At 38.3% G+C, this 55,325-nt stretch overlaps 3 protein-coding genes across 3 annotated transcripts; 1 reads left to right on the top strand and 2 right to left on the bottom strand.

Annotated features, from left to right (window-relative positions):
• The first annotated feature begins 3,563 nt into the window (after window positions 1-3,563).
• rnf2 (ring finger protein 2) lies at window positions 3,564-22,044 on the top strand. Its single transcript, XM_041803674.1, has 9 exons — window positions 3,564-3,635; window positions 7,909-8,005; window positions 13,582-13,742; window positions 15,667-15,749; window positions 15,840-15,972; window positions 16,053-16,152; window positions 16,872-17,044; window positions 17,163-17,352; window positions 18,583-22,044. The coding sequence occupies exons 2-9, from the start codon at window positions 7,919-7,921 to the stop codon at window positions 18,682-18,684; spliced, it is 1,029 nt and encodes a 342-aa protein (XP_041659608.1). The 5' UTR covers window positions 3,564-3,635; window positions 7,909-7,918; the 3' UTR covers window positions 18,685-22,044.
• Window positions 22,045-24,839: 2,795 nt separating this feature from the next.
• On the bottom strand, window positions 24,840-30,431 carry LOC121519579 (actin-related protein 2/3 complex subunit 5-A-like). Its single transcript, XM_041802336.1, has 4 exons — window positions 30,177-30,431; window positions 27,025-27,097; window positions 26,594-26,770; window positions 24,840-25,492 (listed from the first exon to the last, which is right to left on the bottom strand). Exons 1-4 carry the CDS (start codon window positions 30,314-30,316, stop codon window positions 25,430-25,432), a joined length of 453 nt encoding a protein of 150 aa, XP_041658270.1. The 5' UTR covers window positions 30,317-30,431; the 3' UTR covers window positions 24,840-25,429.
• Window positions 30,432-39,999: 9,568 nt separating this feature from the next.
• LOC121519550 lies at window positions 40,000-49,740 on the bottom strand. Its single transcript, XM_041802292.1, has 7 exons — window positions 49,519-49,740; window positions 47,394-47,538; window positions 47,201-47,296; window positions 45,007-45,151; window positions 43,905-44,050; window positions 42,997-43,136; window positions 40,000-40,849 (listed from the first exon to the last, which is right to left on the bottom strand). The coding sequence occupies exons 1-7, from the start codon at window positions 49,616-49,618 to the stop codon at window positions 40,701-40,703; spliced, it is 921 nt and encodes a 306-aa protein (XP_041658226.1). The 5' UTR covers window positions 49,619-49,740; the 3' UTR covers window positions 40,000-40,700.
• Window positions 49,741-55,325: the final 5,585 nt, after the last annotated feature.

The following is a 55,325-nucleotide window of genomic DNA, read 5'->3' as shown; positions in this document are numbered from 1 at the left end:
CATTATTGCACACTTTATTGTGAAGCTTTAACAAGACACCACATGGCCCACCTGCTGTGTGACGCTGGCTAGGCAGAGACTGACCCATATTTAAATATATTCAAACCATGCATTCTCAGTGAAAATCGTTACAGCAGTTCAAAATGTCCCAAACCTCACCTTAACCATTTACCAGGGTTGTTCCGATTTCGATACCAGTATCAGGAATACGTCCGATACTGCTTGAAAAGCAGCGCCAACCTTCGACTTCTGAGGTAAATGGAACACACCAGAAGTCCCTGAATGACGACTCTTTACAACATTTTGGGCTCTCAAAGAAAATCTCTACATATTTATAATTTTTTCATGGTTGCGGTTTCAAATGAATATAAACAAGAAGACTTCTGAGTCGTATCAAGGATGATTGGAGTAATGGTGTTGCATGCAAATCAAGACAGACACGCCACCATGTAGTACTAAGGTTTTACATTCTTTGAAATTTGAAAATGGACCGATAGTAAGAACATTTAGACCCTGATGTCTTTATGAATGTCTCTGACAAAGTGGCACACATTTGCATGCTGTTTAATATAAAGGGAAGAGTCCTTTACTAAAGAAGAGCTTACATCAGGGAGAACAGAGCGGAATGTCTTTTATCTCATCCTCTAAGGGCCAGATTTGTTCTCAGCTATATATCAGATTGTTTTCCACAATTGTTGCAACAAAGAAAGTCAATTTCTTATCCTCTCCTGTCATTATTTTTAGAAGTGTCAGACTTGCTTTTTTGTGCTCTAAAAAACAACATTGATCTCCTTTCCCATGCCATTTGTTAAATCCATTATTCATGATGGACCATACGGGACCCACAGGGATTTTTTGACCACCCACTCCTACTCACAGCCATGGTAAAACTACCTACTCCTGGGACAGCTGCAGTCAGGGGCATAGCTAGATATTTTGGGCCCCCAGAGGGAATATTACACAGGGCCCTCCTTAACCTGCTAGCCAGCAACAAATGTTTTACAAATGTCTATACATTTTGATATATTTTTGAACCACAATTACCCCATTTATGAGCCCTGATGTGAGAAGGACTGGTAATGGAGATTTTCAAATGATTTCTGAACAGACTTAAAGTGTAGCTTTTCTCTGAAAACCTATGTTACAGCTGTCTCTTCAAGTTGGAAAATTAGCCCTCCAAAAAAAAAATAAAAAATTAAACAAAGGCAAACAATTAAACTTAAACTAATCTATACATTGTTTAATGTGAAGACATTTTGAGGGGCTTGGATGTTGCTGTTTTCACCCTGGGTACTTCTTCAGGTCTTTTTTGGAAACATCAAGTATATTTGATATTCATGTTCGGTAGTTTTCTGACTTCATTACCTGAAAAGAGATGCTTCAAAATATTTTATTCACTTCCTATGATTGATTTTAGCCGAATGGGGAAGCACCTCATATTGTTCTTTTCCTGGGGCCTACAAATGACTAAAACAGCCTCTGAGAGTACAGCTCTAAAGACCCCACAGTTCTTGCTCTTATATGCTACATGTCTTTAGACTGCTTTGGAGGCATATTCATTTTTATTCCAGTAATTAATCACTTTTCTGATTTCTGTTTGGCCTAATATTTATCTTACAGGGAATTGTCCTGATCATTTTGAACTTTCTTGGATGAAATGTTTTACAACAGCAGCAGATCAAACTTTACACAAATCAACAATCATCACTCAGTCAACAAATAAATTACCATCCAAAAGACACATATACATATCCCTGCCTGACCACTGAGACCCAGTATCACTGACATATAACACAACTGCTGCACTGTGTTTAGCAGTTAAATCAGTGAAAAGCTGTTTTCAGTATCACCTGCTGCTAGTTCTTTAACACTGGATCACTGGCGTCGTCTAGTGGCAAAAATGCAAAAATACATCTGTTTTGTCAGTTTCCACTGCGAGAATAAAAACCCCTTTCAGAGCCACAAACGTGCTATTAAAGACAAAATACATGCATCACATAAAAGAAAACGATACTGTTTGACTCCAGTTATTTCAGGAAGTTTCTTTAGTCTATGAAGCCTATATCTGAAAATGTATATCAAGACTGTAAATAAAGAAGCAAACTGTTTTAAAAACTGCTTTATGCCCACCTTAATCGAAGGTTTGAATAATGTTTCTGTAGCCTGTATGGGTTTTTGGCTATTATTGTTTTACTCTCTTATTTCTTTCTCTTATTCAAATTGTGTTTAATGTGGTTCTGTGAAAAATGGATAAAATTTATTTATTTATTTATTCATTTATTTGCACAGCTATGTTCTTCTTGCTATTTATGGACTATGTTTGTTTATATATATATATATATATATTAAATGAATTTTTCTTATCCTTTTTTAAACACACAAATATCAAATAAATAAATCCAAGCATGTGCTTTTACTTTACGAATACAAAATTCCCCCATGTTGACAATAAAGTGTATCTTATCATATTGTTTTATATTGTATTATTATGTCAGTGCTATAGTATTGTGCCTATCACATATCTATTGTATCACATCGTATTGTAGCATCATATCATTTTGCTATTGTAGGCTATTGTATATTATGTTATATCTGTGGTATTGTATCCATTGTATATCTATGGTTTGTATTGTTTATATGTGCTGTTATATTGTATCTTATCATATGTATCTTATATCTGTAGAATCATTTCGCTCCTATAGCTACTGTACCAAAGCATATCGTATTGATTTGTGTCATAAATATGTTTCCTTTTGATTCAAACACACCACTTGAATTACCCCAGTCTTTATAAAAGTAATAGTTTCAGAAGGACCTGCCCAGTGAACATTAAAGGACGGCTTAGAATTTAAGGAGTAAACACAAGGACACAGAATTGGGAGAAATAAATGGGAATAAGGAAGTAAATTGTTTTCATTATGTGAAAATGATTAACAGAAAAAATATTTATGATATGGTGTCCATTTGACAAATACACTTGTGTGTTGCATTAATGAAATATGCAGATTCAAACAGGTCACAATTTCACAGTAGATTTAATAAATCAGTTTTGCATTTGGCATCTGTTCTCATAAATTTCATTCTTTTCATTGTTCTGTTTTTCATTTCAGTAACACTCCGTATCCTACGGTGGCCCAGAAGGTCAACAGCAAGAACATTTAATGAAATACAAAAACTTTTTGGCGACACATGTTTGTGTTTAGATATATGTTTTTGCATGTTTTCCAAAGTGACATTGTATGTCGTGAAATATCTGTTTCACTAGAATTTATATGTTTATACATATGGATATTATATGTGGATACATGGTAAATAATATTAGTTGATGTTTTTATTGTAATGTACGGTGGCCATATGAGCTACTCCAATCTGAATCAGGGAGAATGTCAGTGAACAAAGAGAGATTAGGTTCAGAGATCTAATGTGTATTTGGTTTGAGAAAACATATAATATAGAGCAGACGGCTGGCGGTATATGAATCTACTTTCCATTATTTCCCACATATCATACAGATCTTATCATATTCCTCCTACAATAAGCCTCAATTTCCCAGAGTGCACTGCGTCTTGAGGAGCTGCCATATTGATTTCTCCTAAACGCGCTAGCTAGATCGGCTCGTACCCTCAAATAAAAATGTAAGTACGCAATTTATCACTTTTTAAAGCAAACTAAGAAAAATGAACCTCACGTGTAGCTGTGTATAGTGATAGCTGTCATGGTGAGATTGCAGCTGTTTGAATATCACGGAATAACGGTTAAAACATGCTAGCTTAGCTGAGGAGGCTGGTGCGGAGGCTGCTGCTCTGTTGTTGTTTTTCCTTCTGAGGAGACAAATTACCCGCACGACTCCTTCACTGTTTGAGATAAAATTATTCAGTTAAGATAATATTATACACATGTGGAAGCTGCCTATTCTCCAATTTAAGACACAGGCCTTTTTATTTCAAGGTCTGGAGTCAGTTTAGCCTCTACTGTCAGCGTTACGAAGAAATGCTAGCGCCTGTTAGCTACCTAGCATTAGCTGAACCCACATATTTCACATGCAGCCCGTTCGCGGGGGTCTCTGTCTGCACTGATGTGGGTTAGTTTGATTTGAAAAAATGACTGAATAAAGACTAATTTATCTTCCGTTGCATGTTAGCCAATTCTATATACGCATGAGCCACCACATTTATCACATCTGACTAATTAGCCGTTTATTAACACATAAGTGGGCGTTATTTATCAAATGGCTTTATTAAAATGAATTGTGAAGAAGACAGCTCATGTCCCAGTATTTGCTCTGCTTTTTGCTAAGCTTAAATTGCAAATATCTATTTTCCTACAGTGTCGTTAGTAGGGACATTACTCAGTGTTTTCACATAATCCACCCCCACATTTTCCCCATTTCTGTCACATGTGTCTGTACGGCCACACAACTGGAGCAGGTGATTTTATCAGTGTTTTTTTTTTAACATGGCTTTACAGTGTTAACATACACATCTAAAGATAATATCCCAGGAGTTTTCCGTTTTGTTTTCAGTGATAAATTCTCAGGTAAAACAGGAATGCATCATGCACATACAACAAAATGCTCCTTTTTGTGAGGTGTAATTGTAAAGATGGCTATAATCATAAACTTTAACATGCAGTGTTAATTTTGGCAGCTAGTTTAGATTAAGTCTTAAGACCCTTGCACACCAAACATGTTTTTTTTCTGTGAGAAATAATGCTTTTGCCCTGACATGCACATATCTGACCACCCAAAACACTCATTGTTTCCGATGGTAGAAGAGTTCTGTGGCAGACAGGAGCAAAACCTTCTCCTCTTTTTCTTTTCATATGAATTTTTTATTCTAGTCAGTGACCAGTTATATTAGTCTGTAATTTGATTTTATGTAGCCTGGCAAGAGAGTTAGACAGGCAGCAGACAGCCTGGCACTGTCCCTGTGAACAGAAATGTGTTATGTGCACAGCTGGAGCTGTTTACAACCAAAACAGGACTTCTGTTGATACACTGAACAACAAAGTCTCCTCTTACCTCAGACATATGGCTAATCACTGCCCCGGGTCAATCAGCTCCCTAAAATGACTCCTTTGACCAGTCCTTAACACAAACAGGTGAGCCCCATTCACAGTGAACCAAGAGTGTGCCCTAAATGTTGTTAGTAACAAACATAATAACATAATAAACATAATAACATAATAAACATAACATAATAAACTTGCCTAGTAACAGGATTTAGTTTATAGAATGAATAAAAAGCTGGTCCAACCTCCCAGCCAAATTGGTTGATAATAAAAGGTAGCAGCACAGTGGATTTAAAAGTGAAATAAAACTGCTTTTATGTCCTGTCTGTGCCGTTACGCACAGTCCAGATAGACAGAGGCAGAAACCTCATTTTATCTTTTGCACTAATGCATCTCAGTTTTTCAGGAAAGTGTAAGACACATTGCATATTTTTGCAGTGCAAAATGTATTTGAGAATCTGCATGATGAAGGCAGACAGTTAACTTATTTTCAGTTTTGTGTTGGTTATATGTCATCCTTGATCTGAAAAGATTTTAGTCTTAAAATGAAAATGCTTATTAGTTTTTGTCACAATTAGTTTTTAAATTCTGATCATTGCTTTTAGTCCAAATGTTTTTCCTCAATAAACATGTTCAATTGGCAAAATTATTGATGTATTTATTCAACCTTTATTTAAGTCTCGAAAGTCGTTGAGGTTTCCCCCATTTACAATGATGTCGAGATACAAACAGACACAGAAAACAAACAAAAAGAAGAATGATACTCAGTTAAAACAATCACATACTGAAGTGAAATGATTTGAGAGCATTTCCTTAAATTGCCCAAGAGAAACTAAAATGCCAATCTTGAGAGTTTCCTGTAAATTGTTCCACATTTTAGGAGCATAAAAGCTAAAAGCAGATTTCCAAAATTCAGGGTAAACCCTCGGATCTGCAGCATTAAGCAGTCCTCAGGTCAAGCATTAGAATGTCCAGCAGTCCAGTTTGACATAGATGTTATATGTAAAGGTGTACATCCAGTCAGGGATTTATAAATGAAAACATACATGTGTTTATCACGCCTCTGTGCCAGAGAGGACCAACCAACTTTGTCATACAGAATACATTGATGAGTGTTATAAGGATCCCCAGGTATGAATCTGAGGGCAGAGTGATACAGAATCTAAAGGTTTGAGTGTGGAAGCAGCAGCGTGTCTATAGACGATAGCACCATAATCTAGTACAGACAGAAAAATCGCCTCAACTAAACTTTTCCTACAATTAGGAGGAAAATAAGATTTATTTCTATACAAAAACCCAAGTTTCTGCCGAAGTTTGTCAATGAGATTTTCAATATGCTGTTTAACTGTAAAAGATTTATCTACCCAAATACCAAGATATTTATACACTGATATTATAAAATGAATGTTCACGCGCATATCAATACTTAAAAGATACAATATGTACATTTTCTGCAGCAAAAAATCTAAAAAAAAGATCTTACAAAAAGTAAGAAATTATGGTTGGTCGATTATTTCTTTATAGTAGCAGTGCTTCTTGGCAATAAGTCCTATACCGTTGGAAGCGGTTTATTTCCCTTTAAAATGTAAGTAAGTTAATTTTATTTGTGTAGCACCTTTAACAGAACAAGTTTACAAAGTGCTTCGCAACTGTGAAGATGATCTGACAACAAATCATCAACAGCAACAAAGCATTAAATATGAGACGTCATGGAGAAATTGCAAATCAGTGTTTCAGATGTTCAAAAGCCAAATTCTAAAGCACAGTTACCTTCTGTTTTTAACAGATGACCTGAGGGATCTACAAGGGATGTAGGGATTGAGCAGGTCTAAGATGTATTCAGGTCCCTGCTCATGCAGGGCTTTATAAGCAGAAGCAATGATTTTAAGATGAATTTAAAGTCAATTGGTCACCAGTGTAAGAAACATAAAATGGGAGAGCTGTGAGGTGTCCTGCCGGACCTAGTTGGCAAACTCGCTGCAACATTTTGAACCAGTTGTAGATGATAAAGGGAGGGTTTATTCAAGCAGGTAAAAGGGAATTAAACTAATCAAGCCAGAAAGAAATAAAAGCATAAATGAGCCACAACAGATTTCAGTTTTTAGATGTTTCTTTGGTGAAAGAACAGGTAATTGATGTAACATGTTTACATCAAAAAGCACTGCATGATCAAGAATTAGCCCACGATAATTTTCTTTCAAAGAAGAGAGAGAACCACAACATTTATCAACATGGGAGGGTTTCTCTGAGACAGTGATGAGAATCTCAGTTTTATCAGTGTTTAACTAAAACTATCCAACTCCTCATGGCGGTCAAACAGTCATATAGCATAACAAGTTTATCTGTGTCATTGGCTTTAAAGAATATTTACAGTTCAGTGTCATCAGCATTCAGGTGGTATGACCCTCCTTTGAATCTACCGATGACACTGCTTACAGGAAGCATATGGTGTCATATTTGTAAGAAACATGCATTTGTGGGATGAACAGCAGAGCTGAGAATGTGGGTTGCACCCATGAAAAATTTGCCAGATCTTTGCTACCAATGCCAAACAGCTTTATTCTGCCATTGGCTAGTTGCACTTTATGTGCTATGCTGTATCCAGTCAGTCTGGATACAGTATAGCTCCTGTGTTCCAAAAGAAACTGATTTTGGTTTTCAGAGTGTTTTTGAGGACAGTAAAGCTCACGGTTGAAAGGTTTCTTTTACTTGAGCCCCTCCACCATTTCTACTCGAGCGTGTCTGAATCAGGCGAAAGGTGTTATGTCTGTTAAGGCGGAAATGTGCTTAAAGTAACATGTTGTAACATGCAACCAAAAAAAGCAACACTAGAGGTCATCATAAGATTATAAACTTCTAAGAAAAGCTCATGTTTTATGTTTTCTCTTTGCGTTTCAGTGTTACAGCGATGACTCAGACGGTTCAAACCAACGGGGTTCAGCCCCTCAGTAAGACCTGGGAGCTGAGTTTGTATGAGCTGCAAAGAACACCACAGGTAACCACTCAAAACCCAACAATCAGTCCTTCCACTAGCATCCCAACAACATGCCTGCTTTTGCACCAGCGTTTCAGAAAGGTTGCAGTGCAAGTTTAAATATTTTGTTTAATTTTTTTCTTGTAACACATTAACCATCAACTGTGAGTGAAAGAAACAGAAATAACCATTAACTGGATCACTTGTTCTTGCCAGTGCTGTGTGCATTACGAGCATATATTACAGCATGCAGCGTTTATTTACAGCAGGGGTCATCAAGTTCATTTGCACAAGGGCCAGAGTTAGTCTCGACAGAAACTCTGGGGGCCGGACTTTCAAATACACAAAAATTAAATAAATATTTTGGTCTGATTGAAATATTATTGTAGTAGTATTTTAATTTTCTTTTAAAACACTGGACATTTTTAGGCATTACCAGTGAGATCTATCCCTATTATCTTAATGGAGCAGGCCACAAGGAGACAGGCCTGTCCACGGAGTTGGCTGGGCCCCTGAAAATCCCAGAGAACTGGCCCTCACCAATTGTGATTTAGAACCAGTATTGAGTCATTCTTTACACTTTCCTTTTATTTTTGACACTTTTTAACCCCTTTTCATTACATTTTCTTCAACAATTTTTTTCAACTCTAAAATGAATTTTTGCCACTTTTAACCCTTTTTTGATACTTTTTGCCTCTTTTAACCAAATTTTTGCCATTCTTTAACCCATTTAAACACTTTTCTTGCTTGTTTTATCCCTTTTGTGCCACTCTTTTATCCATTTTTGCCACTTTATAACCCCTTTTCATCACTTTTTTTGCACTATTTCTGTCATTTGTAACCAGTGTTTGATACCTTTCGCCTCTTTTCTGCTCTTTTACCAATGTTTGCCACATTTTGACCTTTTTTCACAACATTTTCTGCCATTTTTTGTCCACAACCCAGTTTGCCACTTATCACACATTTTTGCTACTCTCTAACCAAGTGATACTTAATGTGTGGCTCTTTTGTGACTATTTGTTTCTCTTTGATGTCTTAATTTGAAATATTATTCCCCCAGAAAACTTTAAAGGGAAACTTTTGTGCCCTTTTTCACAATTTTTTGCCACTTTACGCCCATTAGAGCTACCTTTTGCCATTATATACTACTTGTTTCCTATTTTTTGCCCTAGTATTGCTACTTCTTTTTGCATGTTTTTTCTCAACTTTTGCCACTTTTCATCCATTTAAGCTACCTTTTGCCATTAAATACCTTAAATAACACTTGTTTCCTATTTTTTGCCCGTTTTTGCGACCTCTTTTTGCCACTTTTGCCCTTTTTCACAATTTTTTTGCCAAGTTAAACTACCTTTTGCCTTTGAATACCACTTCTGTCCTATTATTTGCCCATTTTTGCCACTTCATTTTGCCATTTCTTCCATTTTTGATGTTTTTTACCACCATTCTCTCATTTTTTGCCATTAAATGCCACTTGTTTTTTTGCCCCCTTCTTTTAGCCACTTTTATCCTATTTTTGCCCTTTTCACAATTATTTTGCCCTTTTTAGCTACCTTTGCCAATAAATACCACTTGTTTCCTATTTTATTGCCCATGTTTTCCCATTTAAGTCAATTTCCAGTCAATTTTTTGCCACTTTTGGATTATTTTGCCACCTGTAACTCATTTATTGTCATTTCTCACCCATTTTTGCTATTTTCTGACCCGTCTTCCACTTTTCTTCCCATTTTTGCCCCTTTTCACACATTTTTTGCTGCTTTTTGACCATTTTTGCCACCTTTATTTTATTTTTAATGCTACTTAAGCCGTTTTTGCCACTTTTCACTACTTAGATTGTGACGCTTATAAAGGTATTTTTCAACAATTTGGCTCTTTGGTTGAGCAGGGTTGAGTAACACTACTCTAACTTCTTTTCACCACTTTATCTGGTCATTTTTGCATCATCTCTGCCAACCCTAACCCTTTTTTAAATATCTACAAATTATAACAGTAAATTTCTATAAAAACAGTTCCAATGTTAAGTCATTCTAAAACTACTTCAATATTAATTGTTTCTGGAATGGATTTAACAGCTGCAGACATTTAAAGCCAAAGGATACTCATAAAACCTCAACATCATCTTTTCCTCCTTTTCTGAATTTAATGATCTTTCAGGGGCCGGACAGGAAACTTTGGGGAACCTGATATGGCCCCCGGGCCGCCAGTTGATGATCAGTGATTTACAGAGTTAACGTGAAAAATATCAGGGCTTAAGGAGCAGGTTACATCGCCTTTTCTCTTTTCTGCCCTCTGTCTGTAGCAGAGAATTTACTTAACACTATTACAACTGTTAAGAAAACTTAACATCTACATGTTAATGCAATGATAAAGGGACTATAAAACTTAATTTATGACCACTGAATTGAACTGGCCACAGGTTGATGGTATGACAAAGGGCAGAGCAGAGCCACTTTTAGCTTCTCTTCAATACAAACTTCCTGCATCTTTTTGTTGGATTAAAAATGTGTTATTTACAGCACAACTGCTGTGAAACAATCAGAGAATAACATGTACTGCGTCACTTAGTGTGCTTCTCTCTACCTAGAACTGCCCTGTTCTGCATTGTTCCACCCACTCTCTTGCTGCGTGTCTGCCATTCACTCAGCTGCCCACTCCAGCCATATCTCATTGTTCTAGCTTTGTAATTAATTCATGAGACAGCGTCCTAAAAGGTCTGGTGAGACTCAAAGCAGGAGATCAGACACACCATGCCAGCAGAGGCACATCTAATCGTGCTGTTTTAATTGTTACAGCCGATATTGTTCTGCTCTTTCAAAGTTTTACCAAGTTATTAACACGCCTGTCTGACTCTCTACACGACGCTGACCTGTTTGAATAATGAAATCACGAGTACAACTTTTTAATAACAGCTTTTTATAACAGAGGGCAGCCACAATATCAGAATGCTCTGGACATCGATTGTTAATTTAAAAAGCGTTAAAACGTCATGAAAAGTAAATTAAACCTTGAAAATCAAGATAATTAATTTGAGTGTTGTCAGAGAAGTGGGAGTGAAGACTGAGCTCATGTATGCTGCATCTCTCTCTCTCTCTCCTCTATCAGAGCAAGCAGGTGTGACTGACTCTAACTCTCTGTACCTGTAGATAAAAGTTTCCTGACTGCTTTATGAATTAATGAATAATGTCACCACTTCACTGCATGACTGTGTGTCACAAAATTTGGTAACAGTAAGGATTCTGTTTAAATGTTGTCATTCTTACTAGTCTATAAACACAGCTAAAAGATAAACACATTTGAGCAGACGGCTTGTATAAAGCTGCAGCTGCAGGACTCCTGCTTTTAGGTTGTTTGCAGTCATGTGATCCTGAATGTCCTGGTGGTCAGGAAGTGCCTTAGTAATGAATGGCAACAGAGGAAAGTTATTACTTTAAAGCTCTAAATGGACCTGCATAAGCCGCAGTTTTCATCAGAAAATGTCTACATACATGGAGTATGATTCCTACACTTTCCAAAAAAGGGACTTTTTCCACAGTTGAACAGATTTACCTGGTGTGGAGCCTATCAGTATCACAAATACTCAGTCCTGCAGTCCCTTCTTGTGTCCAGCCTCATCTGGCCCGATGAGAGACAAGAGTCTAGAGGAGAATTGTACTGAGCTAAGAAGTTAGCTGAGATCCTTTAACGCATAAAAAAATACTCATTTTGCCACAAACATGCTTTTTATTTAATCAGTGCTGTACTAACAGCTGAATAAATCTTGTTGGGTGAGGGATCAAGTAATAATGTGCTGTTCACAAATTAGCCTTTTCTAGAAAACAACTCTTTGTATGTTACCTGTGGTAGCTAGCTCCAGTTTTAGAGCCAGCTCCCCTTCCTACATTCTTTGTTATTTAATCCACTATTACAAAGCCGAAATGTTAAAAAGTGAAAAGCTGGTTGGGAGTCAAACTACCAGCTCCACTGAGCTTAGCCAAATGATCTGGATCTTGTAAAATCCTGTCACAATGGACAAGAGTGGACGGAGATGAGCTGAGGAAACACAGGCAAGATCGGGATTTATGTACTAAACCATAACAAACTACTGACCCAAATTAGACCGCTTTGTGAAAACAGGCCTTGAAGAGTGTTGTCACTACCTTCAGGATGCAGAAGGAGCTTACGAATAAAGAATGTGTATGTTTTTGTACTTTGAACGCTGGCATGGTAAAAAAAAAAGCTCAAAACATGGCCCTTTGTTGTATTTGATATATTTTGTTATGCTATAGCATATTTTAACATATTATAGCGTAAATATATCATGACAGCCATCAAACTCATTTATTCAATCTGGCTTTTATGCAGTACTTTATAATTTTTATGACTATATGTGCTATCACAATCATTGTTCTGTTTTATTCTGTTTCTTATCTTAGAACATTTTAAATCTTAATTTAGGGTTTTTAGGCTTTTATTTAACTCTAGTTATGATTCTCTATGTTTTTATGTTTTATAGGCTTTAAATTATTTGGAATGTTAAATATTTTATCATTGTTTTATTATTTGTATTATTATATTATTTACTTATTTTAGAAATTCTTCACTGCTTTGTCTTTTATCTGTCTCTTTTTAATCATTAATCTTTTAAATTATTTTATTGAACTACCTTTGTGTACATTAGTCTCTAAACCTTTTTACTATTTTACCTTTTTGTCAATCACTTTTGTACAATCCTGTAAAGCACTTCGAACTGCATTTGAATTAGTGTAAAAGGTGCAATTTAGATAAAGTCTGATTGATTGATAGATATATTACATTGAATATTTCATCCATTGACTTAAGTAGACAATATGGCCTGAAATTAACAATTTATAATTTAAATGCATTTTATTTTCTGCTTAAAACTGCAGCATGTACACAAGGAGTAAAGTAGAATGTTTTTGACCAGTACACATGACTCGTTATTGATTGGGGGGGCAATTTTATGGTGCTAAAGCCTTTTTATTGGGTGTCTTAATAATCGGTGTTGATTTCATCGATCTAGATAAAATAATAGAAAGGAGTAAAAATGAGTGTGATTAAAATATGTGAAACTGTTTGAGGCATAATCTTCTGTATAATTGATTTATCAAAATAACATGTTATTTTGGCAGCCCTAATCAAGCCGTCTTATTAAAATCATTAAATATTAATGCAACTCAGTTAAGTGCCATTACAGCTTATGATGCACAGCATGTGTCCATTTACATCAACACTGTCAAACTGCTCAAGGGATTATAAACATCTTTTTTTTATACTTTCATTAAATATAAGCTGTTTAATGATTTTACTTATTTTTGAGGTGCTGCATTGTTACAAAATCCTTGATAAGACATAGGGAGGTTTGTCTCATCTTGTGGTCATTGCTGACTCACACCTGTGTCAGAGCCTTTGATTGGTGGAGAGTTTGGAAAGCAGCCACAAAGGATTTACGCATGAATTTTGTGAATCATTAGTTCCTGGAGGGCCTGTTTTTTTCCCCTGTGAGATAGTTCTTAGGAACCTGAGCTGCTGAAGAGTGAAATATTTCCAGCCTGATATCCTCAGGCAGTAGTAACCCCTATTTATGTTTTCTTCTGGCACAGGAGGCAATCACAGACGGACTGGAGATCGCCGTGTCGCCCCGGTCTCTGCACAGTGAACTCATGTGTCCGATCTGTCTAGACATGCTGAAGAACACAATGACCACCAAAGAATGCCTGCACCGCTTCTGCGCTGATTGTATCATCACAGCTTTGAGATCTGGGTGAGTTTTGATATAAAGGAGAAACCAGCAGAGCTCTTTCTGTCCCTTTAACTGTCATGATCTCACTCCATGACTGGAAGATCAGATAATGTGATGATGTGAATGTTGGAGCTGCAGAGAGTGTCACCTGCCTGTGGAGACTAATGTTACTCAAAGATTCAGGCTAAATGATTAATCACACTTTTATCATTCTTGGGAAGAAAAAGGTGTGATGAGCTTATCAGAAATTATGCCTTGGAAGTGATGACAAAACAGCCCCACACATTTTCTGTACACGAGCCATGCACTCCCTTGGAATGCATTATTTGACCAATCACATGCAGCCCTGGATGCGCAAGCCAATCAGATAAATCTCCAGTTATCAAACATGCTGCCTGAGTAAGTGGTGCCCTGTTCATGTTGATAGAGAGGTTAGCTTATATAATGGATGATGAGTGTACATCCCATACATTACTCATGTCATGCAGGCCTACAAAAGATTAAAATGGATGTTCATTGTTGCTGTCTAATAACAAAAAAAAACAAACAAAAAAAAAACACAAAAACAAACAAACAAAAAAAAACTCCACAAAAACAACAATGTATATTTTAGCTGCTCTGCCTTAAACTCTACATGGCAGCACTTGCGTCCAATTGGACCTGAAGCACTTGATGGCACTTACTGATGTTGTTTCTTCTTGTCTAGATCGTTGCTTGTGTTGTTCTTGCTCTCAAATGTACGTCGCTTTGGAGAAAAGCGTCTGCTAAATGACATTGTAACATTGTAACATTGTAACATGTTTTCGTGTAGAAAAAGGAACAGCTACATAGCTTGAATGGTTAAGATAACCCTCTTTTGAAAGAATAGAAAAAACACTTCAACATTATATGCCTTTAAGCAAAACCAAGATTCATCATGAGTGACTTCCTCCTGTTATTGAGAATTTTAGAGAGATTTTTTAAATTTTATCTGAAATTTGTGCAAATAAGCTGCTGTAACACACTGAAAAAGAAGGGTTGCTTAAGCTTTGCTAATACTGTTTTATCATACAATCAGCTCTAGCACTTGTAGATCTATGTTTACTCACCCCTACCCTTCTGCTTCGAGATGCAGCGGCGATCTGTGGCTCTAAATGAAACCAAAACTTAATATTTAGTCCTAAAAATGAACTCTAACTGGCCTATATAAAGCCGTTATGTTTTTCTAAACTGGCTGTGTGGGGAATCTGCACAAAGTGCTCATCAGTGCCCTGATAAGCACTAAAATAGAAATAAAAAAGGACATACAAATCACAGTTTTTAGGGAGATGAAAGAAAATGCAAAATCTGGTGCCATAAAAAGGATAAGGGTACAGGTGAATTAATGTTTGGTTGCTCAGAATTCTGGGATGAAACCTCCAGACCCCGTTATCTGATGGTGCCAACTATGAAATGGTAAATATTGAAGTATTTTATGCGGGCCAGTGCAGAAGAAAAAGAAAAAATGAAATGGCTACACCTTAAACTCAGTATATGTGCATTTGAAAAAGTATATGGTGAATAAATTTGGGGTTTCTGGTCAGTAATGTACAAATTAGTCTCAAAACTCGAATGAAGCTAGTAATGCTACAATCGAGATTGTAATCTGGCCACAAAAAATGTATTTTCCCTGCTACAACCCTTGGTAAGATTGTTATACCAAAGGCATTTTTTGTTTTAACACTGTTAATTTATTTAAAGAAAAATCTTAGAAAGACGCTGGGACACTGCTGCTATTGACGGAGGGACAAAAAGAAAACAAAGGATGTTTGATTACTCTTCAGGAAATTGCCATCATAAGTCAAATAGTGAATGCATAAGTCATCATGTCTGAAACAAACCTTAGAAGTTAAACACATTTGATGCCTACTGCTGGATCCTGCTTGCAACCATCCCATACTGATAAATAAATGAAATGTCTCTGCAGTAATAAAGAGTGTCCGACCTGCCGTAAGAAGCTGGTGTCCAAGAGGTCGCTGCGTCCAGACCCAAACTTTGATGCTCTGATTAGTAAGTGACACCGAAGGTTCAACCACAAGTATTTTAGTAAAAACATACCGGCAATAAACATTAAGAAAACACTCATTTATCCTCTTTCAGGCAAGATTTACCCAAGCCGTGACGAGTACGAAGCCCACCAGGAGAGAGTGTTGGCCCGCATCAGCAAACACAACAACCAGCAGGCGCTGTCCCACAGCATAGAGGAGGGGCTGAAGATACAGGCCATGACCAGGTAAACACAAACCACACTCAGGTAATATAAATACAGAGTAAAGTCTGTCCACTGGAATTATTTCATGTGTTTGTTTTCAGACTGCAGCGTGGTAAAAGACACACAGTGGAGAACGGCAGTGGAGCAGAGGATAACGGAGACTCTTCCCACTGTAGCAACGCCTCAGTCCACAGCAACCAGGTAAGACCAAGTAAATGTTGTTACCTGGCAACAAAACAGGGAATTTTACCCTTTCAAGATTTGTGTCTAATAGGTAAAATATCCATCATGGCTTTAAGAGCTGGCAGATATCTCAGAACTAGTTTATGTGGACTTGTAACGAAAGAACAAATATCTGAAGCAAAGAAATACGAAAGATTTTTTTCTCATAGTAGAGAAAAAACATGTTAGTATTTTAGTACTTCCTGTTCCCTCATCTCACTCTCAGCTCACTTAGCTCAGGGCAGAGCTGTGTGTTTTTTTGTAAGCTGCCATATTTGTTTGCTGTAAAAGTACCCCAACATGCAGTAGGTGACACTCCCCAGCTGCTCACTCTCATCTTAAATCATATTTACGATCCCAGATAAGGGAAGGTCAGATTAACTCTAACTCAGTCAGGACAGAGAATTCTATTGACACTACACACTTGAGAATTCTAGAGTCTAATGACTGGAGGTGATCTGTCTTAAATTTGGCCACGTCCCCCATGATCATCGGCCCAAAATAGGCCTGAAATTGTCTGGTTATGCAGTCAGCCTAGTCATTTTACAAATGATGAGACTACCCATGTCATCAAGCATAAGATCTCAGCAAGAAGTTGTTAAAGCACACCATGACTCAAAAGCTCAAAACAAGAATAAACCTCATGTTGGCAACAAAGATCTATACAAACTCTTCTGTATTTGAACGTGTTCCTGCAGGAGGCTGGTCCGAGCATCAAACGCACCAAGACGAGCGATGACAGCGGTTTGGACATGGACAACGCTGCTGAGAACGGGGGCGGGGACTCGGTCAATGACGGCGGTGCCAGCGAGATAGAGCTGGTGTTCAGGCCACATCCTACGTTGATGGAGAAGGATGACGGACATAACAGGTAGAGACACAAGCAGCTGTTATTTTTATGATTATGTGAGGATCATGAGCTAGACTGACTGATGAATGAAGCAGCATTTAGCTTACAAATTTGACACCTGTCACTTGTGTGTGTTCAGTATGGAGTTTGTACCGCGCTACATCAAGACATCAGGAAACGCCACAGTGGATCACCTGTCTAAATACCTGGCAGTACGACTGGCACTGGAGGAGCTGAGGAGAAATGCAGAGGCCAGTCCGGTTAATGTGGAGGCAGCTTCAGAGAAACAGTACACCATCTACATACCTACTGCTGGAAACCAGTTCACCGTGAGTACAAATGCACAAAGACAATACCAGATACACACAGCAGTCAAGTGTGTTACCAATTTGGGTCACAATTTGTTGTCCTGATGAGAACCCCTGCACTAGAGTGCAACAAGTCCTCCCAGGGCCTGTATTAAAAAAGAGGCACACATAAAAACATGATTAAGCACCACAGTACATAGAAACCATTGCATACTCATTATCCACCCAGGCCTGGGTGATATGGCCTAAATATCATATCTCAGTTTTTTCCTTCTCTTTATGATAACGGCATTATATCTACGTTCATCTATGTTCTGCGTTCACTTCTGTAGTGTTGAAGTAAGTCAAGGTGCTATTAAATTGCCATATTTCCTGTTGGGAGCGTTCGCAACAAAAACACTCAAGAAATAATAACAGCTACAGACTTTTGTTGAGAAGGGATCGACTGAAGTAGTGTGTTTATCATTGATTCAACTTTGCTTCAGCAGTCAGGCGACTTAGTGCAGCTGCAGTGTTTCCAGCTGCATCTCTTAATTCATTTAATGGCATAGCTCGCTTCTTGGGCTTGGCATGGACTTATATTAAGTGAGTCATGAGTTTAAGTCACTCTTTTAAACTGTTGTTTAAACCGAAGCATTGTAGCAATGGGCTAAAAACAGACAGGGACAACCCAGTTTGTTAAGCCCCAGACAGACCAGCAGGTACGCTCTGCAAAGCTACCACAGTCGCTATGTTGTGGTTATTACAGACGTCAAACTCAGAGTCTGTTTTCAATCACTTTGCTAAGCTAGCGGTAGCATCAGTTAGGCCTTACGTGGGCACTATGACTGAATGTACCCTTTTAAACCAGTAATGACAGTGTTACAGAAATCAGTTCAGTGGCAGAAATTTTAACTGCCTACCACTAATCAATACCCTGAAGCAGTTCCAAGCTTTAGCAGCTGAGATGGGAGAGACTCGGCATACAACAACTGTTGCTTTGGGTTTTCACCAGTCAAAGCTTTATGGGAGAGAGGCAAAGAGAAAGCCATTGTGGAAGAAATCTCAGATTTAATCTGGACTAGAGTTGACCAAAAGGAGCATCTACTAGAATTGACATTACTTTGTAGAAATCTGTTTTCACTTTGATATCAAAGAGGTTTTTTTGGTCAATAAAAGCTACATTATTGACCTTGATTAATCTATAAATAAAATAATCATAACTATTTCAGTGTCAGTCACTGATGTTAAAATGTTGCTTTCTGTCTGCAGGTTCTGAACGGATCTTTCTCCCTGGAGCTCGTCAGTGAGAAGTACTGGAAGGTCAACAAACCCATGGAGCTGTATTTCGCTCCCACTAAAGAACACAAGTAGAAACACATACACAGCCATTACACATGCACACACACTAGCAGGAAGTACACACATGGACTCGGTTACAGCTGCTCACACAAACAGAGGAGATGCGTGTGTGTCTGTGTGTGAAGGAGAGGAGAAACCCTCCGAAGGACTCTTGTAAAAAGAAAAAAACATGTTTTATATTCTCTGTATCTTTCTGTGTCTTTCTATCTTTTTCTCTGTAGAAGGAAGCAGATCAGCACGGCAGCTCAGTCACAGTGGTAACGAGCTGCTCACTGGAAAACACGCTCTGTTCACAGTCAGAGGTTTCTGAGTGTAGAAAATAAGGCTTTACTCTTTCTGTCTGCAGCAACAGCCCTGTTACACTCGGATTTGTACGAGACAAAAGGTCAAATTGTTGTTCCCAGATCTGAAAGTGAAGTTGAAGGCAGCATCGTTGTAGAAGTCCATTAACAAAACAATGGAGACAAAACATGATAGTGCTTTTCTTTAATTTATGGGTGCCCTGTTGCACATCTTGGGCCCTTTCATACACCTGGCATCTTAGCATGTTTTCTTCCTACTTTTTATCTGTCACAACTGCCATCACAACTGCCCTGAGCGCTCATGCTTTTTGTAAAACAGAAAATGAAGTTGCACCCTTGTTAGCACCCATTTGTCTTAAAACAAAGATCAGTCAGGCATAAAGCTAGCTTGATCCTATCTGGGGGATGCTGAAAACCACAGCACCTTACAAATTCCACAGTCTGTGCTCACAGCTTTACACGTGTTCCACTTCATTGTGTAGTGCTATTGGCTACTTGATGTGCTGGATTTCATAATGACACAGATCACACCAATGGGAGTCTACGCCTTTTTTAAACCGCTTTTCTCCCTTGTTAGGTCGTAATCCTGCATCTTAAGAAAACTGGAAATTCACCATGAAGTAATTAAATCTTGTTAAATGGTAGAAAGACTTGAGTCATGAGTCTCTGTCATCACTAAAGGCTGAGAGCTCAGCTACCGTATTATAGCTAGTAAATGAGCAAGCTCCAGACAGTTAAAACAGATGGTACTGAAAGAGCTGTATGGGGACTTGGCTAAATGAAATGGAAATTGCCACTCAGGAGGACAGTTTAAAGGAGTGGTTCTCAACTGGTGGGTCGCGGAGCAGTTTTCAGTGGGTTGCGAATATGTGTCTGGGAAAAAAAAAATGAGGGCTAAAGTCTGAAGAACACGCATCCATACATTTATTTTACTCTGGTTCATTGTGATAATGGTTAAATGTAAATGTTTAATCAATATTTAGACTCATTTATCTAATTTTCTTGCAATTATATAGTTGCTTTTACCAAGACAATAAAGTAATTTCTCAAGGTCTCTGAAAGAATGGCTAAAATTTACACATTATCATGGGGAAAAGGGGTGTACAACATGCCAGTTTTATCCTGTCTCTCTTTCCTATCATAAATTCTGTTCGTCCAAGATCTAAAGTGCAACATTTTTGGTTACTAAACATGTATTGTTGACATTTTTGGTAATTTGGGTTGCAATTTGTCTTTGGAGATATTGGTGAGTCCTGAGGCTAGACTACTTGAGAACCCGGTTCATTTTTTTTTTCCTTTGGGAGACTCCAAAAAAAAAAAAAGACTGCACACTGGGGTGTCTTATGTTCCGGATTTGACCCTGAATACCAGCATGTCGGTTGGCATGTGTATCTGCAGCCTGTTGCACCAGCTATGTGTAAGTTTTGTCTTAAGTTATGGTGTGAAGTCCACACTAAACCCTACATTGGTAAATTAAATGTGATGTTCACCTTACTGAGATGAGCTTAATGTCTAAAATACTGTTGCACATTTCCCTTAATTTGGCCAATCACTGACAGGCATTTTTAACGCAGGGTTTGTTACAGTGCTTCCTCTTGTGCCGAATTGACTCTAAACAGGCTAACAGCTAAAATAACTTAACTGCTGTTAATCCTCAAATAGTGCCTGAAGTGTATGCAAAAGTTGACACGCAATTGCTTATGTGATTATCAAAGACAACACCCTAAGCCTAGAGCCAGTATAAGATAACACTGAGATCAAGAGGTGAAACTGTCAATAACATGGTGAAATTATCTCCATTCACAGAGAACACACCGCTGACTGGAAAATCCTTAGCTCCACATCATCCTCACTTTTCAAAACTTTCACCATAGCAGCCACATTTTACAGAGGACTTCACACCTAGTAGGGAATAGGTCCACTATTTAAGTTATAACTTCAGCCTACATTGAAACTATCCCAGCTGGTACACCTTCAATGCCAGTAGGGCTTTAACTCCACCTTGGCTAGGCTACGTTTGAACTTAGGTATAGCTAGTGCAACCAGAAACTGGAGCGTACACTGATTAGTTTTATTAATTTTACTCCAAAACACACCAATGCACTGTTGGCGCTAGGCCAAAACCTTGTATCTCCAAAATCACTACTTTTCAGGGAGTGAGTGTATTTCTCAACTAACACTGACTGGTCATAGTCAGCATCCTTTTACCTTTTTTATGCTAGGTTGAGCCCCAGTGATAGATGTTTGAAGGATCAATAGCACTGATTATAAAAATAATCAAAATTATGAAAAATGGAGATACAGGGTTTTAGCCCAATGCAAGCAAATATTCAAGGCACATAACCCATCCTCCATGCAGCTTTTGCTGGGATTGTGTGCCGTCTAGGTAGCAAATGACTTTGAGTGTGGTGCTTTAGAGCAGTGGTTCTCAACCGATTGAGCCTCAGGACCCACCAAATTTCTGATAGTTTTCAGTCAGATTAATTTAATGGAAAATTGCACAGTTTGGACTTGATACAAGGCAAAATATGACAACTCAAAGAGACATGACAAAAGAGGCATGTTTTATAAGAGCTTCTGGGACTTTTTTTTTTTGCCATTTCTCTTCGAGGAACAAGTCCATGAGCCACTTTAGGATCCTAAACCTAACAGTTGAGAATCACTGGTCTAGACTCAGTTAAAAGAGGATCCTATGTTTTCATCTGCACATGATAGAGAGGTCAAATAAACAGATTTCAAACCGAAGGTTTTCAAAATCAAATATCTTAACATGCTCTTTAAAGTTGACACTTTGGTTGCTTAATCTAAAGTTTGTACGGTAGTTTCTTTGCTTCCAAAACGATGCCACACAGTCGAATGCAATTTGTTTGTGCGGCACAGAGCTGGGTGTTATTACTCATTATCAGGGCCTTGAAGGAAGGGCTTTCAAATACTTTGTTTTCTATAATGCTAGGGAAGTTTTCCAGTCGTGATGGAAGCAAGCAGGTTTTCTCTTTTTGAAATGTTGAAGTGTCAACTTGTTGTCTTTAAATAAAACTGGAGAATGCAGATTGTGTGAACTCCAAACCTTGCAAGACGTGAATGAATCTGTTTTGTTGAAAAACCAGCAGCACCATCAGCACGGATCACACGGTCCACATTTGGTGCACAGCAGGCCGAGCTGTGACGGACTGTCGTAGCTGTTGTGTTGATCTGTTTCCTGTAGGAACAAACTGTCCTCTGAAACGTGGCTGCTCGTCCTTTTATAAATGTCTTTTTGTAACATGGAGGGGAAGGAATTGTGTGATTGGGGGACCTTTTTCTTCGCAGTATGACAGAGTTTAAGTACTCATTATCTCCAGACCCTCTTCACTGTAAGGTTTCAGTGACAGAAACGTTTTCATCGATGTAAAGAGTCGAACACGACACCCTACAGTCTCACACACCGCCAGATTTCTGTAGAATTTGCTGGATTTGTTTCAGTCTCCATGTAGCTGACTGCGGGGTCTGAAAGTGTTTGTATCATACTTGTGATAGTTGTGTTTAATGCCTTATCTTTTTTTTTTTTTTTTTTTTTTTTTTTTTGCATCTGATTCGGTACTGTTGTGCCCACATGAACCCAACAGGACAAATATCCATTAAACACATGTATGTTTCAAACAGGGTGGCTTTACTGGCTTTTCTATGTGGAAAATAAGCAAACCTTTAATAAAATCTCGAGTCAGACGAACAGTATCTACATGATCAACCTTTCCTTTTATCGTATGGGTCACATTTGACTTGTTTAGACCTTTGACAGAAGTAAAAAACAAACTAAATGTCTCTGCTTTAGCCTCAAATATGATGACACAATGCACAAAAAATTAAATATATTTTCAATGTTACACTTTTCTGCTCCTCTGCATTGTAAGGAGCAATCTGAGATGGTTAGGGCATCTGGTCAGGGAGTCTTCCTTTGGAGGTTTTTGACCTAGACCTAGAAAATACCAGAGAGGTTATAAATCCTTGGGAAAGCCTTTGGAATCCCCCTGGAGGAGCTGGAAAGCCAAACTGGGGAGAGGGATATCTTGGATGGACTCAATAAGCCAGTCCCACTGCAACCTGGTTCTGAAAAAGGGGTGGGCTTTTGTACCAATTCTATACATTTTAGCACATAGAGATTGTTAAGGGTGATTTAATCCATATCGCAAATTGAAGCAGTTTTAGGGTGTAAAAATGTACACACCTTGTCAGTATGTAGCTTTTATAGGACAGCACACTGCAACTTATTATGTAGGTTTCTTTAATTTCTTGGAAAAATGTCTCATTACACATTTTTAAGAACATTCAACCACATATCCAGATGAAACCTCTAGTTTCAAGATTAAAGCCTGACACAAAAAGTACAACTGCACTTGAAGAGAAGGCCTTCAATAGGAGAGATGAAACATGAAGAACCAAGCCCAGTTGCCCCTTTTGGATCAAGCTTTGGATCACCATGACCTGGATGAATGAGAACCTACACAGACTTCTTATTTCAAGATGTACAAATTCTGACTATACAAAATTTACTTTTTTGTCTTACAATAAAGTCTGAACTCCTTTAAAGAGTTTTAATGGACTTTTTGCCTTTAATGGATGGGACCAAGGTTGTTACAGTTAACTAAAATTAACTAAACTAAAACTAAAATTCAAAAATCATTTTATTTAACTGAAACTAAATAAAAACTAAGCTTTACCAAAAAACAAAAACTAACTAAAACTGTATAGCGTGCTGACAAAACTAACTGAAGTAAAATAAAAATGGAGATAAAATATCTTGAGTTTTAGTCTTTGACACAACCATACTGACTAGCACCAACACCCAAGTCTGTGGAGAGTAAAATTGCCTGATCTGATTGGTTAAGACTTCAAACAGTGGTAGTTTTATGTCTGAAGTTGTATTCAAACATCATCGTTAAGTAAATAAAATGGTAAGTGAAGAGTAGCCTGTTTTAATAAGTTTTTAAAAATGTATGACGCTCACAGAGCCCCGACATCTATCCATAAAAAACTAACGCTTAAACTAATAAAAACTAAACTAAAACGAAGTATTTTTGCAAAATAAAAACTAAACTAACAAACCAGCAGTCAAAACGAATAAAACCTAAACTGAAATCGAACACAGAAAGTAAAAACGAAATAAAAATTTAACCTAATGAAAAATCCAAAACTATTATAACCTTGGATGGGACAACGGAAGAGAAGACGGGGAATATGGGAAGACCAGGCATGTGTCACTGACTGTAGCCCCTGTTTACAGTGCCTATAATAAGTTTTCACCCCCTTGGACTCTTTTATTGATTTTCTAAATCAATCATGCTTCATAAAACGTGAGTCAAAACAGGTTTTTACAAAGTAATAACAATTAGATAAAAATTTGTAACTTAAAATAAGTGACTGCATAAATATTCCCCCCTTCAGGTTAGTATTTAGTAGATGCTCCAATCACAGCACTGAGTGTGTATGATAGGTCTCAATCCGGCTTACTTCCTATATTTTCCCTCATTCATTTTACCCTCTAGGGCTGGCTGCCAAGAAGCATTCCCACATGATGCAGCATGATGCTGCCACTGCCTTGCTTCACAGTGGGGATGATGTATTTGGTCAGACCACAGAACTTTCTTCCACTTGACCATGGAGTCTCCCACATGCCTTTTGGTGAAATCTAGTCCAGATTTATAAAAAAAAAAGCTTTGACTGGTGAAGAACCAGAGCAACAGCTGTTGTCTGCAGTCTCCCATCTACTGATGCATCTGTAGATCAAACGGGTCCCAGGATTCCTAACACCAAAATTACCCTTAATTTAATATAAAATGTCACAGGTATTCTGCATAGAACAACAAAGATAGACAGGACAGCTGTGAGTCCATATTCAGGTATAGCACTTTATTTTTTTATATATATATATATAAAAAAAGAAGTAGGCCCCAACATCATGATGAAAGTAGAAAACAAAGATGATAAACAAAGATGGTATCAAAGAAAGAATGATCAGGAAAAGACTGGACCCCAATCCCAGCATGCACTGGAAAATTAAATGGAAGCCACCTCCATCTGGAAGACATTTTTCCATTTCTAACCTGGACGACTCGGAGGCTTCAGAGGAAGAGGTGTTAGAGGAGCCAGCAGAGGAGTCAGAGCAGCTGTGAAGCCATCTGAAAGAGTGCAGAGCAGCTTTGGAGAGAAAGTGAAGCGTCTGAAACGAGTCTGTCCTCACTGCGTGGCTGGCAGACAGAGACAGAGCGAGGTGCCAGCACCTCCCTGTCTCACTGCCAGCTCCTTTAAATCCCACAGCTCAGAGCGTGAGAGCAGAAAAAAAGAGGAAAGACGCTCAGTTTCAGTATAAAAAATAAGGGCAGAAGAAGAAGAGGCTTGTCCCTGCACTCAGCTCCGGTGATCGAGTGTCAGTCAGACTCATTTCTGGTACCAGGTCGGTTCTTTGGGCTTGTGCGGCATCACACCGTTCTCCGGGCAGTCAGGACTCGGACTATAGAGCCCACTCCTCCCACTGCTAGAGCCTGAGGACACAAAAATGCACAAATACACACACATTAAGAAGAGAATACAGTCTCAGGCCTGTACAATGCAACATGCTCAACATACAGTACCTAGCAGGGCTGAATTTAGAGCTGCACCATATTATCAGCACACATTTCTGCTGTTACTTATAGCTTATACATCAGCCTAACATAGTGATACTCAACTGCACATGGTTTGTCTTCTGTGTTTTAGTACGAAAGGCATTTTTTTTCTTTACTTTAGTAAAATATTGCTAATTACTCTTGCCCTTTACTGTGAGCTGTTGTAATAGTCTAATTTCCCCGAATGGGCGACCACTAAAAAGTTAATCTTTTCTTAGGGGTGGGTGATATGGGAAAAAAAAATCCTATCAAGATTTTTTTTTATCCCCAGATTTCGATCTCAATAGCATTATGATTTTTCTCATTCCATTTTTAAGACAAATCTGTCTGTTCATGACTATATCATGCCTTATAAATGTTTAAATGCACAAATGCTGTGTTTACAAGTCAAGTTTTTAAAGTTTTTTTTTAATTACTTTTTCTTCTGCCACAACCTGTTTGTCAATGCATGTAATATTTTAAAATTTGCCATTTCATAGTTGGCAGCATCAGGTAGAAGTCTGGAGGTCTTATCACAGAATATTTAAGGACCAAACATTTGTTTTCCTGCATTCTTATCTCTCTTTATAGAACCAATTTCTGCACCACTTTAAAAAAATGATTTGTCCATCTTCTTTTGTGTTATTATATTTATAATCAGACACACTTTCACACGGTGATTTTCATTATAAATTCTGTGGACAATAAACAGTATATGTGCAGCTACCTGCTGATGTTAACGTTAATGTTAGAAAAAATGGAGGATAAAATTCTTGGTGCTGCAGCTCCACGTAGAAGTCAATAGTAGTTTCTACTGTCCTAAGCTCTTTTTGCACTCCAGGCCTCTGCGCCAGTTGCAGTGGTTTTTAATCAGACTGGTGGCAGTGTGGCTTGATAAGAACTACTCCAGACTTTAATGACCTTTATTGCATCATTCTCTCATATTCCTCTGGTAAACATGAGGCTATCTTTGTTCTTGTGTGATTCATGAGTGCGTACCTTTTCGTGCCACTGCAGCAGCACGGCGCTGCTGTTGTCAGACGGTTTCTCGAAGCCTCTGTAGATGTATTTCATCAGCAGGTCCACATCGGCCTTGTCCAGAGAGTTCACTGCCTTCTCTATATCGCTGCTCTTAAAACTGCTCAGCACCTTCACAACCAGCAGCTCTGCCCGATCCTACACGTGCACAGACATAGTGAGGACATAAAACTACATGTAAATGAAAAACAGGGCAATAAAGTAAACTGAGGCTTCTCTTCAGATGACTATTTTTATTTTTAAACCGCTGACTGAAGGAACACAAAAATATACTTTAAATGGGCTTATACAAACAGTGGTCAAATAACACGAAAATACAAGAAGAGCAGCTGCCATTACCCTCCTAAAAATTATTCCTACACAAACATGTAAAGAAAAAAAAACCTTTGTACCTTGACGTTCTGGTTCTTGGTGTTGATGGGGGGGTTCTTCAGTACAGCGGTGAGAGCTCCATTCATGTTCCCCTTAAAAACAACCGTCAAGGACAAAACAGCTGCACAGGACACAGATGCATAGGCGTTCACTGTATTCTTAACTAAATATTCACAAATCCAAAGAGATGTGCTTTCTTGAACTGTGTAATAACTAAAATAGAAGAAAAGATTCCTAATTGATAAACTCATCACAGTCAGTACGTTTACATGCAGTTAGAATAGTCAAATTACTGTGTTGGTCAAAACATCTAGGCTTTTAAAATGTCAACAGTTCTGTCTAACTAAAACTGGACTACATTGAATGTGCACATAAATATAATATTTTTATAATATATATAAAACATTTTCACATAAAATTAGATGAGAAATAAGTTTGGGTATTTTTGCCCCTTCACTTCCCTTAGTTTTGCTGTGTTGCAGCCTGATTCTAAAAATAGTTTTAATTTCACAGTCAGTGACCAATCATGACAAAGTGAAAACTGAATTTTAGAAATTTTTTGCAAAGGTATTGAAAAGAAAAAAATGAAATATCACATGGACTTAAGTATTCAGACCCTTTGTATAACCATTTGGATATTTAGCTCAGGTTCCTCTTGATCTTTGCCGAGATGACCTACACCTTCATTGGGGTCCACCTGTGCTAAATCAAATTGATGGACATGATTTGGAAAGGCTTACACCGCTCTAGAGAAGGTTTTTGCTCTGACCAGGCATATCAAGGCAAAAACCAAGCCATGAGGTGGAAGGAACTGCCTGCAGAGCTCAGAGACAGGATTGTTGACAGTAGGGCTGAACGATATGCATAAATAATCTAATTGCAATTGTTTCCTGCAATATTGCTATTGCGATTTGAAATGCAATTATTTAGGTTCCTCATTTTTTTCTGTTGTTCAACAAACAAAATCATATTATATTATAACAAGTACAATATTAGATAAGTTCAACTAGGGCTAAATTTAGAATAAAAATATCTTATTGCGCTTTTGGCTCATATAGAAATTTTGATATCAATTGCTTTATTGAAGGGGATGATCATTTCTCATATTATTCACATTTTGATGAAGAAAAATAAATGCATGAGCAAGAAAAGTAAGATTTTTGTAAAAAATAAAATAAGATTAAAAAAAGATACTTGAAGGTTTGAATAACGTATAAAGTAGTGATACTCAACGCGTGCCTCTAGGGCCACATGTGGCTCTTTTTTGTCTTCATTTTAAATATTATTAGAAAACCTTAAATAAGGGAAAACTTTTTTGCCCTTTTTCACCATCTTTTGCCACTTTTCACCGATTTAAGCTATGTTTTGCCTATGGAAACCATTTTTTTTCCTATTTTTTTTGCCCATTTTTGCCTATTAGGGCTATCTTTTGCCATTAATGCCACTTCTTCATTACTTTTTTGCTCATTTTGACACTTTTATTGCAGCTTTTTACCTGTTTTTTGCCACTTGTATCCCATTTTTGCCCATTTTCACCCCGTTTTCTCTGCATTTTCACCCATTTAAGCTACCTTTTGTCATTAAATACTAATTTTTCCTAGTTTTAGCCCATTTTGACTGCTTTTTCCCATTTTAGTCACTTTTCATTCTTTCTTTTTTACAGTTTTGCCACTTTTGGACCATTTCATGCCAAATGTAACTAATTTTTTTGTCACTTCTCATTCATTTTTGCTACTTTCTGACCCTTTTTCCACTTTTCCTCCCCATATTCGCCCCTTCTTACCCATTTTGGTTGCTTTTTGACCATTTTTGCCACTTTTAACCTCTTAGATTGTGGCTCTTGCAAAGGTATTTTTCAACTATTTGGCTCTTCGGTTGAGCAGAGTTGAGTAACGCTGGTATAAAGGATAAAAAAAGAAAAAAAGATTGTATCAAACTGGTATTTTTGACACTTTAAGGTTAAAGAAATATCGCACTGTCTGCGATTTGAATATTGCAGCATGTCATATTGCAATTTGGGATTAATTGCCCAGCCCTAGTTGACAGGCAAAGATCTGGGAAATTTGGCTGCACTGAAGATTCCCAAGAGCACAGTGGCCTCCATGATTCTCAACTGGAAGACCTTTGGCACAAACAGGACTCTTCCAGCAGCTCATCTGGCCAGACTGAGCAATCAAGGGAGAAGGACCTGAGTATAAGAGGTGAGAGAGAACCCGCTGGTCACTCTCACTAAGCTCCAGAGATCCTGTGCAGAGATGGGACAAAGTTCCAGAAGGACAACCATCACTGCAGCCCTCCACCGATCTGGACTTCATTGCAGAGTGGCGAGATGGAAGCTTCTCCTCCGTGCAAAACACATGAAAGCCTGCCTGGGTTCTTGCCAACTCCAAAGTGGACTCCAATCCAGGTACAGAAACATCTTAGCAAGAGAAATGGGAAGTACCAATTCTAAGTTTTTAAATCTTTAAATATTTGTGTAAAGTTGTGTAATTAAGTCTTAATTTAGTCTTTATATTCTTCATAAATTTGCCAACAATTCTAAAATTCTGTTTTCATTTTACTGAGGGTGGATTATTAAGAATAAAAATGATTTTTTTTTTCCACGGTAGCATCAGGCGACCACAACACAACTGAACAAAGTAAAGAGAATGTGAATATCTTCTTGAGAGATTATTTTTGTTCATCTTTCCCAGCCCTAGTATCACTGTGAGATGGTATTTTGCAGGTTTCATATAAGGGGATGAGAAGAAACAAACTTACATGAAACACAAAATATCACAAGGCTCAAGCTTACAAGTAAAACACTGACTATCTTTGAACTGCATGAGCAAAACAGATGTTTTCCTACTCTTTGTGTTTCTTTATGTTAGGCTTAAGATCAATCAGGACTAAAAAGATTACTCTGAATAACCTTATTAAACAGAATCACAGCTGATCTGCAGTTATATCGATCTAAACTAAATCTACTGTTCAAAGTGAGCGACCACACCCTCCTGAGAACTGCCACCCGGAAATAAGAGCTTCTCCACGGAAACGATCCCCTACCTGTTCACATACAGGCAAACATCGGGCTTTTAAGAGGTTTTAGTTTCTGTCAGCATTCCCGCCTTAAAGCATGTTAATTCAGAATCTTTGCATTGATTAGTAATAACTAAAGGCAATGTGAGGATATTGTCTGAGCAGAGAGTCCACTTCCGCCTCGTCTGGTCCGCTCTGGTTCTCTCCTCCGTCCTCTTCATCCACAAACTTGTTCTCGTCGTACTCATCCACGTCCACTTTCCTGAAGCGACCACTTTCTGTGTTTTTAGACATTTTATAAAACTAAGAAAAAACGACAACTAACAGAAGAGGGAACGATCTGCTGTAACGTTGCTGTGGGGTTCCCAGAGCTGCGGGCTCTTCCTCACTTCTAAACTTCCGCTTCTGCTTCTTCTTCTACGGGTAAAAATCAACGGAATGGAGAGAGTGCCAGCTCGAAGGCGCATTACCGCCACCTGCTGGATTATCGCGTGGCGCAGTGGATTACTGAGGGAACAACACATTTACACATTATGGGTCTAATACAGTAATACTCAACGCGTGGCTCTGGAGACACACGTGGCTCTTTAATGGCTTAATTGTATTTGCCAGGATTATTTTAATTATGCATATGCCGTCATTGCATGGACTTTTTAGACCCTTAACATTTCTGAATTTGCGGGAAAATTTGCACGTACATCTCTTGAAAATTTTGATATTTTTTGGGTCTCCAACATGAAAATTCAGAACTGCAAAAATAGCGCCCCCTAACAGTTTTCAAAGTTAAAGCCCCCTCCTTTGACTTTGTCGTAGATTCATGAAATTTTGTGTGCAGGTGCGGGATGGGGAGATCTACAAAAAAGCCTCTTGGGCCTACACTCTATCGCCAACAGGAAATCCGCCATTTTGAATAAATATGCAAAAAAGGGGCTCTTTTTGGCCTTTTCCAGGGGTTATATCTGGATTAACTCCTCTGAGGGATTTCATCCAATCGACTTGTACTTTGGCACAGAGCTACATGAGACATGGATGATGAAAAGTTATCTGGGGTTTTCTCCTTAGCTGAAAGGTGGCCATGGTGAGCCCTCAAATTTGTATATTTCTTTGGTAAACAGGAAGTAGTTTATAACTCAGCTGTGGATTGTCCGATTGGACTAATATTGCTCAGGAATATTGACGGTCAATGCCTGCACCCATTCATATGGTCAGATTTTTTACAGATCAAAGCGCCACCTAGTGGTGACAGGAAATGTCAAGGTTTATGGTGCAAGCTACAGTTAAAAACCTGTCCTAGATATCCACTTCAAATTTGTGTCAGGAAGGACTAAAGAAGTGGATTTAGCTTTGTGAAAAATAAAATAGACTTTTCGTGGAGACGGCGTGGACTCGGCAGGGCGACAAAGTCAAGAGTCACCATTTTGTCTCACCAAAAATTGTTAAACATTCTTAACTCAAGTATATATGGTCATATCTGAGACAAATTTCATGTACTTGATAACAGTCCAGGCCAGAACACATCCATACTTGAAATTTTGAAAAATTGTACAGCGCCACCCTCTGGCAACAGAAAGTCACTACTCCTGAATTTCACATCGCAGTACCTACATGGTTGAACAAATCATTCTGAAATTCACTCTGGCAGTTCCCAAGGAGTTGGCCTTACACATATACAATGGTCAAACGTCTACGTTAAAAGGCGTGGCCATGGCGATTTTTTGCTCACCATGAAATAGGAAGTAGATTTTTCAAAGGTTAAAAGACATCTAGAGCAATGAAACTTGGTAAAAAAAATCTCATTAGCAATCTTAGATGATTGGTGTTCATTTTGTAGGTGATCATGGCCTATTAGCTCCCTAGAACATTTAAAAAAAAAAATAAGGTTTGGTGTTTAAATGTCAATCAGATCCACTAATGTGCCTGAAACTGCTGTAGTATGCATGTCAGGCCAGTAGTTGGCAGTATGACTGACAATGAAACACATGCATGCACACCTTTCCTTCCTCCTGGTGGTGTCAACAGACAAACATGGCTGACACACAAATGTTGTGGACAGATGAAGTCGGGTTGCTTCCTAGTGACAGTCACAAAATAAATAGATATTTAAAAGATGGGAACATATTAACATTGGCAGGAAGTGAGCAGCACAAAAAACAGCAGATTTTTGTGTGGTCTGTGCAGCACCAGGCCAAGATCAAGTCTCTGACAGACTACATGCAGAACATGGAGCAGAAGAAGAGACAGCTGGAGGAGAGCCAGGACGCTTTGACCGAGGAGCTCGCTGAGCTGCAGGCTCACGGTTTGCACATTTATATTAACCATTAAAACATCTTAGCTCAAGTAAAAACAGGTGAACTTGATGGAATTTTCCTCTTTGTTTTTCATCAGAGAAAAGACACGAGATGTCAGGAGAAGAGAAGGAGGACATCGGAAGACATGATGGGGGTGGGGACATACAGGTGATGAGGAAACACGTCACTGAGAATCTCTGTTACAGAAATGTGAAATAGCTGAATGTTTTTGTGTCTGTGTGGCACAGAAAACTCTTGAGGAGCAGCTGGAGAACCACAGAGAGGCTCACCACAAACAGCTGAGCCCACTGAGAGACCAGATCGAAGACGAGCAGAGGATGCTGGACGAGCTCACAGAGTAAGTCTGACTGTTTTAAATCCAACTACATTTTTAAAGACGTTAGAGACCACAGACATAAGAAGAAACACATGGCATGAAATATTTGAATCAAAGTCTGCAGTAAAATAAGTAAACTAATTATTTAGACCAGTGCTACTGAAAACTGCTCAACCAAAGAGCCAAATTGTTGAAAAATACCTTTGCAATAGCCACATTTACAGTGGTGAGAAGTGGCAAAAATGGATTAAAAGAGGCATAAATGGTCAAAAAGCAGAAAAAAAATGGTATAAAGGTTCAAAATTGGAATAATATGGCAAAAACTGGGTGAAAAGTGTCGAAAAGGGAGTTTCAGATAACAAAAATGGTCAGAAAGCAGCAAAAATGTGGTATAGAATAGTGAAAAGTGACTAAAATGGGCAAAAATGAATGAAAAGTGACTAAAATGGCTAAAAGCAGCAAAAAATTGGTGATTAGGCAAAAAATAGGCATTGAATGGCAACAACTATGTGAACAATGGCAACAATGGGTGAGAAGAGACATAGAAAAGGAGTTACAGATGATAAAAATGGTCAGAAAGTGGCAAAAATGTGGTAAAATAATGGTTAAAAGTGACTAAAATGGGCAAAATGCTGCAAAGAGTGACAAAAACGTAAAAGTGTTATTTAATGTCAAAAATCAGCTTAAATTGGGTGAAAAGTGGCCAAAATATTGCAAAAAAGGGGGAAAGAGTTGCAAATAGCAAAAAGCAGGATGAAAGTGGCAAAAACTACAAAACTGGCCAGAAGAAGTGGCAAAAATGGGCTAAAAGAGGCAAAAATGGATTAAAAGTGTCAGAAAAGGGAGAAGAATTAGAAATAAGGGTAATGAAAAAAACTAAGAGAAAAAATAAAGGTTGACAGTTAAAGCCTCCTGTAAAAGAGTGGGAACAAACTGATTAATGTGACTTGATATGGATCATTCCTGAGGTGAAAGTTTTTTAAGGTTTTCTGGGGAAAAATATTTGAAATGAAGACATAAAAGAGCCACAAACCATCCCAATGAAGCCACACGTTGAGTTTTACTCATTTAGACTAATAACTGTTTGTGGCAAGACTTGAACTGGATCAGGAATTTAGTCTTAAATTGTCTAAACCAGGCCTAAAATTTTGACTTCAAGTCCACAGAGACGAATGAAGCAGTAGAAGAATCAACAAACCTATTCATGCTTGATGTTTTTTAGATCTAGGATATTTCCACAGATGTGATTGGTTCTCACTGAACCACTTTATGCTGTTTAAATGATCCTAAAGTTTGTTTTTTATTGTTTTTTCTAACAAAAGAAGTCACAGTCATTATGACTGTCTACTGTGTGTGACCCTCATGAGGAAGGATGTAAAATCCTCGTACCACTCCTCTTTACTGAGCCAGGAACTTTTAGCTGCATACGACTGTAGTCTGGCTTTACACTGGCTCTAAAAGTCATGATGGATAGTTTATATGCAGATGTGTATGAAGAACTCATTTATGCAGGCCTGTTGTGCTGGGATTTTGTAATAAAACAATTAAAAATGATGTTTAATTTTTAAGAGATTGTCCTGGGGGGCTTTAGAGTGTCTAGAGTAGAGGGACCCCAAAGAAAAAAGGTTAGGACCCACTGATGTAAAGCTCCAACATTTCAGAAATGTTCTGCCTTGTACCATTTTTGAAGCCAAATAACTGTTTGGAGAAATTTCCACAAACCAGATGAACAAAATGAATATACAGTGCTTAATAAATTTATTAGACCACCTGTCATATTTGTCTCAAAGACCATCCAGAATCATGAAGTGCTTTAATGCAGACTTACCATTTTGAACAGGAATGAGGAATTTCAAACTGAATTCACCAAAATTTTAGCCGGCTCACTGGGCTTCTCTGAGAAGTCAGAAATTAATTAGCATAACATTCAAGCACTAAAACTCATTTTTCTGTTCAGGAATGCAAGTAAATAACTATAATTTGACATATTAATCAAGATATATAATGAGCTTTACTATTTTTCAGTTTTTTTGTAAATCAATAAATTTGAAAATTCATGGATAATAATAATTGTATTTTAGCATTGAAAATATCATTTTGGTTAAAGAGCTTCTACATATTGGTGTTTTAACCATTGCAGAAACATAAAAAATGATTTTGGTAATTACCAGTGCTGTTAATTTAGGGCAGCTGTGGCATAAACCTTACTTTGGTTAGGGTGGTCTAATAAATTTGTTAAGCACTGTATGTTGATGTGGTTTGTTGACATTTCTCCAGTTACTCTGCCATTAAAAAGCGCCCTATCAGAGCTTAGCGAGCATCTCCTCTCAGTCTGAACCAGGGTCTGCTGCTGGAGCAGGAGAGGCTGATGTCAGACTATGACAAACTGAAGACTGAAGAGCAGGAGAAGGACGCCAAGCTGCAGAAACTCATGTGAGTAAAGGACTCATCCGTACGTTTATTTATGTGAAATGTGAGTTCATGTGGTTTTTGTTGGCAGGCTGCTGACTGAGCAGAGGGAGCAGGCCAGAGAGGACCTGAAGGGCCAGGAGGGTCAGGGTACCAAAGTATCATTTATTTTGAAAGGGCATTTGACCGTACGGAAATCAAGAAAACAGACAACTTTACTCGTTTTTCGATTCTGGACACAAATCAAAAAACGAGTGAAGTTGTTCGTTTTCTGGATTTCCGTACATTCAACTGCCCTTTCAAAATAAATGATACTTTGGTACCCTGACCCTGGAGGAAACCGTGGTAAGTATTTCCTGTTTCTACAGCGGAGGAGATGAAGTCCCCATGAGGGCTCAGTGATCATCCATTCATGCAAATAAATACTCATCCTGTAAAACTCCTGCTGTGTCTGCATTTTTGTTGCATAACCCCTTACTTACATCTCTGACAGCTCCCCAGGGGGGGCGCAGCACCGCATCCCCCCTTCTCCATCAGGCATGCCTTGATCCAGGTACCGGCCACAGTGGGGTTTGAACCCCAGCATCCCCTGCAGAACTGGTCTAGTCCAGTCCTCTGTGCCACTGCCGCCATACCTTTCACACTACCATCTCTTCTCCTGGCGCATTTATCCTTTTTGTTCAGGATGTGGTTTTAAAATTCACTGAGACCAAGATGGGAGTTGAACCTGGAACCTCCAGACTCTGAGTCAGTCCACTATCTCTTTCGACTACAGAGCCAGACCTGCAGCAGAGCCTCAGAGGAACTTTTTCTTCTTTGTTTGGACTCAAATCTTGAAAACTTTTAGACATTGGTTAGATTTGAAAGGCCAACTCCTTTGCAGGTCTCCTGAAGTCTACATGTGGACTCAGACTTTTAAAACAGATGAACCCATGGTAAGATTTGAGTTTGTGAACCCTTGATTCACAGTCAGTTGGCTTTTCCACTAATCCACTGAGACAGACACCTGTTAATGTTTCTCAGAGGATCTGATCTCTGCCTTTTGGGACTGGACTTAAAAATGCACCAAGAATCAAACCCACAACCTTCCAACTCTATGGCAGTTCTCTTTACTCCCGAGTCAGCAATCTACACCAGCAGCTTCAAAAATCCACAGAAGATTTGAACCAACAACCTCATGATTCCTAGGCAGCTACCTGTCCAACTGAGCTAACACACAGGCTAAAGGTAGCCGCAGTTTCTCTGGGACTTCACATCTTGAGTAGAACATCTCTATGATCCACAATCTTTGCTGCTGGAGACCATTTTTATACTAGAGTTGCACATCTCCATGAGTGATAATCTTTGCTGCTGGAGACCATTTTCATACTAGAATTGCACATCTCCATGAGTGATAATCTTTGTTGCTGGAGACCATTTTCATACTAGAGTTGCACTTCTCCATGAGTGATAATCTTTGCTGCTGAAGACCATTTTCACATCATGAGTTGCACATCTAAATCTTGAAAACTTTTAGACATTGGTTAGATTTGAAAGGCCAACTCCTTTCCAGGTCTCCTGAAGTCTATATGTGGACTCAGACTTTTAAAACAGATGAACCCATGATAAGATTTTAACTGGTGAACCCTTGATTCACAGTCAGTTAGCTTTTCCACTAATCCACTGAGACAGACACCTGTTAATGTTTCTCAGAGGATCTGATCTCTGCCTTTTGGGACTGGACTTAAAAATGCACCAAGAATCAAACCCACAACCTTCCAACTCTATGGCAGTCCTCTTTACTCCTGAGTCAGCAATCTACACCAGCAGCTTCAAAAATCCACAGAAGATTTGAACCAACAACCTCATGATTCCAGGTCAGTTATCTATCCAACTGAGCTAACACACAGGCTAAAGGTAGCTGCCGTTTCTCTGGGACTTCACATCTGGAGTAGAACATCTCTATGGTCCACAATCTTTGCTGCTGGAGACCATTTTCATACTAGAGTTGCACATCTCCATAAGTGATAATCTTTGCTGCTGAAGACTGTTATCACATCTTGAGTTGCACATCTCCATGAGTAGTGATTTTTGTTGCTGAAGACCATTTTCATATCTTGAGTTGCTCATCTCCATGAGTGATAATCTCTGCTGCTGACTACCATTTTCATACTAGAGTTGCACATCTCCATGAGTGATAATCTTTGCTTCTGAAGACCGTTTTCATTCTTGAGAGGAGATATAAATAGATGTAAAAGCATTGACAAAAATGATGAAACAATCTTGTACACATCTTGAGCTCTCTATTTGCTCCTCTGGTTAATCTTCATCACCATTGATTGGAACATTCAGTTAATGTTTTTAGCAGCTTGGTAATTTTTCTCCTGTGGAGTGAGCGTGCACACGAGGGAGAGGGAGTGAGGCTGCAAGCATGCAGGAGAGAGAGATCGAGAAACAGAGGCTGAGCCAAGCAGAGCAGAAAGAGGAGCTGTGAAAATGACAATACAGTGATTTGTTCATAATTTGGAGCTGCAGTCAAAATTTTCAGGGTGCATGCCTCCTTCCCATTAGTTTTACTGCCAAAATGATGGCAAGCTCTGGAAATTAATGACGGGTATCACTCTCTGTTTCTTTGACAGTGTGAGTCTTGCAAAGCTCACATAACCCATGGGTGCAGCATGCCTTGTTGCTGGAATGCAACAGTTGCTACATATCCGCTTTAGGGTAACACCTTGACATGCAATGGGTTGCGAGGGCCCGTTATCGATGCTTGCAGCTTTAATTTGAAATATTGTTCCCCCAGAAAACCTTAAAAAAGGGAAACTTTGACCTCAGAAATAATCCATTTTCATTTCATTCATTTTTTTGTCATGTTTTTGCCATTTTCTGCCCTTTTTGCCACCGTATTTTCCCATTTTTGTCACTTCTCACTCAGTTTTTGGCAGTTTATGCCTACTTGTCCCTTTTTACCCCTTTTTGCCACTTTTTGACTATTTGCCCCTCTTATTTTTATTGCCACTTTAACCACTTTTTGCCACTTTTTACCACTTAGATTGTGGCTCTTGCAAAGGTATTTTTCAACAATTTGGCTCTTTGGTTGTCCAGGGCTTAGTAATGCTGGTCTAATAAGACTGTAGGTGTGGACTCGTCTACTGTGCTGTAAAAAAGTATTTGCCCCCTTCTTGATTTCTTTTTTCTTTTTTGCGTATTTGTTACACTTAAATGTTTCAGTTCATCAAAACAGTTTTTAATTTTAGACAAAGATAACCCCAATAAATATGAAATACAGATTTTAAAATAACGATTCCACATTGCCCCCTAACCCTAACAACTGGTTGAGCCACTCTCAGCAGCAAAACTGCAAGCAAGCATCTGTGACAACTGTTAATAAGTCTTTCACATCACTGTGGAGGAATTTTGTCCCACTCTCCCTTGAAGAGTTGTTTTAATTCAGCCACATTGGAAGGTTTTCCAGCATGAATGGCCTGTTTTAAGTCATGCCACAGCACCTCAATCAGATTTAAGTCCAGACTTTATCTTGGCCACTCCAAAACGTTCTTTCAGTTTAAGCCAGTCAGAGGTGGATTTATGGTGTGTGATCATTGTCCTGCTGCAGAACCCCAGTGTGCTTCAGTTTGAGCTCACAAACTGATGGTCAGACATTCTCCTTTAGGATTTTACGGTAGAGAGCAGAATTCATGGTTCTGTCAATTGCAGCAAGTCGTCCAGGTCCTAAAGCAGCAAAGCAGCGCCAGACCATCACACTACCCCCGCCTCGTTTGGCTGTTGGTATGATGTTCTTGATTTAACGGGACGCACACCTTCCAGAATGTCCATCTTCTACCTGGTCAGTCCACAGAATATGTTCCCAAAAGTCTTTAATGTCATTGAGTTTTTTTTTTTTTTTTTTTTTGGCAAATGTGAGATGAGTGCTCTTTTTGGTCACCACAGTTCCAAGTAGGGGTGGGAAATGATGAGATATTATTGAAATAAATGCCATGATTGATTCTGCTTATCGTTACAATTCTTTATCGATTACCTAATCAAGTCCTTCCAGTGAGTTTTCTTTCTGGAAGAAGTAGATTATAGATTTTCACTGCCAACTACTCAGATTTATTTTCCCTTTCTCTGAACACTGAACAAAATGTATGACACCTTCAGTGAGCGTCAATGACAAGCACACTTTAATCACTGGCTATAAGAAACAGTTTTGATAACTAAAAATGTTAAACAACAGTGTCTCAGTTAAAACAAACTGCTCTCTGTAATTTTAATCTCTGAACTTGATTTAGAATACAACACTATAGCTCAGTTTCTTGAAATGAAACCTTAAAATAAATAGTTAAACTAGTCTCTGGATCCTAGAACTCTGGAAGTATGCAAATAAATGAATGAAATCTTGTACAAAATTAACAGTTCTTGTGCAAAAAGATGCACACCTTGCATGAAGACACTGTTCCACAGACGTTGAACGCGCCATGATGTTTACCTCGCCTTCTCTGTTCTTGTTAACGCTGACTGCCTCTTGCAAGAATATGTTTTTCAAAGCACATGGAAGTAAGGCATTGATAAGGGAACGTCAAGATTAAATGTAAATGATTTTGATGGACTGAACTAACTGGAACCAGTTCTCGATTACCATCCCTTGTTCCAAGTTTTCTCTTTTTGTGGATCATGGCTTTCTGGAGTCCCAAATCCCTAGAAATGTCTTTGTAACCCTTTACCGACTGATGGATGTCACTGACACTCATCTGTTCTTGAATTTCTTTAGATGGCGCCATGATGTGTTGCTTTCTGAGATCTTTTAGCCTTCTTCACTTTGTCTGTCAGGTTCTATTTCAGGGATTTCTGGACTCAACAGGTCTGGCAGCAATCAGGCCTGGGTGTGCCTTGTGGAATTGAACAAAAATAGTTAATCACAGTTAATTTATGATTAAATAAGGGGGGTCAATTACTTTTTCACGCAGGTTTGGAAGGCTTTATTCCCTTATTAAATGAAATCATCATGTATAAACTGCATTTTGCATTTATTCAGGTTACCATTTTTAATAGTCAAATTTATTTGATGATTTAAAACATTTAAAGATGACAAACACACAAAAGAAAAATCAAAAGGGGAAAATACTTTCCACAGCTCTGTACATAAGACATCTATTGGTATGGCACCACTTACTAGCAATTTACTTGTATAACTTATTCCTTCTAACAAAAACACATGTACTGTCAGCTATTACAGATACATTTAACAAATGGGCCACAATATCTTAACACTTTCTTAAAAAAACAAAAGAAAAACAATTGAATATCAGGCATTTATTTGTATAAAAAGCTTCTAACAAAGATCACACAATTGGTTAAGAAATGATACGCAGATCTCATCAAATATTCTTCAAAGAAATGTCAAAGATGGCGTGTAAACAATGTTTCATTGCATTAAGTGCAGTTTAAGAGGCAATAAAGGTTAGAGGAGTTAAGTTTAAGGTCCTTCTGTCTGTCTTGTCCTTCTCATGCTAAATCCAAACACTTTATAGATGGAAATTAACTTCTTAAACCGTGTTATAATGCAGACTAAGAAATAAAAAATGTAACATCCCAAAATAAAGGCTTCATGCAGAAAGTTTCAAGGCAGCGCTGCTACAGGTGGTTCTGTAGAAGCTCCTTCTGTTTAAGAGAACATCCTGAATTTCCTGCCATCAAGGGGAGAGACCATCAGCCGTGCTGAGCCGGGAGAGAGGAGAGGGCGCCAGTAGTTTCTCCAGATGACAGAGCACACTCGGAAAACCAGCAGCACACACGCCACCACCAGCAGGACCACTGAGAGCACAGGGGTGGGAAATAAAGATATCAGTGTCAACTGGAGGAAATATAGGGATAGTCGTTGTTAACTATGTGCTTTACAGAAGATAAAAACAAACAAAACAGAAATAAAGATACATAAACAGGTCAAGACAAACATGAAATTCCAGGCATAATGATCTAAGATCTTGGACACAACTGGCACCAATCTCTGTAGAATTTACTTTCATACACTAATGTTGGTGTCTTATTGTAGCTGACCCTTTCCTACAAGGGAACATACACAAATCTGCACACAGTGCCTGAGTTTTTTCAGGTGATAGAAAACTGTTTTTCTAATAGCTGATTTTTTAATTTTCAGATGAGGACCAATATTGACACAAAGATTTCTGACATGCTCACTGTGCTGTAGGGAAAACTGATGAAATGGATATGAACTCCTGCCTTTGCTTTTATGTGCCTATTATTGAGATTTCAGTTTGTTGTAAGAAAGTCTGAGGCATCCAATGGATGATTTCATCTGTGTGCCTTACTAGATTATCTACAAAACTACGATCGTCAGGGGAATGAGTATCAACGGCGTATGGTGGCAGACATGTTTGATTTGGACGATGAAAGTCAGGGGAAGCATGTACAGCCTGAATATCAGTGGACCAAGAACTATGCCTTGTGGCACTCCAAAATGAATGCTGAGATCATCATATGCATAATTGGTAACTGACAGAAAACATTCCATCTTTAAGATATGATGTGAACCACTGAAGGACAGATCCTGACAGGCCAAGTAGTTTTCCAGTCTGTTACAGGATGTTATTATCAGCCATATCAAAGAGGAACTTAAGTCTAGTAATACTAAGATGGAAAGTTTGTTGGAATTGCTGTTGAGTTTCACATCCTTGATTATTTTCTCTCCTGCAGATTCAGTGCTGTGAGCCATTCTAAAAACCTGGTTTTAAAACTGTAGAGAACACATGTAGCAAGTGGTTTTGAGGGGGAATGAGAGTTCAAATTCCTTCAGATAACATTTTATTTTAGTAAGAAACTGTTAAAGCTAGAGTCTTACTGCATCAGGAAGCTAAGGACTGTGTTTTTACTGCAATTATGATATACATCTAATGACATGCTACCACATTCTGTTGTTTTGGTGTATAATCAGGAGTGGTTTTAGTAGTTTGGAGGCCCCCGGGCCCCAGGGACATTTCGTCATTTTGCTCAAAGCAATCAAAGCTATTGAATTCTGTCATTTTGGGGCATTTATCTTCAGTAACAGAGTCACAGAACATAGCTACAGGACATATCCAAATCTGAGGAAGCAGTACTTTCTCAACACTTTCTATGAGAACAAGTCTACACATTATTGTTAAACATACCTATGAAGCAAGGTGTAACTCATGAAATGTAAAATGTATGCACTTATTAGATGTAATATCAGCTCTTCTTCAACAAAGTAGGAGTTTAAAAATATTTGATTCCATTTTATAACATAAATCCACTGCTTATGGATCTGATATTACTGCATAGATCTGCCTTACTCTAGTTTACTTTTTATAGGGACATGGTGGGGCTTTTGGAGAGGGTGGCCAGGGGTCCTTAGCAGTTTCTTTTTACTATGAGATTCTATTTTGATGCCAATGTATGCCAATTTTTCTTTATTTACTAAATGCTGGCCTTGATTATGGATTTTTGTTGTTGTTGTATATCTCACAGTTGAAGCACACTTTTACCTGTGCCTTTGTGCAAAAAGTCCCAGGCTGATTGCCTTCCTTTGCCTTATGGTAAAACTTCCTATGTGTATAATAAAGGTAAAACTGATCAAAAACAGTTAAAGATGTGGATTAGTTCCTCAAGAAAGCTTAAGCTGTCATTTTTGCTACCTTCATGCTGCTGATAAATAGTTAATGATGTCTTGTTATCTGTGGTTTAAAAGGTGCTGACGGTTCACAAGCTGCCAAGGCATCACTTAGTTGTTTGCTTAATGACAACTTGAAATAACTAGCAATAACTCTTAGCAATGAAATGCTAATCCTGACCGGCCATATGTTATGTTTCAAATGGGCTTAATACGCGATTATTAGATGGCAATTGTCAGATGCCAAACCAGTTATTTCAGCTCTGGAGCTGGTGAAGACAAAGTATTAATGTGGAGGAGACCATGTTAAACTTACCAGTGAAAATAGAGTTTGGAGTTGGATCATTTCTGTTAAAATGTCTCATGACGTTTCCGACCAGAGCCACAATCACCACAGGGTAGACTGTCAGGATGTACCGCACCCAGCGATCCAGTACCCAGTTCTCCAGGATGAACCTGAAAGCAATAACAGATCAGCAACAAGTCAGAGAATGAATCAGAGAACAGTCACTGTTTTACAGAGAAATTATTCAAAGTTAAAGTCAGTGCTTTATCATCAAAGATGAGTAGAACACTCCCACTGCAACCTTACAACACATGTACTTGATGCTGAATGTATTTTTAGAATAATGATTAATGCATGGGGAAATAAGCATTCGAGTTGCTTCACCCTTTAGTCTGAACACAGTCACTTCTAGCTTAATGTTCATCACTTTGTTACATAACTACAGAAGTCATGCTTATTCAGCATCTTTTGCATCCTTCACCACTGCAATATCGTCCCGTATAAGCTTGTACAAAACCCTGCTCCACTAAAGTTGGGACACTGTGTAAAATGTCAATCAAACAGAAAACAGTGATTCTTCTGAACTGATATTCAACTGAGTACCATACAAAGACAAGATATGTAATTTTCAAACTTATGAACTTTTTCTGGGGGGGGGGAAACAGATTCCAAATTTGATGCCTGCAACACAAACCAAAAAATTTTGGCAAGGCAATTTTATTCTCATTTTGCATAAGTAACCTGGCAAAGCAGATGGTCTGTGCAGAGTTTGCATGTTCTCCTCCAACAACCCCTGATGGGATTAGCACTATAGAAAATGGATGGATGTATTCTACTACATCCATGTTACACAGTGTCTCAACTTTTTTGAACTGAGTTTTTTAACTACTGGTATCACATGTTGAATGTGCCATTGTATTGATCCAATCAGAGCTTACCATATTGCTATCTCTCCAAACAAGATGCACAGAGAGGCTGTGGCTGCCGTGCTCTTATCCACGCCCCACAGGTGAAGAACCACAGAGAAGTTAAGGAGCGAGGCGATCGACGTCCATGTAGCATAGAGAGCCAGACCATTCTGGACCTGGGAATAGAAACATCCAGAAGCACATGTATGATATCACTAACCTCTTAAAGTCTACTGAATAAAGACTGAAATCTCTCTGCTTCTCAGTTCTCATCTTTTGCTTTGTAGTTTTCCATGCTATAAACTTTAATATGCAGTGATTTAAATCAGGCAATGTAGCCCCCAAAAAGCTGGGGGGATGCAGTACATGAATGACCAAAAATCTTCGCAAAATGTTGGATTTTCTTAAACTGTATGTCAAATTGTGGTTGATCACTGCTTTATTGCCTTGTAAATGGAAAATTTTACCAATGTGAAGCATGATTATTGATATCTAACCACTAAATGACTGTGTCTGTACTGGCTAATTAAAACCTTTAAGCATTACTGGCAGCATGAGTCAAGTCAAACATATTTAAATAGAACATTTCTTATCAAAAGCACAGATTCAATGTGCGTTAATAATTAAAGTTAACACCAAACATAATAAAAAAACAAAAAGATCAAAATAAGGAACAGAAATTGTAAGATGACATAATAAATAAGAGTAGGAATAACATTTAAACAGGAATTTAATTCCCTAAATAAATATGCAAGATGCACCCAAACTGCAAACATTTAAGCCAAAAGCTTGTGCAAAAGATATGTTTTGATTCTGTGTTTAAAAAAGGTAGAGTCAAAGCAGACTTTAGGTTGCAGGAAGAAGAATTATCCCCAATATTTGACCGAAATGATCCAGTCCGATGCTTCAGTGTTCCTCCTGTTTGTTTAGAAGAGTTTTTTTTTTAACCTCTGCACATTGAAACGCCATATAAATGCTGACAGTGAAGCACTTTCTAAAATACTCTACAAGACTTTCGTAACAAAAACAGCAGTAATGAAGAGGTAGAAACTCAAATGAAGAGACAGTATCAGCCTATATATCCAGCTATAAACACACATTACTCATCCAAACACATAATCATAAGGCATACCAGAGCTCTGAGACAGAACAGGTCCTTGCGATGGTACGCCTGTAGCCACAGCCCGTAATGATCGGTGGCATAGCAAACGAAGAACAAAGCGCTGTAGTTGGAAATTGTGACCAGGATTAAAACCACTAAAGCAGCCAGCATCGCCCTGCAACACACACACAGAAGACAGAGTGAATATGATGCATCATATGAATGTAACATATCAGCAAGGCCAGCCAGGGGGGTAAAGGGGAGTGCTTTCTAGGGCCCTGCCAAATGGGGGGCCCATAGAGATCAGGAAAATCGTAGTCCATTGCAAAGTTAATCTGTGATAACCATACATTATTTTTAAACTAAAAATAACCATTCAACAAAAAAACATTTTATTTATCTATTCTGTAGAACAATATAGCCATTTAGAAGATCTATACCCATTTTAAAAAGCTCACTTAAAAGAGAATTACCTTTGTAAGGTAATAATAAGAGTGAGTTTGGGCATGTTGTACTAAATGAGTTGGAAAGTAATGTCAGACATCAGGATGCCAGGAAATAAAGTAGAAAAACTGAGACAGCTGTAATGAAAAAAAATTTGAATAATTGGAAATTACACAAAAAGTGGTGAAAGTGTGTTAAAAGTGGTAAAAAAGTGGCAAAAACTTGTTTTAAAGTGGCTAAAAAGTTGCAGAAATTTGTTAAAAGATGCAGAAATAGATTAAGAAAAGCAGACAGTGGCAAAAAAAAGTTGTAAAAAGAGATATAAAGTGGTAAAATATGGCAAAAAAGTGGTGAAAATGGGTTGAAAGTGACATAAAGATGAGGAACTGGGTTAAAAGTTGCAATAAGTGGCATAAATGGGTCAAAAAGTCAAAAGCGGCAGTAAGTAGCAAAAAAAAAAAGGTAGAAGGTGGCAAAAAAGTGTCTAAAAAAGGTAGCAGAAATGGGTTGAACATTGCAAGAAGTGTTGAAAATGTATCAAAATTGGCCTAAAGCAGCAAAAATGGGTTAAAGGTATCAAAAAAACATGGTAAAAACAGTTTACAAGTGGCAAAAATGGTCAGGATTAAAAAGGGGTTAAAAGTGGCACGATTTAACATTTTTGACACCCAACAAATACCAGCCTGACACACTTTTAAGCTCCAAAATGAGATAACTGTTAACCAGATTGCTACCACAAATGTTAGCAGGTCAAAAAGGAGCTGAGTAGGGCCTATTCAGGGGCCCACCTAACTCTGTGGGCGGTCCTGCATATCAGGGTTTTTATGCTCTAATAACATTTGGAAACTACATTTTTTTTTTTACAAATCAAGCCGTAGACCTTGATATGGCCAATAATAGCACTCTATTAACAGGTTTTTTCATCTGTACTCTGGAAGGTAAAGAGTTGTAAACATGACACTGCAAGAACTTTTTAAAAATTTGAAATGGGTGTATGATTTTCAAAGAAAGATTTGTTATTTCATTTTTGTACTATTTCCAGATACAAAATTAACCTGGCTTGTGGGCGCTGCCTTCTAGCAGTAGTTGTCATAACTGTGGCGGTGTCTCTGTGACTGCTGTTGCCTGCTGACAGTGACAGCAGCAGAGATAGTGGGGTTAAAAAATTCAGTTGCTGATAGCAGTACCTTATGGCACGAAATCTGAGCGATCAGCTTTATTTCACGACTGTAATTTATGACCCTAACTTGGGTAAAACTTGCAAGAAAGTTGTGCAAGAAGGGGCTATTTTTTCTGAAAAATATATAAATGCAGACATAAAGCAAGAAAAAAAGGGAATTACATCTTTTTTTTTTGGAAGAGAACTGAGTTCAGAATTTAAAATGTGAAATATCAATGTGATACAACCAGGAACAATGCAAAGGAACTTTGAGAATGTGTAACAGATGGGGCGGTCTCCCAAGGCAATGTAACAGTTATTCAAACCTTTGAAATTCATGCACAAATGCAGGTAATTTAAAACTGATTAGAAATCCTGTTCAATAATCATGCTGTCAATATCAATGGTATGGTTTTCCCTGGAGAATCTCATCTTGGGGTTCAGTGTTAATAAAATCATCATGTTGTGTTTTTCATGTACACTTTACAAAATGTCCCAACATTTAAGGAAATGGGACTGTAAATCTACTAAACGTTCAGACTTCTTTGCTGTCATTGCTCTTGTTTTTTTTTTTTTTTTTTTACTTTAAGCTGAAAGTTAAAGTAGAAGAAAAAGACGTACTCTCTGTCCCACAGCACCAGCCAGATCATGTTCAGCACCATGTTGGACAGCCAGCAGAAATAGAAGGCGTAAGGCAGCAGGCTCTGAGCCCAGGATCTATTCACAGAGAGACACAGATCAGTTTCATGTCATTCCCACCTATAAGACATCATCAGTGTGCATGTGTAGAAAATCAAAACAACTTTTTACTCACCCTCTGAATACATATGATGTGAGGTATAAGACCATCAGGGTAAGCCATGTATAAATGACCCCCCAGATGGAGAAGGTCCAGGCGGCTGGAGTGATGTTGGTGTCATAGCGAGCTGACACATTTCCTGTGGAGACGTGGAAAGGACCTGGAAAACAGCAGACAGTTATGTTGGGTGGGTATAAACACAGTGGTATTCATTTAAAGGTTTTGGGTGGGGCTGAGGTCAGGAATCTGTGAAGGCCAGCCAAGTTTTTTAACACTAAAATAGTAAAACTGTCTCTTTCCTGAGCTGGCTCTGAGCAGCGGGCATTGTTAAAGCAGGAAAAAAACAAACATTACTGTTGCTTCAAGGTTGTTTAAAAAATCATCTGCTGGTGGTTTCTGTTTTTTCTTCACCTATTTGGAAAAAATAGGGCTATCAAAAATTAATCAGATTATTGTAGTGCATCACAACTAACCCCATTGTAATCCTACAATTGTAATTCTATTATTTTGCATTCCAAAACACATCTTATCACCGTTAACTTAGCCTAATGATTTGTGAATCTATTAAAGGGGACATATTATGCAAAAATCACTCTTTCAGGTTTTTCTAATAAAAATACGTGCGCCTGGCCTATCCATAATCCCCTCAAGTACTGGAAAAACCCATCCCTACCTCCCCTCTCTTTCTCCAACTTTCAGAAAATGTGTGCTGAAACAAACCATTCTTAGATTTTACCCTCATGACCTCATGTGGGGAGTTAGCGACGCCCCCGGGTTCGAGTTGGCCCTCACCACTTTCTCTCAGCTGCCAGCTGAGATGCTGGATAGCTCAGTGGGTTATACCGCTGACTTAGGTTTGGGAGATTGATGGTTCAAATCCCAGTTAACTTTGGATAAAAGCATCTGTAACATTGTAACATTGTAACATCAGGAGAGCCACATTCATTTCCTGAGAAGGGTGTGGTCAGATTGATCAGTAACATTTAAAGCCACAAAAACAGCTCGTTCTGAGAAGGGCTGAAACAGAGTGTTTTTTTTTTTTGTTTTTTTGGACATTCAAAGATCCTATACTAGGGTTTTAATTCAGCAGCAAACTTCACAGGCATGTTCTGGGGACCTCTGAGACCTAATCATATTAACTTGTCTTAAAAGGTTATATGTCCCCTTTAACACAGGTGAACTCCAACAAGGTGTAGAAATATCTCAGCAAAGATTGAGAGAAATGGGAAGAACCTGTTTTTCTTTTGAATAGATTTGCAACAATGACTAAAATTCTATTTTGACTGTCATTATGGGCTACTACATGTGGTTTGATTATGAAAAAATGTACAAAACCGACTGTAACATCTGGCTGCAACGTAACAAAATTGAAAATTATTATTTAATCCAAAAATAAAAATATGCTTACAAAGAATAAACCACACCAGATTCACTGATAAAAAAACAACACTTGTAAAAACAAATAGATAAAATAAGACTTGTCCAAAAAAGGAAGTATGGGCTGGCAATATGAATCATCAGTGCAGGCTCTCAGAAAGGAAAAATTGCCATCATTGCGGGAGTCTTAAATTTGGATGTTTATGCCACACCCAGACATGGAGGAGAGTCTTTCATTACATAAGAAAACCAAGCAGGCACTCCTGTAAAACTTTTGTGATAAAATAAGGTAAAACTAAACAAAAGAACCGAGAAATACAGCATTGTGCGGGGCATAAAGCCTGACTAATTACACTTAATTCACAGTGAATCATTGCAGTGCATCAGTGTCTTTTAATAGCATAATGTGTGCTTTCTTGTGTTCCAGTTATTGGAAGAGACTGCCTACTAATGTCACCCACACTCAGAGCTTCTGGTAACGCAGGCTCTTCCATGGAAATAGACCCTCCTTTGTTTTGGGGGTATTAACAGTAACGGCGTGTTGCGGTGCCAGCAGCTCATCATTGACTGGAAGTCTCTAAGTTTAACTATTTCGTAATCGGTTGTACAACTTGGAAGGGAAACGAGGATTTTAACTTTAATATGCATTTTTACCTACATATACGCCTAGATAGAGTGCTAGAGGGTGTTACAGCAATTAACGTTAGATCTAACCGTTGGAGTCTACCGTCAAAACATATGTGTCCGAGTGTCGTGAACTCACCTTGTCCAGCTCCAGCCAAAGCGTTGACGACCAGCACCGCCACAAAAACCAACGTACACAAAATAATGATGATAATTCGAGGTACACTGTTCGCCTTCATCTTGGCTAACTACTGTAAATTCTAGTGTTGTGCTCCCCGGGGTTTTAAGCTGTCTCCGTTAGCTAACTGCCACAGTAAAGGGCGGAGAAACAAACACAAGCACGTTGTCCGAGTGATGGCTTCACGTGCTTCAAGTACCGTATGTTAACGCCCAGAGCTACGTAACAGACGTCATAAAGGAAAGAGAACGGGAAGTGTAAAAAAAAGTGTTTTCGTCTGTATGTTTGATAACTGTACATTATGAAATGTATGAATTCATTATGAAAACTTCCGCTAAGTCATGGAAGCGTTCCTGTTTTTAGGCAGGTTTAAAGGTGTAACGGCGCACTCTACAGGACAATAGTGGAAATACAGATTATCAAAGCGGCTGTTTCTCCTATTAAAAATACAGACAGAAGCAGTTTCATAAGTCTGCTCTGTGTGGATATGTAACACGTTTAAATTAAGAATAAAATTAGAGAAGGATAACAGCCACTACAAGTCAACTTAACAAGTTGATAATGTGTGGGGAATTCAGGCTATTAGGACGAGTTTAGAGTTTCCTGTGAACTTTCTTGCATAAATTTAACTCTTTCATTCACTCAGTTATGAAATCTTCAGACAGTATTTTTCAAAAATTGTAACCCATTTTTTAAGGAGAATTCCATGTCCACTTGAATGGACAACATATATTTTTCATTTCACCTGAAGAGAAACTGTAATGAATATACAATAATTACATAGCAACAGTGTCTTAATGAATGAACTGATATTAAAACTATAAAATACATATATTTTTAATATTAACACAGCCAAGGAATACTGCATTTCACTCTCCTAAATATACAGAGCATTCAGAAAGTATGAGGATCCTTTTCACCTTTTCCAATTTTGTAGCCTGATGCTACAGTTAAAAAAAAAAATCAGTATGTATTCTCATTAATCTACACTCAGTCCATAATGGCAAAGGAAAAGTATTAGAATTTTTGGTAAATGTACTGAAAATAAAAAACTGAAATAACACACTGAAATATGTTTTCAGACCCTTTGCAAACACTTGAAATTTGAGAGGGACCTGGACGCAGCCGAGGACCTCCACTTCATACCGGACGTCAGACGAGCACCGCCATATCTTGTCTTCTAATACTGGAAGACACTTGAACTGAAGGTCTTCTTTGTTGTTTTCTCCATGTGTCGTCGCCATATAAATAGAGGCAAGTCCTCCATAAAGGAAATAGAAGTAGACAAAAAATACGTGACTTTTCAGACTAACAAGCATGGCAATTAGAAAACATTAATTTTAATGAATTGATATATGATCCAAAGTCAAGTATCACTTTGCACTGTATTGGATTACGTAGCAGACTTGCCTCTGGCAACATGGTGGCAACGTTGATGGCAGTCTGTCCAGCCAGCCAGCCAATCTCCCGTCGCATATTATGTCTGTGTTCAGTGATATGTGACTTTGGATCATAAATTGATTCATTAAAATTAATGTAAAGTTATCATTGTGCTTGCTGACCCGAAAACTCAGATGTTTTTTGTCTACTTGTAAGTCCTTATGTGGCAGACTTTCCTCTATTAATATGGCGGTGACACACTGAGAAAACAGCAAAGACATTCAGTTCTAGTGACTTCTGGTATTAGAAGAAGAGATATAGTGGCGATTTTCCGACATCCTGTGTGAAGTGGAGGTCCTCAGCTACATCCAGGTACTCTTGGAAATTTAGCTCAGGTTCCTCCCATTTCTCACAATCTTTGCGGAGATGTTTCTTGACTGGAGTCCACCTGTGTTAACTTAAAATGTTTGGACATGATTTGGAGAGGCACACCTCTCTGCAGAAGGCCTGCTGACAATGCATATCAGCAAAGATAAAGCTATGAGGTATATTTATACCTGACTGGCTGTTGGCCAACCTGGTTTGAAGAAGAAAGAAATTCACATATAATGACTTGCCACAAGGTGTCAGTGTAAAGGATGATGCACTGGTGTCTACTGTAGTGGTTGATTTAAAACGTCATCGAAACCCATGCATATGCAAGAAAATGGTTTAACAGTTGACAGTGACTTCTATGCATGGAAGGGTTAAAGAAAACATCCTTTGAATGACTGGCAACACATCTTATCCCCAAATATGCTTACTGTTGACCATTTTCGTCAAAAATTACTTTAACTGAACTCAAAGAGAGCTTAAAGTTAAAGTTTCATTGAACCTTTTTTCATTGAGGTAAGGCTTTGTTACTGTTTGTACAAGAGGGATTTTTAAGGTTTCTCTGTTAGCGGCAAACAACAGTCAAACAGTCAGTGTAATCCAGATTATCTATTAACATTTAGTGGCTAATTAGGGGTCTGCAAACATTACGAGGTTCAAAATCACATATTCGCAGCATTCAGAGCACACACAAAGGTTTTCTGTGGCAAGGTTGCTAAATTTCTCATAATAAAAGACTTTTCAGCACCACCAAAATCACCCAGAATTATTCTGTCCCATCTACTCAGCATAAATAAAATCTTATTCGAAAAATAAACACATAAAATTATATGTGTGCTCAAGTTACATATTTAAACCATTAGCCAGAAGCAGGTATCATCAGGTGGTACCAAACCTTCACAGTGTTTCGACCCAGTGGAGGCCAACTCACTGCCTATCTCCCCCTGTGCCTCCAGCTTTTCTCCTCCCTCTTACTCCGCAGCCAACATGAGGCTTGTTCTGCCTCCTTCCCCATCCTAAGAGCTGCCTGTTTCTTGCTTTTTTTTGTCTAGGCCCGGAGCTACAAACAAACGCCAAGCTGACTTGGCTGGGAACCCTCTGGAGCCAATCTCCACTGGGAACAGCCACGCCTGCCAGTCCTTGTCCTTGCAGTCCTGGACTAGGGGCTGGTATGTCAAGGCCTTTCTCTCATGGGTCTCTTCACAGTCCTCCTCCCATGGAAATGTTATTGTGACCACAAGTATTTTCCAGTCATTCCAACATTGGTCCTCATCTGTGATAAACTGGCAGCTTGCAGCAAGTTGGGCTTTAAAGGTCACATATTATGCAAAATACAACCCCCCTCCCCCACCACTGCCACCTTTCAGAGAGTGCTGAAACAAGCCGTTCTCAGATTTTCCCCTCATGATGTCATGTGGAGAGTTAGCACCGCCCCCAGGTTCGATTGGCCCTCCCCTCTTAGAAGAAGGTTCTGCACTCCTCTCCTGATACTCTTCTCAGCTCAGGAGAGCCACCTCCATTTCCTGAGAGGGGCGGAGTCAGACAGCTCATTTACATTTAAAGCCACAGACAGAAACAGCTTGTTCTAGGCAGGGCTGAAACAGGGTTCTTTTTGACATGCAAAAATCCAGTACTGGAGTGTTTTTTCAGCAACAAACTTCTCAGGCATGTTTTGGGGACCTCTGAGACCAATATAAACTTGTCTTAGAGGGGTAATATATGAGACCTTTAATGTCTTGCTTTAGAGGGGCTTGGCTCCTGACCCACTGACTTTTAATACACTTTCTCTTCTCTTAAAAATATTGATTCAAGCCGGGGCCCAGTGCAATATGTTTACTTTTTCCACCCAGAAGCACATATGTAGAGAATGATTCAACATCACATTGATTTGATGTGAGACACATTTGCACCACGAGTGAAGTTATCCATTGAGTTAGTTTCCGATGACCTTAGGTGCTTCTTAATGTTGCGGATTGTGTATTGTCAGTATATTGCCTTGCTATGTGGTTTACTCTCTTTGTTTTTCCCAGAGGAGACCCACCTCGCCACAGATTTTCAAGAGTTACTGCCGCTCTACCATATTGTAAAATATTTAACACTTTAAAAAGTGTAGCTTAACTATATGTAGTGTGGACTACTACAGACACTTTTAAAGTGTTAAATTCAAATCTGTATTAGTTTAATGAACAGTCAATGGCGCAGCGTATTTTACTTTTGTTATAGAGGTGTGACTTTATCCGAACAATCTGGTTGAAGATCTGTTCTGTTGTTGTCACTGTTAATAAAGATCATATTTTACAACTTCTCAGAAGCGTCTCAGAACATAAAGTAAACTTTAAATGAGATACTTTTTACTTTTTCTTGAGTAGTGGAACAGTTCCTCTACTTTTACTTAAGTAAATTTTTAACCAGAGTAACAGTACTTTTATTTAAGTAAAATACACCGCTTTCCACATTGTTAAGCAAATGACATTTTACATAATGGTTATCATTATGAAGTCTGTTCAAAAACATTGGAATGATGCTCTAATGGCTGATGACTTGAAAAATACTCTGTCATTTGCGTTAATATTTAAAAAAATAAGAGAAAAATGTCATTTGCTTAATAATGTGGAAAGCAGTGTAGTTGTGTACTTTTTCCACCTCTAATTCAGGTATCGTTTAGCCATCGGCTCTTTAAATGTCTATTTAGTGCTGGTATTGCGAAAAACCCAAATGATACCCAGCCTGACTCATCAACATCTGACTACAGCAGCTGAGGATTGAACCCCTGACCTTTCAGCTTCGAGCAATGTTAATTTTGTCGACTGAATCAAAGAGTAAAGAAAATGTTAGTTGACTGTCTTTTTTCCATCAGGAAGACTAGACTAAAACCTTGTCCACACAGATGAAAACGTTATATTTCCGTTTCATTTTCAAAAAGTTTTCCGTAAATACGGGATTGTTTCAGGAAATATCCATGTAAGCATGAAACCACTGAAAACGACTGGAAACGCTGTAGTATATATGCCAAGCCTATACATGGTGCTGTATTGCTGCCACGGAAATGCACTAAAAGAGAGAAGATTACAGAAAACTGCCTCAAACTTTCTTCTGGTTGTCCTTCTGGTTGTTCTCCACTTTGGATTCAAGAGTATCTGGTGTATGCCCGTTCTCGGCGGTGGTAAAGGAGCCTCAGGTTTGCTGTAAAAGCCATAACAAGCTCAGTAGCTTCTGCGAAACGAACACGCCACCATAACCCGCCATTGTTGTTTTGGTTTGACATGCACATGCGGCGTAAGTAGGCTACGCTATGTGTGCTGTAATCATTTCAATAAAGATGCGGTTGTCTGTCCACATGTAGACCAAACGAAGAGCGTTTACAGATTTGCTGATAAAAAAGCCAAGATGGCTTAGGAGTGCACTTTCACGTATTTGTAAGTATCAAACACAGGTGCTCTTAGGGCTCAAGGAAAAGTTAATGATTCCAAAAAATAAGGGTTAGTGTTTTGTGTTTTCAACACAGTGTGCCTTAGTTTTTTCTGGTTATGACTCTTTTTACCCTTAACACAATACAAGTCCGACCTCCCCCCTTTTTTTGTGTTTACAGATTTGTTCACTCTGGGACCTGGTTTAAAAAAGTAGCGTTTAAGGCCTCCTAAAACGCCGTTTCCGTGTGGATGAAACACAGACACAACAAAAAACTTTTGTGTATACTCCTGAGTTCATCTCCGTGTGGACGGGGCCTAAGACTAGCTAAAAAAGATCTTGGATGACAAAAACTCTGAGACTAAAGCGAGACTAAAATTTTAATGCTGAACTATTATACATTTAGAATACATGATATTTTTAGTCCACTTCACATTTAAGATATATCAAAATTTTCATGTATGTATTTTAAATCAATTGCAATATTTCTAGTTTATTAAAACAAGTATCTAACATTTAAATTTACTTGATAATTTGGCTAATTCAATTAGTTCAGAGCCAAAAATTATAAAAGCTTTTGGCTGCAAATTAATTAAATTTGTTTAGGT

The sequence above is a fragment of the Cheilinus undulatus genome, linkage group 13 (genome assembly GCF_018320785.1).
Source record: "Cheilinus undulatus linkage group 13, ASM1832078v1, whole genome shotgun sequence".
NCBI lineage: Eukaryota > Metazoa > Chordata > Actinopteri > Labriformes > Labridae > Cheilinus > Cheilinus undulatus.
The sequence above is the reverse complement of the archived record's forward strand: the minus strand, read 5'-3'. Positions and strand labels throughout refer to the sequence as shown.

Excerpts from the sequence above, each read along its gene's own strand:
- rnf2 (XM_041803674.1), top strand. The coding sequence starts at position 7,919 with ATGACTCAGACGGTTCAAACCAACGGGGTTCAGCCCCTCAGTAAGACC. Across the intron at positions 16,153-16,871 it reads CCTCAGTCCACAGCAACCAG|GAGGCTGGTCCGAGCATCAA; the intron begins GTAAGACCAAGT and ends GTGTTCCTGCAG. Across the intron at positions 17,045-17,162 it reads AAGGATGACGGACATAACAG|TATGGAGTTTGTACCGCGCT; the intron begins GTAGAGACACAA and ends GTGTGTGTTCAG.
- LOC121519579 (XM_041802336.1), bottom strand. The coding sequence starts at position 30,316 with ATGTCTAAAAACACAGAAAGTGGTCGCTTCAGGAAAGTGGACGTGGAT. Across the intron at positions 27,098-30,176 it reads GTGGACTCTCTGCTCAGACA|GGGGAACATGAATGGAGCTC; the intron begins ATATCCTCACAT and ends GGTTGTTTTTAA. Across the intron at positions 25,493-26,593 it reads TGCTGCAGTGGCACGAAAAG|GCTCTAGCAGTGGGAGGAGT; the intron begins GTACGCACTCAT and ends TTGTGTCCTCAG.
- LOC121519550 (XM_041802292.1), bottom strand. The coding sequence starts at position 49,618 with ATGAAGGCGAACAGTGTACCTCGAATTATCATCATTATTTTGTGTACG. Across the intron at positions 47,539-49,518 it reads TTTGGCTGGAGCTGGACAAG|GTCCTTTCCACGTCTCCACA; the intron begins GTGAGTTCACGA and ends GCTGTTTTCCAG. Across the intron at positions 44,051-45,006 it reads TGTTCTGTCTCAGAGCTCTG|GTCCAGAATGGTCTGGCTCT; the intron begins GTATGCCTTATG and ends TTCTATTCCCAG.